This window comes from Capsicum annuum, chromosome 7, assembly GCF_002878395.1.
Source record: "Capsicum annuum cultivar UCD-10X-F1 chromosome 7, UCD10Xv1.1, whole genome shotgun sequence".
NCBI classification, from domain to species: Eukaryota; Viridiplantae; Streptophyta; class Magnoliopsida; order Solanales; family Solanaceae; genus Capsicum; species Capsicum annuum.
In genome coordinates, this window is record NC_061117.1 from 189,883,330 (window position 1) to 189,955,418 (window position 72,089).

A 72,089-nucleotide genomic window follows, 5' to 3' on the forward strand; every position below is an offset into this window, starting at 1 on the left:
TTATTGTACTTATTTCATCCTCTCATGATTATGATGATTTTCTTTGGGCTATGTGAGTCTTTCATACATTCTGCATATTTCTTATAAATATTTATGATGATGATGTTTATACAACTGCATACACCCCCATATACTCGGTTCCTTTCAATGGTACTGACCCACATCTTCGGATATGGGCTGTGTTTTCTCAAAATGTAGGTTCAGGTGCTCAGTTTCATGTTCCACAGTGATTCTTTGGGCATGCTGTTCTACATCCTCTATCATGGTGAGTCCTCATGTTCCGAGGATGTGATGTCTGATGTTGGTTTCACGGAATTGTTTATATTTGATAACTGAGTATGAGTCAGTTGGGGCATGTCTCAATGGCTCGCTGGTTTAATTAATTTTCTTAGAGGCTTGTCAGACAAGTATAGATGTTGGGAGTTGACTAATAAGTCATATTTTGTTATCTTTCTGAAATTCTTTTATTCTTGGATGATGATTACTCTGTTGATATTTGAAGGTTATTTATGGAAACCCTATTGATTTATGTTGAACTGAATGAAAATGGCTCAAAGGGTTAGCTGGGGCTACTCGTAGCCTCAAGAACTGTGTGACGCTCCGAAACCCATTTTTCGGGACGTTACACTCTACAATGTCTCTCTTCATCCTACTCCACCAATAGACTTCCCACAAATTACAGTACATCTTAGTGGCCCCTGGATGAATCGAGTAATGCGCACCAGGTGCTTCTGTAAGAATCCTTTGTCTCATGCCATCCACACCTAACACATATAATCTACCCTATCAATGCAACATACTATTTCCCATTTTGGAGAGAACCTCTACCTTCTGGTCTCTGACTAACTCTTTCAGCTTAACTAAACTAGGATCTTTGTCCTTCTTTTCTTTTACTTCAAAAACCAAAGATGATTCCAAACTATTCTGCACCCAAACACTACCCTCAGCTGAATCAACCAAGCGGTCACCTATCCTGCCAAGCTGATAAACTTCCTGAACTAACTTCTTCTTACCATCCTCAATGTGAGCGACACTACCCATGGACAACCTACTGAGAGCATCTACCTCTACATTAGCTTTACCCGAATGATATAGAATACTCATATCATAATTTTTCAATAATTCTAACTATCTCCTCTGACGCAGGTTCAAATCCTTCTGTGAAAACACATACTGCAAGCTTTTATGATCTGTGAACACATCAATATGCACCCTAGACAAATAATGCCTCCAAATCTGTAAGGCAAACACAACAGCTGCTAACTCAAGATCATGGGTGGAATAATTCTTTTCATGGGGCTTAAGCTGTCTAGAGGCATAGGCCATAAACTTACCCTTCTAAATCAAAACACACCCCAAACCAACTCTGGAAGAATCATAATACACAACAAACCCGTCTGAACCATCTGGTAAAGTCAAAATTGGGGCTGTAGTTTGTCGAGTTTTCAACTCCTAAAAACTCTTCTCACAAGAATTCAACCACTAGAACTTGACTTTTTTTCGAGTCAATCTGGACATAGGGGATGCAATAGATGAAAATCCTTCAACAAACCATCGGTAATAGCCAGTCAAACCTAAGAAACTCCTAATATTTGATAGAGAGATGGGTCTGGTCCAGTTTTTCACCACTTCGGTCTTTTGAGGATCCACTCTAATTCCATCACCGGAAATGATATGACCAAGGAAAGCTATTGATCTTAGACAAAATTTGCACTTACTGAATTTAGCGAACAACTGATGGGCTCTAAGAGTCTGCAATACTATTCTGAGGTGGTTCGCATAATTATTTTTGTTATAGGAGTAGACAAGAATGTCATCAATGAAGACTATGATGATTGTGTCCAAGTACTACTTGAACACTTAGTTCATCAAGTCCATGAAGTCTACTGGAGCATTAGTAAGACCGAAGGACATGACTAGAAATTCTAAGTGACCATACCGAGTTCTGAAAGCTATTTTTGGAATGTCACATTCTCTAACTATGAGTTGATGATAGTCTGATCTGAGGTCTATCTTAGAAAAGTAATTGACACCCTGAAGTTGGTCGAATAAGTCATCAATTCTAGGAAATGGGTACTTATTCTTGCCTATGATTTTGTTCAACTGACGGTAGTCTTTACACATTCTAAGAGAATAGTCTTTCTTTTGCATAAATATAATTGGTGCACCACATGGGGAAATACTGTGCCTAATGAGTCCCTTATCTAGGAGATCTTTCAATTGTTCTTTTAATTCTTTGAGTTCGACTGGAGTCATTCTGTATGGAGGAATAGAGATAGGTTGTGTATATGGAAGAAGGTCAATTCCGAAGTCAATTTCTATTTCGGAAGGGACTCCAGGCAGATCTTCGGGAAACACATCTGGAAATTCACTTGCTACTGAAACTGACTCAATCCTGAGAGTCTCCGAATTAGAATCTTTGTCTCGAACAAGATGGTAAACACACCCCTTAGATATCATCTTTATCGCTTCAAGGTATGAAATAAGTTGACCCTTAAGTGCTGTAGTACTACCCCTCCATTCAAGGACTAGTTTATTTAGAAACTGAAAATAGACAACTCTGCTCCTACAGTCAACTAAGGCTAGCATGAATGGAGCCAATCCATGTCAAGAATGACGTCAAAATTTATTATATCTAACTCTATGAGGTCTACTGATGTAACTTTCTGAGATACCATAATCGGACAATTCTTGTATACCCACCGGGCTATGATAGACTGATCCACTGGGGTATAGACTGAGAAAAATTCGGTTAAGATTTTGGGACTGACTCCATAGTTGACTGTTATGTAAAGAGTTACAAAAGACAAAAAATCTCCTGGATCTAACAAGACATAAATATGTAAATGAAAGACTTGTAACGTACCAGTGACTATATAAGGAGAACTTTCTTGATCCTGTCGAGACTGGAGTGCATAAAGTCTATTTTGACGTTGCCCACTAGTAGCACTGGAAACGGCACCCTGCTGAGACAGAAAGTCAGACTGAGCTAGGGGATGATTATGCTGACTCTGTGAACCCACCTGAGGACACTCTCTAATTCTATGACCTATATTACCATACCTAAAACACACGTCACTGCCAACCCTACAGACACCCTAATGGTTTCTGCCACACTTCTGACCAAAAGGATTAGTTCAGGGACTATTCACACTTTCCTGAGATTTAGATCCTAGCGCTCTATCTCTGTTACTATTCCTAAATTTAGACACTGGAGCACTGACTGAGAATGGATCTGGGACTGAATATTTTAGGCGAAGTTGAGGATGGATACCACCTTCTGACCTTGGCTGATTAAAATTAAAATATCTTGTTCTAGCTCTCTTATTTCCCTTTCTTTCTCCTTGTTTTCTGATCCTCAATCTGTTAAGCATGGGGCATCAACCTAGATAAGTCCATCTTCTTAATCAGCATTACAGTCCAACACTCCTTGACCACACTTTCAAACACACCAGACACGAACTTACTCATCTTAGACCTATTATCAGCTACTACATAAGGAGCATATCTAGCCAATTGAGTAAACTTGAGGGAATACTCTTTCACACTCATGTTGCCCTGTTTTAGCTTGATAAACTCTAACACCCTAGCCTCTCTCAATTCCAATGAAAGAACCAATCTAAGAAAGTAGTAGCAAACACTTCCCATTCTATAGGCCCTGTATCTGCGCCTCTCTCTACCTTCCACTGCTTAAACTATGTATGAGCTATATCTTATAACTAATAGGTAGCTCACTCAGCAATCTCAATAGTAGTTACCCCCATAATGTCCGTTACCTTCTGCACCATGTTAAGAAATTCCTATGGGTCCTCCTTAGACTGAGACCCTAAAAATGAAGGAAGGTTCATTCAGGTGAAGTCCTAAATTATAGATGCAGTAGTATTGGCCACTGGTTTGGCATGAACAACAGTTGGTTGATCATTCTGAACTGCCACAGAATGGGATAGAGTGGTGAAGGCTGCTCTAAATTCTGCATGAGAAACAGACTCATTAAGGGGATCTGCCTGAACGGGCAGAGGTGCTAGCTGGTTCATAGTTCTTTTTTCATTGGTCTTTTTGGTAGGAATGTTCTATAAATGGAAGGGAAATTTGAATTAGAAAGAGAGTTTAACATTGAGTTCATGCTCATTCGTACGATATGAATACTGAAAGAAGGAAAACTTTTACTTAAATGCCTCGTAGCCTCTTGCTCATAAGTATGGCGTGCTACACACCCATGCACAAGACTGTACTAGACTCGGTTTTCAGACTTCCTAGGATACTTTAGAATCTTAGGCTCTGATACCTAGTTTGTAATGCCCCGAGGGTACACCCTGGGCGCCACACGGTGCTTACAATTCTGAGGGACCACAAGCTAACCCATAAGCTGGTACCTACTGTGAACACTGAACAATAATACTAAATGTATGTGGAAGTTATGCTGAAAAATCCATAAGGTTCATAAAATAAAAACAAATATTAAATACAAAAAAACTGAACATCTGTCTAAAGTAGTCTAGTCCGAAAGCCCTTAACTGTCTGAATGTGGAGTTGATAGGACAAACCCCCAACTAACTCCAACTAAAAGAAATACTAAATCTTCTGAAGTACTAAAATAAATAATATCCTCGATGGATGAGGACACTACTAAATTTGTTTTTGCTAACTGAATCTGGCTAAGTGCGGTCAGGAACCTAAGTGTCCGAACCTATGATATGAGACATCATAGTGCAAAAGAGAATATGCGATCAGTATATGGAATGTACTAGTATGCTATATGAGGTAAGGCTAATATGCATGAGCTCATGAGTATTAATAGTAACTGACTGAATAATATGAAGTAACTGAATGAGAGTACATAGAGAATTAAAATTGTCGTAATCACTGAGTATACAATACTGTGCATATACGTATATACATGTCGTGTATCTGAGATTATACTATAACTGAGTACTGAGTTCTGTTGGCTGTATAACTGATAACTGACAGCCATGGTTCTGTATAATTGGACTGAGTTCTATACTGAAGACTGAAACTGAGACTGTGGGAGTGTTCATTTAACCAACATATCTCTATGTAAACTGATTTGGGATTCAACCTGTGACCCCAATTAGAAGGGTGTTAGCACCTTGCCATGGGATACTAATAATAGTTGTGTCAACCCTAGTCTGGCAAGAAGACTCATGAAATATATATATAATTGCGTCAACCCTAGTCTGGCAGAAGGATGACTTACCCTACACTGGCTATGTAGTTCTGTAACTCAGGGATTGTTACTAAGGGTTAAATCCTAGGACGATAGGAGTACCCCCATCCCTGGGTTCGCTTGATGCTGAATCGTACTCCCAACTGAAATGACACTGGAACTGATCATTATTGGACTGGCTTGACTGAACTCACGTTGATCGTGAAAACTGATTGAATACTACTTTCTTGACCTTAATGAGACTATTTTGTAACTACTGAGATCTAAGTAAATAGCTAGATTTCGAGTATTAAATACCCCAGGACTCGATAGCACAAAATTTTAAAACACAACTCAATCTTGAAAGCATAATAGCTAGTCACTTAGTCACAATTCATTCGTTAAGGCATTTTATCAAACACTAGCATGGAATGAACTTGTACATTGGTGGGAACGCATAAAAACATGTCATGATGTCACTATTCAATTCACATAGACATTCTATCAAACACTTGGGAAGCATGATTATTGCACATAATAATAATCACATATAAACATCATCGCTACCACATTCAACTTGCAAATATCAAGGGTTGTAACATGAGAATTCACCTAATTAAACATGCATGCTAATTGGTTTACATAAAACATAGGGTAAATAATGAATTGAAACACATACAACAATACATACATGAACACAATCTATTTCAAATATGTAAATCATGAATATGAAAACTTGTATTTTAAAAAAAAAGGTTCTTGAACTCCAAGGGTGAAAGGAACCCAAGGATGAACACCTAACATACCTGGATAATTGAATTCTTGAAGTTTCTTGGTAGTTCTCTTGAGATTTGTTCTTGATTCTTGAGGGCTAGGATTTTCTATTTGAGAGAGAATGTTCTTGATTTGGGGAAAAATTTTAATAAACAATGACTAAATTAGTTTTTAGGGATTAATTAAAGTGTTTTAGAATGATTAGGGCCGCTGAAAAATAATAAATTACCCCTGGAAAGAATTAAAAATTTCATTTTTGGAATCTCGATTTTTACCTTCGACGCGACGCGGTGAAATCACGTCGGGCCACTGGAAAATGACAATCCCCATTTTGTCCAACGACGCGACGTGGTGCCATCGTGGTGCGCCATTGGAAAGTGAAAATCTCGAACTGAAACTTCACCATGATAAGGTGCCATTGCAGTGCCTCACTAGAAACTAACAAGTGTCATTTGGATTGTTATCGCGATGCGGTGCTGCTCGTATTGAGCTACTATTTTCACTAATAGTGCCATAACTTCTCATCATGGTATCGGATTTCGGAGAAATTGGTTTCGTTGGAAAGATCATTCAATTTCCTACAGTTAGGTGGGTCTTGATTTGGAAAGTTATGAGTAGTGAAAAATTTATGCTCGTTTGAAGTTTACTAAAGCAACATTCTTATCAAAAACTCAATTGGTATGGGATATATTGATTCATAAAATAACTGAGAGTTATTTGAGACCTTAATATACATCAAACTAACTTATAAAACTATCAAGTAACCATAACGTACTACGCATGATCTTGAAACATGCCTCTAGCATTGGTTTGGATTTTTGGGGTATTACATGAATACATGTGAATAATTGTATTCTGCTGTTAAGATGCTTAATGTGGCACCATTGATGTATTGTGATTATATTCATCCTTTATTGGTATATGACACATGTGGAAATTCATGGATAAAATTAAAGTAATGAGTGGATATTGGCTCACGTGGATGTGAAAATATAGCGTGTGGTTAAGTATAAAAATACTCATTGTGAATGGTCGTGAGAATTTCATCTTCATATCATAATCATTCTTGAAACATTGATACCACCGTGGCAATACTTGAGTAACACTGGAAACACCTTTTTAAAACCCTACCCAAGGGATGTATCGAGTAGAAGATATTGTAACACCTTATAAAACTCTTTTCAAGAGATGTGCCAAAAAGGAGATATGAGATATGTGGATTGTATATGGGTTGACGAACCCCCTATGGGTCCTACTTTGGGAAGCTTTAGCTCTTCAGGTGTATACAGGGATTGTGCAATGATCCCAAAGGTTGTGCGACGACCTCGTGAATCATCATCATCATCATCATATACATTGCACTTACTTTATTGTGTTATGTTGTGTTGTATTGCCATATTGATTTTTCATTGATGTATTTGTTGTATCTTCCTTTACTTGTATTTAATGGTCTTGTATATATATGTTCTCTCTTGTTCTACTTATATGTAATAAATGTATACTTGTGTTCTATCTTGGTATGATGTTACAATATATGTGATATATAAGAACTGTTAGTGCAAGCAGTGTGGGATACCGTTGTGGGATATTTTTTGATTGTAATTGGCGTGCCCTTAGTGTATATTTTGTATGCTTTATTTACTACTTTACTTGGTCGGCCTATGATACCTATTAAGTACTAGTGGACCGTACTCATGCCTACTGCACCCTTTTGGTGAAGGTCCAAGCGTGAGTGTGCCTCAACTTTCTTGACTCGGGCGATTGTTGGAGCTTCTAAGGTAACGGTTGGACATTCATGCGTACGGAGTTTACTTTTATCTTTCTGTATTAGTTATGTCTTTATTAGTGTTCGGAGAAAGATATTTTTCTTTGTGGTTATTTTTCTAATGTATTTGATTCTGGAATTGTATTAGTAGTTCTTATACTGTTGACACCAGATTTTGGGAGTTATGGCTGCATGAGTTGATTTTATTCTTTCTGCTTTTATTATATCTACGTGGTTCACTTTGTTCTAAAAGCCTTACCTTGGGGGTATTTCTGTCTTTTTCCCATTGTGCATCAGTTTGGGTGATAGACTTACTTGTCAAGGTTTACCGAGACAAGTGTCATCATGACCCTTGTATTTTTGGGTCGTGACATAAAGAGTAGTTAAACAACCAAGAGATAATAACAAAATATTTGTGGCACTCAAGGATGTGGGTTAGTGGTCAATGACATAGATTAAACATCATGTTGTTGCTGGTGTAAGTTGGCAGGTATCCCATGGAATAAATTGAGGTGTGGGCAAACTGGCCCGAACACCATTGTTGTTAAAACATAGATATACATTTTTTGTGCAATCACTGATGGCCTGATATTTGCCTTTTACTTTAATGTTAGGGTTTTTGCCCTGATTTTCTTACAAAAATTGAGTTTTAGTTTTCGATTGAAGGAAAATAAAAGTAGTACCATAATTATTTGTATTTTTCTTAAAAGGATAATATAAAAAATTTTCATATTTGGTAAACCTCTTTTTTGAGGAAAGATTTTGGACATCTATAAATAGAAGAGCCCATTCTCATAGAATTATACTTTGGTTTATGAAATCTGAAACACTAATGACAAAATCATTTGAGAACAATGGAAGTGAATTGCAACGAAGAGAGATCGAGAGAATGTTGTTGTAAATTGAAATGTCAGTCTAAGTTCATTGGAGACTTAGATTAATAATAAATACTGCTATAGATTATCATTACTCCAATAAAATAGTGAGAATTTTTTAATTTCTAGACGAATATAAAATATTGGAAGTTTACAGGTTTATCAAAATGCTTTTATTACTACATAAAAAATCAAGAGTAAATTTTATGAAGTAGCCTCAAGGGAGTAGTTAAAGTGGCTGAGGTTGCTCCTACTATAACTCAAGGGTCATCAATAGAAATGTCTCAAGGAGCAATTAAACAAGAGATAATAACAGAATATTTGTGGCACCCAAGGGTATGGGCTAGTAATCAATGACATGAATTGAATAGTGGTAACCTTTTCAGATTGAGTATCAACACGAGTAAATCCTTGCAGTGTCAAAAGAATCTGACTCCATATGAATTGTGCATCACATTTCTCAACCCTGAAGATATGCACATATTTTTTAGATCGGAAAAAGAACAGGATGAAAACAAAGAATGAAAGAATTGAAATTGGCAACATATCTACTTGGGTTTTTTGTAGTGTTATTGAGTTCATCTAATATCTAGTTTCTTACCTCTGAGTTCTGGCAAATAAACCATTGATATTAATGAATTTCAAGCCATCGGAGGTTCTAGCATATATTTAGGAGGTTTATCCGAATCTCCCTTTCGGCTTATTCTATTTATGCATGGTTAAGTTTTTTTTATGTTTATATAATAGATGTTGAACCCCTTTCGAATTTGTGTATGCATTTTTGAACCCTGTTAATGAAAATCTTGACTCAGCCAGTATTTCAAGTTGCTTCTTTATCCCCTAATTAGAGTAGCAAACGTGTGTTAAAACAATATTTGGAGTCTCACACAAGAAAGCATAAAAAACAATAGAGAATAAGTATGTTGGGCTTAACACAAAAAAGAGCTTATACCTATCTTTGAGAGAAAGATGTACCAAATTTTAATAAAAAATGTTGACATAAATATTCTAGTACAATTTCTAGATTGAAAAACTTTAAATATGGGTATTTGAAAAAGTATCATATGGCAAATCTTCTTGGAAAAGTTCATATACTATATGTAGGTATAAAAAAGGGATAACCCGGTACACTATATATATCATATATAGGTATTTTGAAAAAGAAATCATGAAACTCTCGTTAAAGAAAGTCGTTGTTGTTCCTATCCGTCTTCCCACGCTTACCTAATTTGACTAAGGACAAATTCACTTTTTTTCTGATAAATATAGTCCTATTTTGACCATTAAAAATTATTTTTTAGTCCAACAACTATTGTTAGAAACATATGTTGATGCAATTTCCCCCTCGAATACAGTGTTGATCGATTTCTAGAATTAACATCACTTTTGATACTACTATACGAATAGTCAATCAACTAAGAAATTCATTATAGTCCTTAATCCAAACGTTGAACTAAATTTTGTCAAAAAAATGAAAAAATTTCAACTTAGTTATTACATAAGTTTTGTTTATAAAAGAAATTAATTAAGGAAAGACGTAGATAGTGAAATCTATCCATTCTTATAGGGTAACTTAAGTTACGAATTTCATTCGATAATCCAGAAAATACTCAACTATAATAAAAGTTCACATTAAATCTTTTTTTAATTTGTTTAATCGTATACATTTCAATATGATCCATCATCAGCCAATATATGCACAAGAAGAATTTAAAACATAGGAGTATCTTGTGAAACAATCAAGAAATATTTAATGGTAAAAAGATGATATTCAAATAAAAGAAAATTCAAAATAGAGTGTGGATAGTAGCAAAGGAAATGATAATAAATATAGGATATTTTGCACAAGTAGAAATGAGGAAAAAAAACACATGACATAGATACAGAAAGAAAAAGAACACCAAAGTGACATGTACATTGAATTATATCTGGATTTGTAAAATATGAAGCACTAATTTCAAAATCATTTGAGAACAATGAAAGTGGTCTGCAACGAAGAGAGATTGAGAGAATGTTGTTGTAAAATGAAAATGTCAGTCTAAGCTCATTGGAGATGTAGATTAATTGTAAATACTACTATACATTATCATTACTCCAATGAAATAGTGAAAAAAGTTTTTATTCCTGTACGAATATAGAATATCAGAAGTTTGCAAATTCACCAAAATTCTTTTGTTAGTATATTAAAAATTAAGAGTAAATTTTATAAAGTCGCCTCAAGGGAGTAGTTAAAGTAGCTAAAGTTGCTCCTACAAGGATCATCAACAAAAATGACTTAAGGAGCAGTTAAACAAGCAACAGATAATAATGAAATATTTGGGGTACTTAAAGGTTTGGGTTAGTGGTCAATAACATGAATTGAACATCATGTTATTGCTGGTGGAAGGTGGCAGGTATCCCATGGTATAAGTCGAGGTGCAGGGAATCTATCCTTGTTATTGTTAAAAAATGTATATACATTTTTTGTGCAACCACAGATGGCCAGAGAGTTTTCTTTGGCTTCGACATCTTAAAAAATGGATAGGAGCAAGCTACCAAGCTCCTCTGTGCTTTCAGCATTCTCTATATCTAACCCTTGCCATTGGTTGGATTGTGGTTCCCTTACTTTCTCTTTGAGTTTTCAAAGTCAGGTACCTTTTCCTTTTTTTTTCTGCCTTACCTCTCCACCCCCTTCCCTTCCTTCTCTCAATTAGTCAATCAGTCACTTATTTTTAAAAGTCTCAAGGTTTTTTTTTATTTATCTTAAAGTTTTAAAATACATAAGATTTAGTTTTTAAAAGCTTTCTTTTGATATTTTGGTTGATTTTTTGACTCCACAAATTGCAATGTAATAGCTATTATTAAGTAAGTAATGAGATATAAAAATACAATAATAGTTGTCACAAGAGTGGGTAAAGTTTTGACTTGAAAAAATAAAATTATTCACCTTATAGTGGTCAAGCAGTGATAACCTTTTTAGCTTGAGTGTCGACACGACTTAATCTCTTGAGGTGTCAAATGAATCTGACACTATGAAAATAAACATAGAATTTTTAGCACAAATAAAAATAAGGAGAAAAAACACATGGCATAAATATGAAAATAAAAAGAGCACCGAAGTAACATGAAGAACATAGAGTTATACCTGGGTTTGTGAATTCTAAAGCACTAATGAAAAAACCATTTGAGAATAATGGAAGTGATCTGCAACGAAAAGAGATCAAGCGAATGTTGTTGTAAATTGGAATGTCAGTCTAAGTTCATTGGAGACTTAGATTATTAGTAAATACTGCTGCAGGTTATAATTACTTCAGTAAAATAGTGAGAATTTTTTGTTCCTGTACAAACATAAAATATAAGAAGTTTACAAATTCACCAAAATTCTTTTGCTAGTAGATAAAAATTCAAGAGTAAATTTTATGAAGTCACCTCAAAGGAGCAGTTAAAGTGGATAACGTTGCCCCTACTATAACTCAAGGGTCATAAAAATAAATAACTCAAGGAGCAGTTAAACAAGCAAGAGATAATAACAGAATAATTATCGCACCCAAGGATGTGGGCTAGTAGTTAATGATATGGATTGAACAGTGGTAACCTTTTCAGCTAGAGTATTGGCACGACTAAATCTCTTGCAGTGTCAAAAGAATTTGACTCCATATGAATTATGCATCACATTTCACAACCTCGAAGATATGCACATATTTTATAGATCAGAAAAAGAATAGAATGAAAACAAAGAATAAAAGAATTGAAATTGGCAACATATCTACTTTTTTTTTGTAGTGTTATTGTTCATCTAATATGTAGTTTCCTGCCTCTGAGTTCTTGCAAAAAAAATATTGCTATTAATGAATTTCAAGCCACGAACGAAGCTAGCATATACTTAGGGGGTTTATCCAAATCCCTTGCGGCGAAAAATTATATTATTTATACATGATTAAAATTATTTTCTTATATTTATATAGTAGATATTGAACCCCCTTGGGCTTCGTGTGTGTAGTTTTAAACTCCCTTAATGAAAATCTTGGCTATGCCAATACTTCAAGATGCTTTTTCATACCCAAATAAGAATACCAAATGTGTGTTAAAAGAATGTTTGGAGTCTCACACAAGAAAGCAGTCAAAATAATAGAGAATAAGTATCAAAATTAGACTTAACATAAAAAACAGCTTATACCTATCTTTAACAAAGTATCACAAGGCAAATCTTATTAGAAAAGTTCATAAATCATATGTAGGTAGAAAAAAGGGGGAAACCCGGTGCACTATATATACCCTGTACAATTATTCTTGTTAAAAATAATCTTACAAATCTAGTTAAAAAAAGTCATTCATATTCATCTTTCCATTGCTTACCTAAATTGTCAAAGGATGAATCCACTATTTTTCTGATAAACATAGTCCTATTTTGACACTAAAAGTTATTTTTTAGTTTAACAGCTATTGTTAGAAACATATGTTGATGCAGTTTTCCACTAGAATACAATGTTGATCGATTTTTAGAATTAACACCACTCTTGATATTACTACACCTATAGTCAATCAACTAAGAAATCTGTTACAGACCTTAATCCAAACGTTGAATTAAATTTTGTCAAAAAATGAAAAAAATTCAACTATATTTATTGCACAAGTTTGATTTTAAAAGAAATTAATTAAGGAAAGATACAAATAGTGAAATCTATCCATTGTTATCCAGGATATCCTAAATTTAGAATTTTTTCTAATAATCCAATAGATACTCAAATATTTTTTTAAGGGGGGGAGGCGGGGGAGATATACTGCTAATACTAAAAGTTCACATTAAATTTATTTTGTAGTTTGTTTAATCCTATATATTTCAATATGATTCATCATCAACTAATATATGCACAAACATAATTTAAAATATAGGAGTATCTTGTGACACAATCAAGAAATATTTAGTGGTAAAAGATGACACTTAAATAAAAGAAAATTCAAAATAGAGTGTGGATAGCAGCAAAGGAGATGAGAAAAAAAATAAAAATTTTAGCACAAGTAAAAATGAGCAGAAAAAAAAAAATGGCATAGATACAAAAAGAAAAAAAAAAAATCAAAGCGATATGAAGAACATAGAATTATATCTGAATTGGTGAAATTTGGAGCACTGATAGCAAAATCATGAGAACAATGAAAGTGGCCTGCAACGAAGAGAGATCGAGAGAATATTGCTGTAAAATGGAAATGTCGTTCTAAGTTCATTGGAGATGTAGTCTAATAGTAAATACTGCTATACATTATCATTACTCCAACAAAATAGTAAAAAAAGTTTTTATTTCTATATGAATATAGAATATGAGAAGTTTACAGGTTCATTAAAATTCTTTTGTTAGTAGATAAAATATTAGGAGTAAATTTTATGAATTAGTCTTGAGGGAGTTAAAGTGGTTGGGGTTGCTTCTACTATAACTCAAGGGTCATCAACATAAATGACTTAAGGAGCAGTTAAACAAGTAAGAGATAATAATAGAATATTTATGGCACTCAAGGGTGTGGACTAGTGATCAATGACATGGATTTAACATCATGTTGTTGATGGTGGAAGATAACAGTATCCCATTGAATAAGTCGAGGTGCAGGCAAGTTGGTTCGGACACCGTTCTTGTTAAAAAATATATATACTTTTTTTGTGCAATCACATATGACCTGAGAGTTGCATTTGGCTTCGACATTTCTAAAAATGAACGGGAGCAAGCTACCAAGATCCTCTTTGCCTTCAACATTTTCTAAATCCGATCCTTGCCATTAATTAGATTGTGCTTTCCTTGCTTTTCCTTTGAGTTTTCAAAGCTAAGGTACCTTTTCCTTTTCCTTTTTTCTGCCTTACCTCTCCACTCCCTTCCCTTCCTTCTCTTAATTAGTAATCCAATCACTTATTTAGACTCAATGTTCTTTTTATTAATCTTAAAGTTCTAAACTACATAACAGTTAGTTTTTAAAAGCTTCATTTTAATCTTTTAGTTGATTTTTTTACTCCAAAAATTGCAATGTAATAGCTACTATTAAGTAAGTAATGAGATATAAAAAAAAAAATAATCGTTGTCACAAGAGTAGATAAAGTTTTGAATAATGATTAAGCAGTGGTAACCTTTTTAGCTTGAGTGTCGGCATGACTAAATCTCTTGCAGTGTCAAAAGTATCGGACACTATGAGAATAAACATAAAATTTTTAGCACAAATAAACATAAGGAGAAAAAACACATGGCATAGATATGAAAAAAAAAGAACACCAAAGCGACATGAACAACATAGAATTATATCTGGGTTTGTGAAATTTAAAGCACTAATGGCAAAATTATTTGAGAACAATAAAAATGGTCTGCAACGAAGAGAGATCGAGAGAATGTTGGTGTAAATTGAAATGTCAGTCTAAGTTCATTGGAGACTTAGATTAATAGTAAATGTTGTTATATATTATCAGTACTCGAATGAAATAGTGAGAAAAGTTTTTATTTCTGTACGAATATAAAATATTAAAAGTTTACAGGTTCATCAAAATTCTTTTGTTAATAGATAAAAAATCAAGAGTAAATTTTATGAAGTAGCCTCAAGGGAGTAGTTAAAGTGGATGAGGTTGCTCCTACTATAACAAAAGGGTCATCAATAGAAATGACTCAAGGAGCAGTTAAATAAAAAAGAGATAATAACAAAATATTTGTGGCACCTAAGGGTGTGGGCTAGTGGTCAATGACAGGAATTAAATAGTGGTAACCTTTTCAGCTTGAGTGTTGGCACGACTAAATCTCTTATAGGGTCAAAAAAATCTGAATCCATATGAATTGTGGGTCACATTTCACAACCCTAAAGACGGGATAAAAACTGAGAATGAAAGAATTGAAATTGGCAACACATATACTTGGTGTTTTCTGGTAGTGTCATTGAGTTCATCTAATATGTAGTTCCTTGCCTCCTCTGAGTATTGCAAAAAAAACTATAGCTATTAATGAATTTTAAGCCACTGGAAGAGCTAGCATATACTCAGAGGATTTATTCGAACCCCCTTCAATAAAAAATTATACTATTTATACATGATTAAATTTATTTTTTCATGTTTATATAGTAGATGTTGAACCCCCTTTGAATTCGTGTGTGCACTTTTGAACCCTCTTAATGAAAATCTGGGCTCCACCAGTATTTGAAGCTGCTACTTTATACCCTACTTAGAGTATCAAATGTGTGTTAAAAGAATGTTTGGAGTCTCACACAAGAAAGCAGTCAAAACAATAGAGAAAAGTATTAGAATCGGGCTTAACACAAAAAATAGCTATACCTATCTTTGGCGAAAGATGTCCCAAATTTGAATAAAAAAATATTGGCATAAACACTGTAGTACCATTTCTAGATGTAATTGAAACACTTTGAATATGAGTATTTGAAAAGGTATCATATGACAAATCTTATTAAAAAAGTTCATATACCATATGTAGGTAAAAAAAAAAGGAGTAGTCCGATACACTATATATATATATATATATATGGGTATTTTGAAAAAGAATAATCTTGTAACACTCGTTAAAAAAGTCGTTCTTATCCATCTATCCACCACTTAGCTAAATTGACAAAGGATGAATTCACTCTTCACTGTATTCTCTAGAATACAGTGTTGATCGATTTCTAGAATTAACATCATTTTTGATACTACTATACTAATAGTCAATCAACTAAGAAATCTGTTACAACCCTTAGTCCAAACGTTGTTTTATCAAAAAATGGATGAATTTCAACTATAGTCATTGCCTAAGTTTTGATTATAATATTAGTTAAGAAAAGATACATATAGTGAAATCTATCCATTGTTACCCAGGATATCTTAAGTTAAGAATTTTTTTCGATAACACAAAAGATATTTAAATATTTTCTTTGGGAAGGGGAGGAGGCAGCAAAAGACTAAAAACTGAGAATTTTCAGCACTAAAGCTAAATTTCAAAACGGAAGCTTGAAATTTAGTAGTACCTATTGCAATTGTCAGAGAAAAGACATCTGTCATTGCACCAGAGGATAAAGCAGTAGCATAATCAATGATGAATAGAATTTGTTGTATCTATTTCTCTTGCCACCTCTCTCTTCCCTTGGAGATGAAAAAGAAAAGGAGATTCTTCTAGATTTTTGTTGAACGTTGAACTATTTAAGCTAAATTACTATTTTACCCTATCTTTCAGTCTGATTTTCAAAATTGCCACTGATCGCCCTGAGCTCGCTTTCATATATAATAGAAAAGAAATTTTGAAAAATTGACAAGTACGTATAATTTTATACAGAATTCACAATTTTCTAACTCAAAAGCTACTAACAAATCTCAAGCCTAAAACTATTGGCAAATAATTTGCATCTATCTTCATCTAAAGTGTAAATATTCTTAGAAAAATACTTTGAACTTTTTGTCCTTCATTAAAAAATTTTATAAAATTATCTTTTTACTATTTTTCTCAAATTATAGAGATAAAAAAAATACTAATAATATATATTTACAAAAAATAAAAAAATATAGAAGGAAAATTAAAAGAAGAGACCTACAATTAAAAGGATGGAAAGTCTTAGAAAATTTTAGATAAAAAAGAAAGAATTTAAATTTGGTGCGCCGGCGGTATTTTTTTTACACCATTAGGTAACTTTTACCTGCTGTAGCACGTCATCCATTTCTCATGTAAAAATGAAAAATGGATGACCTGCTACAACAAGTAAAAGTGGTGTAAAAAGAAAATATATTGACGGTACACTAAACTTAAACTCCAAAAAAAAGGGAGTCACCTAAGAGGATTTAAAATCCTTCATTGTAGGAAAATAATCAAAAGAAGATTCCTAACTATGTTGGGGTATGATAAAATTATTATTTAAATAGTAATAATTTGAATAAATACTCTATTCCCTATTTTTAAAAATAAAAAATTTTCATTTTTTAGGCAAACTAAGCTAACGTCTAGCCATGCATTCCCAAATATTTTGACATATCATTTTTGGGTGAAGAACTGGGTAAAATTCACCATGCGTTTGGTCATAATATTTGAAAACATATTCTATCTTTATAAAATTTAAAAATTAAAATTTTGTTCAAATACTAGTATTTTGTTGTATTTGAGAATTTAGATTATTTGTCAAATATATTTGTCAAGTAATGCCAAATTGGATGGCCAAACACTAAATATCATATTTTTTTTAAAAACTACTTGCAAAATCTATGACCAAACGGGTCCTAAATATATGGTAGAAGCCTAGAATTTGTACGATTTATTAAGACCAAGAAGTATTTTTTGACAAAAACAAAAACTAAGGTGGGATTCTAGGATTTGTATTTATTTGAAACTAGAATTTCAACATATATATGGCACCTTCTACATTTACTATAGTTTTTATTTTGATTTTGATTTAAGTCATCACCATTCTTTCTATCTTTTCTTTTATTTCTTGTAGTTAATACCTTGTATAATTATATATGAATTCTACATAATTAATAATTGATAATGTATTATTTTCTTTTAATTATTTCTCGTGTTTCTCTTTCGTTATTTAAGCACTGCATGTATTTATTTGCATATCTCACAATGTATTTATTTTATTATTTAACACTGCATGTCATTTTTACCTTTGCTACCACATATCACAATACATTTATTTTATCATTTAAGTACTGCATTTTTATCTTTGCCTTTATTTGCACGCATCGCAATACATTTATTTTATCGTTTAAGCACTGCATTTTATTTTTTTCTTTACTTGCATGCTTCCCAATGCATTTATTTTATCATTTAAGCACTGTATTTTATTATTGCCTCTACTTGCATGCACCGCAATGCATTTATTTATTTTATCATTAAAGCACCATGTTATCTTTAGCTTTATCTGCACCGCATGCTATCTTCGCCTTTATCTGCACGCGTCGCAACACATTTATTTTATCATTTAAGCGCCACATGTCATCTTTGTCTTTATCGGCGCATATTGCTATGCATTTAAGCACTGCATGCATGTATTGCAATGCATTTATTTTATCATTTAGGCATTGCACGCCTAGCAAATATTGCAACGCATTTGTTTTATCATTTAAGCACTGCATGTCATTTTGGCCTTTCCTGACACATATCGCAATCATTTATTTTATCATTTAAGCATCGCATGTTATTTTTGTCTTTATTGACGCATATTGCTATGCATTTAATCACTGCACGTAGATATCGCAATTTATTTATTTTGTCCTTTAAATATTGTACGCCTCACAAACATCGCAATGCATTTATTTTATCGTTTAAGCATTGCATGCCTCACAAATATCACAATGCATCTATGTTACTGTTTAAGCACTGCATGCCATCTTTGGCTTTGCTGGCACATATCACAATGCATTTATTTTATCATTTAAGCTCTGCACGTATATATCACAATGCATTTATTTATCATTTAGGCACTTCAAGCCTCGCAAATATCGCAATGCATCACATGCCATCTTGGCTTTTCCTTGCACATAACGGAATACATTTGTTTTATAATTTATGCACCGCATATCATCTTTACATTTACTTGCACATTACAATGCATTTATTTCGTTATTTAAGTACTGCATGTTTTCTCTTTACCTGCACATATCGCAATGCACTTATTTTACTATTTAGACATTGGATGCTATCTTTGTTTGTACCATTTTTCTTAATTAGTTAAGTTCTGCATGCTATCCTTAATTTCTCAAAAAAAAATCAAAAAATTAAATTAAGCTTAATTTTTCGTTTGTGTTTTATTAAGCAGTACTTCTTAGATTGATGCATTTGCAAGCATATAATTTGTGGATAAATTGGGTACATCCACCCTAAAATTGAATATTTTAGGTTAATTTGTCCTTTAATACGGTGTGTATGTCTTCAATTGAATGTTTTGTTTGTCTTTGATAAAATCTTGCAATGTCTTTATTTATTTATCTTTATATGCACTGCATGTTAGTTTTTTGAATTCCTTGAAAAACAAAAAAAAATCAATCTTAGTTACTCGTTTGTCTATTGTTTTTCAGTTTTATAAAATTTTGCAGACATAAAATTTGAGTATACATTACATTCGTCCACCCTAAACTTGGACGTTTTGAGATAGCAACTCTAAATTGGAGTTCACTCAAATTTTTGTTAAAAATAATATTTTGTCGATCAAAATTGGTTACACGTCAACGTTTTCGTTTGAAGACTTCTACATTATCTTCAAATGAAAAGGACCAAACTGTTGACACCCAATTTTGACTCTCCATGCTTAAAATTAACACTTTTAGGCTCCCTGATCGTTAAATGACACAAGATGTAATTTTTTCACCTATTTTTTGAAATTGTTAAGAAATTATTGATAATCATTATTATTTTACAATTTTTACTCATTTATTGTTATATTTTAATTTTACATGATTTATTGATAATTATCTTTAATTTCATAAATTTAGGATTTTTGTCAATTTATTATTATTTTAATATTTTTTGCACAGTCCTCTGTATACGTATACAACATAGCACTGCAATTCTTTATAGTGTAGTATAATATAATCATTTATAGCATAATATATTTTGTCAAGACAATTATATTTCTTATTTATTATTTATATTTTTCTGTAATTATATATCGATATTCATATTTTTGTATATTTTTTAATAGACTTACAAATATGAGTTGATTTTATTATTTTAATACACAAAATAATAAATTAATCAAGTCAAAGTCTTATCATTATTTTAATTTTTTAACTTTATTTCATCTACTATCCCTAATTTAAGAGACTTATTAAAAAAAATAGATATAAATGTTATTTTTCTTTTTTTAAATACTCCATACACACAATACACACAATCCATGCAGATACACGCACGAATATCAGGCTTTTTCTCTCTCCCTCTCTCAAAACTAATGGCTTCCCTCTTTCTCTCTCTCCCAAATTCACTGCCGCCAATAGCCATGGCCGGCGCCCGATGACCACCACCCACCTGCAGCCACCACCGCCTCCCTCTCCCCTCTTTCCGGTTCACTTTCTTCACTGGCTCGCCGGAATTGATGATCGGCCAGGCCAAGCTCCGACGCATCAACCAGCGTCACCACCATCATTACGGCAGTCCCCTCTCATCTCCCTTTGGGTTTATTTTTTTGCTTATGGGAAAATGGTTTTCTCACTGTTGATGCTCAGATCTGGCCAGATCTTCTGCTCCGGCGTTGCTCCGGTGAAACTCCGTTGAAGCAACGCCGCTACTCATCACTCCTCCATCTTAATGTATTTGTTAAAATATAATTTCGAATATTATTTAGCCAGAGTTGTATATTTTCCAGCAAACTCCAGTGCTCCGGTGATGATGTTTTCAACTACGAACTACTATTTGACTGTGTTCCCGTGAAGAGCTTTATTTTTGAATCCGCATATGGGTATACTCATTTATTATTATTTGTTTACTCTATTTTGTTATCATTTATTTTATCTTTTGATTTATTTATTTCTTTTAATTTTTTAGTGAACGTTTTTGAGCTTGGTTATTTGCTTTAAATTTCGCCACTGTTTGCTTTTGTTGTTGATTGTTTTGTTATGAGCTCAAATTTTATTTTCATTGAAAATTAGTTTGTCCATTTGCTGTCTTATTTTTGTTAATAATATTATATTGTTATCAATTGGTTTCATGTACTTTCTAAAGGACTTATAGTGGATTTATTGTGTTATCGTTGGCTACAGGTTGTTGTTGATTTTATGCCATTTACTTTTGTACTATTTTGTTGGTTTTATTGAATGTTGGGTTTGAAAATATTATTAATATTTGGTTGGTGAAGAAATTTTCCATTAATTTTCGAGGTCTGCATAAATAAAAAATGGATATTATGTATATAAATATGCAAAAAAAAAAAAAAAAAAAATTGGGCAATGACAAAATTTTAATAACAACGCAAAAAGTTTTATGATTCGTATCTTGACAAGATGATTTAGGACAACTAATAAATCAGCAAATCATTTCGTAGCCATGTCATATTTAAAATTCAATCTAAGCCTACCTTCTAACGAAAAATTATATTTTTATACATATATGCACACATACGTTCTCAATTTATTTTGGTAGTCGTTTATTTGTCACTAACATTTTACTACAAGTATTTATACAGGTTATTGGGAATATTTATCGGGAATGACATGCAAAGAGATTTTAATTTTTATGTTTATATTTTATATTCTTATACTTGTACAAATAGTGATTATAGTAAAAATTTTATTTTTTGGGGCATTGGGCGGGAATATTTTTACTTACACAGTATCCATCACACGTTTAGGCAAATTTAGGCCATCAATATTTATATTAAATTGATTTAGATATTTAATCAAATAATTTACAGTTTTTAAACTAATAATATTACGTAGTCTTTTCTTTAAAACAAGTTTTCTTTATTCGATTTAGTCCATTCTTTACGTACATACACTAATATACTTTTGTTTATATATTTTACAACAACATAAGTATTATATTATTTAATGCATATATTTATAATTACAAACATTGATTTTTTTCTTTATCTTTTAATAAATCTAAGTCTGATTGGGAACCACATTTGTGGATTCTGAAGGATGCCTAATCCCTTCCCTTCGGAATTATTTCTCTTACCTAGAATCTAATTTGGTTCGTAGATTAAAACACAAGTCATGCATGTTAATAAATAAATAGGTTTCCTTATTTTCCTTAAAAATTAGGTGGCGACTCTGTACAAAATCTATTCTTTTTGAGTCCATAATGTCATGCTCGTTTTGACCTTAGGTAAAAGTCGGGTATGACAATCATTTTTTAGGTTGATCTCGACGATTGCATCAGAACTAGATATTGATGAATGTTGGAAAAAAATAGAGGTCAGGTATGTCGTGAAAGACAATTCTTCATCAATTATTATAAGAAACAATAATGGAGTGAGGGTGTATATAGAGTTGAAGAATTTTTTTTGCAGAATTTGTCACTTATCCTTTGTGGATATCAATTTCTAATAAGTCAAAAGAAGAGTTAGAGTTTGATCGCGAAACTGGAGTTGTCCTTTTTGTTGAAGGAATTGAAACTGGCGCTCTTACAAATACACAAAAGTTTTCGATAGTGTTATTCATTAGATAATTGATTCAATTATTTGATGAATCTTATATTTTGAAATAATTGTGTTAAAGTTTCTTGTTAATTCTGCATTACGTATATGGTTGCAGTGGTGTAATGCATTATGTTTAATGAATTTATTTGCTAAAGCTTTTATGAATGTGGGAACCTATTGAAATTTATGTGAGTCGTGTATTAAATTAAAAAAAAACTTACACATATATTTGTCTTTGTGTTTAGATTTTCTAATACATGACTAAGAAAACATACACGTATATTTGTCCTTTGTGCATGAGTAGTTACATTGTTTTAAAATTTTTATGTATAAGACATATGAAAACATTAATGAGTTATGTATGTGAAACCGTATTAACCTTATACTTAGTTGATCTTTTATAATAATTTTCTTATACATAGTTAAGTATGTGAAATGAACATTATAATTAGTTGTACTTATACTTTGTTATGTATACATAATGTACCTTATACTTAATTGTACTTGTATAATAAGTTTCTTATACATAAATCATTTATATAATTTTGTACTTGGTAAAATATAGTTATTCATTAGACTTGCTTATACATAAATATGTTATGTATAAGAAATTATTAACGTAAATAGTTTTGCTGAAAAACAAATCTGAACCTGTTTTTTATATATTTGTTTTGAAACTAATTTTTTTGATTAAATTTGCATCAACTCTTTTCTTCATTGTCGTAACGAAGATTGCAAATGAATTCTCAAGGCATCTTTTTTGAATCAATCGATTTTTTTGTGATTCGATAATTTGATTCCGAACATACTCGCTGAGACAGTGATAGGATTCTTAAAAATTTGATTGCTACAATAGTTGTTATTTATTTTTTCTGTCTCCCAAATTTTTAATGTTCTTATACATTGTTGATCGTTATTATAAATTACAAATCATGTATATGAAATAACTATTTTGACATTATTTATGAAAAATAAATCTAACGTCTTTGATTTGTTGCACAATTAACGCCACTTATTATAATTGGGTTTAATGGATTCTTAAAATTAGCAACAACAAATCAAATAAAAAAACATCAAACAGAACAAAAATTTCATTGATCATAATTTCTCTGTTTTCTCAAGCAATTAATTTTCGTATTCTTGAATCTCTATTTTTCATCTAAATTTATCAACAATATAAACATCACAATTCTCTAAACTTCAGAGAAATTTAACACCAAAACTTCAACTTATATTGACAAGTAAAAATACGTGCATGTTTATAAATTTAATTTTATTATACATAACCTCAATGTATAATTTAGAACATAACTTCAGTTAACCATAACCTTATACATAATATGCTTATGTATAATGTAAAATATAATTGCAGAAGAAACATAAACATATACATAAAAAGTTAACATGGAATGTGTAAGGTAAAAAACAACAGCAGTAAACAATAGTTTTATACATAAAACATATAATATTGGGACAAATCATATAAATTGCATAACACAGATAATTCCTTATACATAAGTCTTACATGTATAAGATCAGAATACTTCAAGTCACATACATTACATGCCATTGACAACCCTTATACGTAACCCTTGCATGTATGATAACAAAATAGGTCAACCATATACATTGCGTATTAATGTATATAGAGTAGAAATAAGAGCAGATACCGTAAAAAACAGACTTTACCCTATACATAACATAATTATGTATAACAATGTATAAGATAGCAATTAAATTGAGAAAAAATACATATTCAAAAACAAATCACAAAATCTTTGAAAGCTGAGGTCATGCTAATCCTTCAATTTCTTCTTACTTGAAGATTTAGCGACCTTACCGCTATACATACCATAGCTATGTATAACAATGTTCTTACTTGAAGAACATTGAAGAATCCCTACCACCACCAGCGTGGTTAGTCGAGGTCGTGCTAATCCTTCAAAAATGGATAACATCGAAGAATCCACACCACCACAGCGTGGTTCACCGACAAAAATGGATTGATGGGGGCAGTGACGATGTGGTTCTCCAACAAAGGGATTGGAAAATTATGTTATTTTTGACTTGTTGCAGTATTGAAGAAGAAGATTGTAAATTCAAATCTTGAATAGTGGAATTATGATTGCTTTATTTTAGGCACCTTGATTTTAGGCATATATTAAGGAGCATTAGTGATCTAAAAATATTATTTTGATATGTATGAGGATTTTAGAGAGAGAAAGTACAAAAGTTGAGATATTTGTAATTAGTTTGGGTTATATGAAATATTATGTAATAACAATAACTTAAGATGTATATTTATGTAAATTTTAATTTATTTATTTATTTATGCAGGAAGGGAAAAAGAACTATAACCCAATAGAATCCTAAAAAGATAGTGTATTTTTGAAGAATTTGACACGAATGTCGATAAAATTTTTGAAGAGTCCGAACAACTTAGTCTAAAGCCTTCATCAGCTCAGCAAGATGGCTTTATTTGCATAGCCCTCCATAAAACTTTCAAGGATTCAACAAAGAAGCTAGATCAGGAAAACCTCCCCAGATAAACTGATAAAGAGAAACTATCTACCGGGTTCATTTCTACTAAAGTCCAACATTTTTCTATCATTTCCACAAAGTAACAAGACAACAAACAACAACATACCCAGTATACTCCTACAAAGTAGGATCTGGAGTGGGTAAGTGTACGTGTTAGAAATTAAGATTTCTCTAAAAACTCCTAGTTAGTAGATATTTTTTTGTAGTAGACAAGTCTTTTATTAAAAATAAGTGGTGGTTAGTTGACCACATATGTACTTAGTATTATGTGAGATATTTTACTTATTTTTTGGCTTGTAATCCGCATACACACTCTATATATATGAAGTCTATGTAGTGAACTATCTAGAGAAAAACAAGAAGAGTACTCAATAAGTTTCAGCTTTCCATCTTCCCTGCAGTCTTTTGTGGCAATTTACAGCTGCATTTTATTCACTATTTCAGCTTATTATTTGTTTCAATTCTTCCTGCCTTTCTTATGGCATGGAATCGAAGCCCATTTCTTAAGGGATCTGGATCTGATTTTGTTAATTGACTCATCTTATAGTTGGTTCTTTTCTTGGATTTGTTTGCTGAAAAACATGGCACCAGAAAATCAATCAACGACGGGTCCTCCGATCTTTTCTGGCGAGAATTATCATATTTGAGCTATCAAAATAAAGGCTTATTTGAAGGCTCTCAACTTATGGGAAGTTGTTGAAAGGGGAAAACTTGTTGTCCAGCCACCGAGAGACAACGCAACTCTCAATGAAATTAAAAATATGATAAGTTGGTGACTAGATCTCCAAGAGCTCTCACTTGTATACATTCAAATCTTATGGAAGTGATATTTACAAGGATTATGACTTATGAAACATCTAAAGAGGCTTGAGATATGTTAAAGAAGAAGTTTGAAGGCAGAAGCAGAGTGATGTCTGTCAAGGTCTAAACCTTGAAGAAGGAATTTAAGCTCTTGAAGATGAAGGACTCGAATAGTATGAAAGAATACTCCTCCAAGATGATGGATAGTATGAACCAAATAAAGATACTTGATGAAAACTTTCCAGATCAGAAAGTTGTAGAGAAGATCATGGTCAGCCTTTCGGACAAGTTTGAATAAAAAATCTCAGCTATTGCAGAGTCTTGTGACTTGACTACTCTTTCAATAGCTGAGTCGGTTTCTATATTGCAAATCCAAGAGCAACGGATAACTATGAGAAGTAAAGGGACAGTCGAATATGCCTTTCAAGTAAGGCATAAATTCAAGAAACAAAAGAAAGAAAGAAAAGTCTCTTTAGACCATGCTGGAGAGGTAAAATCTGGTGGATACCAAGGTGAATTGTCGAAGAAAGAAAATTTTTCACCTTGTGGTATTTGTAAGAAGACAACCACTTGGAGAAGAATTTTTGACAGCAGTCCAAAAGGTCTCTTATTCAATGTAGATATTGTAAAAAATATGGACACATTGAGAAGTATTGCAGGCAAAAGCAAACTCAAAGTGGTCAGTCTTCCCAAAGAGTAAATTTCGCGGAAGATCACCAAGTTAAAAAATCAGAAGAATAGGTATTCATGGCTTCGCACACATCACATGTTGATAAATATAATTGATATGTCAATAGTGCGTGCACAAGGTAGATGACGAATAATGAAAATATATTTGTTAGTTTGGACAAGTCTGATAGGATCAAAGTGAAGCTTGGAGATGGTGCACTGGTGCAAGCTCAAGGAAGAGAGTCAGTGAAATTTTCTATGGATGAAGGTATGAAAATAAAAAATGATGTTCTTTATGTGCCAAGCTTAACTCAAAACTTTTTGAGTGTTGCTCAATTGCTTCATAATAATTATTCACTTAATTTTAAGGATAAAAAATGTGTTATTTATGATCCTAAAGGATGTGAAGTAGCTAAAATTAGCATGATTGGCAATTCCTTTCCAATTTCATGCTATTCTGATAAAAGTTTCTCTTTCAATGTTGAAATGAGTGATACTTGGCTTTGGCACAGAAGGTTCGATCATTACAACCTTAGTTCATTGGTGTATATACAATCTAAGGGTATGGTGCTTGATGTAACCAAAATTGACATATGTCTAGATGTCTGTGAGTCATGTCAATTTAGTAAATTGCATAGGTTATCCTTTCCTAAAGAAAGTCTTTGGAGGGCGAAAAAAAAGCTAGATTTGGTTCATAAAGATATATGTGGACCAATAAGGATAGCTTCTTTGAGTGGAAATAAATATTTTATTTTATTTATGTATGATCTAACTCGAATAACATAGGCCTATTTTCTAAGTAGCAAAGTTCAGGTATTTTCTATTTTCAAGGAATTCAAGGTTATGGTAGAAAGGGAGAATGGCTACCGGTTGAAGTATATTAGGTCTGGTAATGGAACTAAATATAATTTACATCAGTTCAACAAGTATTGTAAAGACTTGGGTATTCAATAATAATTCACTGTTAACTACACTCCAGAACAGAATGGGGTTTCTGAGAAGAAGAACAGAACAACGATGGAGATGGTGAGATGTATGCTAGCAGAAAAGAAGATACCCAAATATTTTTAGGTTGAGGCAGTCAATACTACCATCTATTTGCTGAACATATTACCAACTAGAGCACTCCAAGACATGATGCCATTTAAAGCATGGAGGGGTATAAAGCCATCTGTGAGACACTTGAATGTATTTGGTTCTATGTATTATGCCCATGTTCCAGATGAAAGAGAAAAATTAGACAACAAGGCAGAACTCTGTATATTGTTGGGCTATAACACTATTGCAAAGGAGTACAAAGTGTATAATGTTAGTACAAAGAAGGTGTTTATCAGTAGAGATCTTGTGGTGGACGAGTCTAGATACTATGATTGAGATAGAGATATTATTTTAAAGAATTAAGATGGGAGTACTTTAGTTGCAGCACTAAATCCACAAACGAATGATATTTCTTCCATCCCTATTATTGGAAAAGAGTACAATTCAGATGTTGAATTAACTTCAGATTCTCCTTTTTTGAAAACCATGTCACTGCCTGATGTTTATGAGTAATGCAATTTTGCTCTTATAGAACCATCTTCTTTTGAAGAAGCAGAAAGTCATGAAGCTTGGATTTCCGCAATGGAGGAGGAGCTTTCGATGATTAATAAAAATGATACTTGGGAGCTGGTTGATGGCCCAAATAAAAGAACACCATTGGTATCAAATGGGTCTATAGAATGAAGTTCAATCCAAATGGCTCCATCTTAAAACATAAAGCCAGACTTGTAACTAAAGGTTATTCCCAGCAGCCTGGAGTGGACTTTAGAGATACTTTTGCTCCTACTACGAGGCATGAGACAGTAAGATTTCTAATTTCTCTTGCAGCATAATACAAGTGGAAAATCTACCATTTAGACGTCAAATATGCATTTTTAAATGGATTTCTTGAAGAACATATTTATGTTGAACAGCTTGAAGGTTTTATAGTTGTACGTGAAGAAGACAAGGTGTATAAGCTTAAAAGGGATCTCTATGACCTTAAACAAGCTCCAAGAGCTTGGTATAGTAGGTTGGATACTTATTTGTTGTCTCAAGGCTTCAACAGAAGCCTAAATGAGCCTACTTTATACTCTAAAAGGCAAGCTGAAGGAAGGTTGATTGTTATATCCTTTTTATGTTGATGATTTGATGATCACAGGTGAAGATTCTCTTGCGGTTCAAGAAGTTAAAAATACGATGCTAAAAGTTTTGGAAATGTCTGATCTAGGAGAGAAGAAGTTCTTCTTGGAAATAGAGATTTCTCAATCTTCTGAAGGAATTTTCTTGTCCCCAAAAAGGTATGCCTTAAGTATTTTAAAAAGGTTTAAGCTTGATAAGTGCAAATCTGTTGCAACTTCACTTGTTGTGAATGAAAAGTTAATGAAGGATGATAGAGAAGATAGGGCAGATTCAAAACTGTATAAAAGCCTTATTGGAAGCTTGTTGTATCTGGCTGCTATCAGGTCATACGTAATGTTTGTTGCTAGTTTATCGTCCCGATTTATGTAATGTACCATCACCAAGTATTTTGGAGCTACTAAAGAGGTGTTGAGGTATATTAGAGGGATAACTGATTATGACATTTGGTACAAAAGTATGGAGAATGGTGCTCTTATTGGCTATTTAGATAGTGATTGGGGTGGATGTTTGGATGATTACAAAAGCACATCTGGTTACTCTTTTTCATTTGGTTCAGGCATTTTTTCTTGGAGCACAAAGAAGCAGGATATCATAGCTCAATCTTCAGGTGAAGCCGAGTATGTGGCGTTGCATCTACTACAAATCAAGGAATTTGGTTGAGAAAAATCTTGTTTGATTTGGATCTTTTGCCAAAAGAACCAACAGTGATCTATGTGGACAACACATCAGCCATTGCTATGGCTAAAAATACAGTGCAACAAGGTAGGACGAAGCATATCAAAATTAGATTTCATGCTTTACGAGATGCATGAAGAATGGTGAAGTTAAGCTGGTGCATTGAAGAAGTGAAGAACAACAAGCCGATATTCTAACCAAGGCTCTTCCCACCAACAAGTTTGAGTTTCAAAGGATGTTGCAGGGAGTTTCAATGAAAAATCTTGAGGAGTGTTAGAAATTAAGATTTCTCTAGAAACTCCTAGTTAGTAGGTTTTCTTTGTAGTAGACAAGTCTTTTATTAAAAATAAGTGGTGGTTAGTTGACCACATATGTATTTAGTATTGTGTGAGATATTTTGCTTATTTTGTGACTTGTAATCCGCATACACACTATATATATATATATATATATATATATATATATGAAGTCTATGTAGTGAACTATCTAGAGAAAAACAAGAAGAGTACTCAATAAGTTTCAGCTTTCCTTCTTCCCTGCAGTCTTTTGTAGCAATTTACAGCTGCATTTTATTCATTGTTTCAGCTTATTTTTTGTTTCGATTCTTCTTGCCTTTCTTGTGACAGTACGCAATTTATACCGCTACCTCAGAGGTGAGATAGAGAGACTATTTTTGATATGTCCTCGGCATCATTTCCACAAAGTAGTACGTGAAAATCAAGCGAGACCTGAGCTCAAGGATCTGGGTTCAATTAAGCATCAGCTTCTATGGTTCTAACCAGAACCAGAGTGTAGATAATATCAAAGGCGTACAATTAAAAAGAACATGAATCATCAACGTAAAAAGGTATTTCATTTGTCCATTCTGCGCAATAAACTATCCGGTGCAATTTCTGATACTTTAAATTCCATTCGAACTCCTCTGCATTTTCTCAAAAGGATCAGAAGCCAATTATTACTACTAAAAACTACTCCCTCCATTTAAAAAAGAATGACCTGCTTTCCTTTTTAGTCTCTTTAGAAAGGAATGATCCCTTTTCTTTTTAACAATAATTTAATTTCAACTTTCCTCGTGGCATGTTTAGGACCACAAGATTAAAAGATATTTTGGTACATTTGATACAACTTTAATTTAATGTCATAAGATTCAAAAGTTTTCTTTATTTTCTTAAACTTTGTGTCAAGTGAAAGTAACTCATTATTTTTTTTTTTAAAGGAGGGAGTATCTATTAGCTAAAACCTATTTTTAGTACACAAGCATGAGATCTTCTATGAATGCGCAAAGCGGAGAAATATTCACTAGTTTCTGATACGTTAAACATTCCAGTCAAACAGAAGCCAATTATTACTACAATAAAATTGTCTATTAATTAAAATGTAACAGCTCATTTTTGTTTCTTACAATAAAACTCATGCACAAGCACCAGAACTTAATATCAGCTAGGGAAACAAAAAGAAACAAGAACAAGAACAAAAGTTGATATGGTTTCGTGTTTAATTTGAAAGATTAATTTAGCCAAAAGAAAGACACAAACTTCAATTCTAAGCTTCCGAGTTGAATGATTAAGCCCTCTTCTTCCTGCTTATAGCAATTGTTTTTCCAATGCTCTCACTCTTGCCAGAATAAGATAGTAGGCCACGTAAAATTGCTAAAACACCAAATCCTAGGCATGGATGATACGCCATCCGCAACTTGACTGATGCTCTCTCTGAATCCTTCAGTTCATTTAGCATCGCCACCTGAAATTTGCAACATTAATTAGAAAAGCAAACCATAATCAGATGCAATTTCACTTGACTGCTGCCTCAGTTTGGGAACTGCTGCATCTCTTATATGACCTTAAATCAAATGTTTTTAATTAGAGAAGATGTACGAATACATGAAAGCATAACCAAACAGGTTCACTTATCTGAAACTAAAATAATTCCAACTGGAAACTCATTTACATATTGCAAAACAAAAAGAGTATTTATCACGGGCTTCTGGGCTAAACGATGAGATCCGTACCCTAAACAATTTCAAATAAATATTCCAATTGTCATATTGCGCACAATTATGAAGTCTAATTTCTTGAATTTGGATTCAATGTAGGTGCCACCTAAGGAACTATGCATTGGCACCTCTTTTTCACTGAAAGTGTCAGTTCTAGAAGAACAGAGGTTTAATTAACACCCTCAAGTGATGATACAATTCACAGCAAGAGGGCATGAGGTAAAATGACGATGATTTTTGGAAGATAAGATTACGAAACAACCGATTAGGACGGAAATGTTAACAAGGAACAATATGAAGGTCGAACAAGCTTGACGATAAATAATTAGTTCAGATTTGTTTAATACAGGACAGTACAGCTAGCTAAGGCATATATTTTCTATATTTTCTTTCTCATAGATAATAACTTGATGGGAGAAAAGATGGTCATGATACCAAGCTGGAGAAAAAACAACAGATAAAGAACTTAACATTGCACATCGTATAGAGACTGCACTGATAAAATAGAGTTCCAACTTTCTAAGGCCAACTTCCAAGGGTACATCCTTCACATGAACCTTCCTATCTAGGTTCATATCCTCAATAAGCTAAAGTTGTGTCATGTCATTTCTAATCACCTCCCCAGTTTTTGTTCAGTCTACTTCTATCTCTCCTAACTCCCACCACAGTCAACCTCCACCTCTCCTAATTCCCGCTACAGCCAACGTCAGCATACATCCTTCACATTAATTTCTCAAATTATTTCCAATAGCCACAAAGGATCCAAAAGTTACAATCTTTCATCTTAGGGGTAGTGGCAATTGTAACACCCCATATTTTCAGGTTAAAATTCGGACCGTCGTTTCAACATGTATAATCATGAATCCTATTATTTCTATATAAAAATAAGTGTCATGATCATTAACCTAGCGTGAAAATGCCTTTAAGGGAAGAATGTTTGTAGTAAACACTTAAGAGTGAAGGAGAGTTAAGAACTTCTGTTATTGACTAAATTTTTGGAATTCGATTCTACAAGGGTAAAATTTGAAGGTGTATAACTTCTGAAATATGTAGAATTTTGGAACTCAAGACCCACCAAATTGTAGATAATTGAATTAGTTTTTCAACTCCGCTAATTTCGCCTTAATCTGATACTCGAGCGAAAAGTTATGAACATTTTCGTGCAAACTAGTGAGGGTCCGCAATAGCGGCGCGGCGCAGAGATTACCCTCTGTGATGCGCCGATGCTTTAAATTCATCAATTTTGGGTTTGTTGACTTGAGAGGAAGGGTATTGAAGTCCTTTCACTTATAAATGACCCATAAACGCTATATTAACCTATTTATATTCGTTTCACGACAAAACATCGTTATATCATCTCTCCAAAATCCCTAATAATCTCTCCATAAGGAAAGGAGAAACTACCTAGGGTGATATGGGACAAACAAGGGAACACCAAAATCAGTCCAAAAAATAGTCCACAAAATGGAAGAAATCTGTGAACCCTTTTGAAGACCAAGTCCCGACTTCCCAAGAACACAATAACAAGAAGATAACAAGGTGTTTATTATACCAAAGCAGCGGATAACAAACTAGATTAACAACATAAAATGATGAACAAGAAGACACAAGATTCGGATTTAACAATAACAACAAGAACACAAGATTACAACACAAACACTAAACAAGATTATAAGAAGGTAAAAGGATAGATAGATAGACCACATGAAGGTATAATCTTAAGAACCCAAAAATGGACACTCTTGCCCCCTTAACACTAAACACAACAATAAACCTATCTCTTACATGATACAGAATCAGATTCCACCTCTCTAGCATCAACACTTCCAAGCAAGCAACAACAAAAGAGAATCTACCTTATTGTTGTATCCTAGTTTCGGTGGTCACTCTTCTCACTAGAGAGAGAGCTTGTTACAAGTCTTACAAGACTCACAAATATCATCCAAAAACTAAACTAAAAATCCTACAATGTTCCCTTTATAGCTATAACAAAATATAAGTTAAAATGACCAAAAGGCCCTTCAAAGAGTGGGCACCCATCTAGTGTAATTTATGGGCTGATTTGGGTGCATTTTGGGACTCTTTTACACTTCAATTGCATGTGCCAAGGCTCGGGTCCAGTACGCACTCTCCTAAATTCATATTCGTGATTATTCCCGTATCATAGGGTTTAATGAATTCAAGCTTTAGGGTTCCAATTTCTCTATGTTCTCTTCGATTTTCTTCCGTTAAAAGGTATGTGAGACTATCCTAACTCCATGAGAGTATGTTTTATAGTTTTCACAAGCTTTAAAGATGTATAATTATGTATATGAAATAAGTTTTGGGAAATTGTTTAAAGAGCATGAAACATGAATCCAATTTGATGAAAGTATGTATTTATCATGGGGTTTTTCCATAAGTTTGATTTATAATCATGTGCATATATGATCTGAGTTTCGAAATATGATTTATGAGCATGATTTGTGAAATTTCCTTCCCCGTGATGAAATTTATGGTCTTAACATATTAAGAATGTGAAATGAATTTGAGAGCATGAATTGTATGTCCCTTCTTTTATCATGAGGTTTATGTATAACTAATGTTGGGGTTGTTTTATGAATGATGATAATTCCTGAGTTGTAAATGCATCTTTATAAATTATGCTCTGTTATTTACATGTTTTCAAAGAGACGATTCTTAACCTAAAGGCTCTTGTGTCCTAATGAAGAAACTGCATGCGATTAATGAAAGAATTAACCAGCATGTGTTAAAGTCTTGAGAAGAGAGTGTGTTTGCATAAGTTTCATATGCTTCTGAAAATAAGAATTCTCATGTGATTTGATAAATCTTTTGGTAGTCATTTGCGTGATTTTGAATGAGAAGGGCTATGGATATGATATGATTTGATATGATATGGCTTGCAAGTCTAGGTATGGCGATACCTATCACGACATGCCCTTAACGTGAAAGAAATGAATAATTTGAGCATGAAGCATAGTTTTAAAGGATTAAAATTGGGCCTAAAGAGAGTTAGATGGTTACCCTAAGAAAGCATGAGTTGAAAGACTCAACGCTGGAAATTGTGATTTGTTGACGTGAGATATGATACCCTGTTTTGCAATCTTGTGTACTTTTGATTCATGTCGTCCCAATTTGGGACTATGGTTAGGATCCCTGCTTTGTGATCTTGTGCACTATCATGACATATTGATGACTTGATTGGGGATTATAGAACCTAGCTTTGTAATCTTGCGTGTCCCCCTTGCTAATACTCCAATCCTTGCGACAAACTTAGATTGGAGGTACAATACCCCGTACTTTTACCTAGCTTAAATTCATCCTAAAAATATTAAAGACTTGTTTTAAAGATGAATCCACTTTTATACATGTGGTATTTTCAAGATTTTCACTTTTTTAATATGGGAAATTCAATAAGCTTTCCATCGATACCAAATTCGCCCAAATCCGACACCCGGGCGAAGAGTTAAAGCCTTTTTAGTGAAACAGTGTATCACCTGAGCCATCAGCACGTCACAGAGCAGGTCAAAATGGCAATTATCAAAATCCAGTGAGCCTCTGTGATTATGGCGCATCGCGCTAGGGCTCAAATTCAGAATAGTCCTTTTTCCAGCGTCTCAGCGTGATACCACCGCGTCGCGGTGAACTTTCAGGTCCCATCCAGTATTGCAACGCAATTTTACCACATCGTGCCATCAGCCCAGTTCCCAATTGGCAATTTCCAGTGACACGGTGTGATAGCGCCACGTCGCGCCAGCCTGCCAAATCAAAAAATTTTCTCAGAAATAAAATACGCATCCAAGGGTTAAAAGGGTCAATTTCTCAACCCTATATAAACCCAATAACACGTGATTCAGCCATATATTATCCTAAATATAGAGTTTATCTCAAGTTTCTCTCAAGAACAAGCTAGGGTTTTCAATTGGAGATTCATATTCAAGACTTGAATTCAAGAATCTCCCCCTCAATCTTTGTAGAATCAAGAACTAAGGTATGCATAGTGTTCTTTCATGGACTCCTTTCATCCATGAAGCCCAAGAATCCCTTTTCTAAATTCAAGTTATGGATTTTCTTATGAATTTCATGATTTGGCTGCTCTTGTTCATGTTGATAATGAGTAATTGAATTGTATTCCATGAATGAGTGCTAAATTCCATATGGGTTGATTTGTATAGGTATAGATTCATGAAATCTTATGACTAAACTCCTGAATGATTAAATTAGAATTGAATTATGATAGTTAATTGTTGTATGATGTTTACACATTCTATGCCTAGATAAAGGAAAAATATCTAATTAGCATGATATCATGAAATCCCCATGTATGTACAAGCTTATGCCTATCTCATGTTTAATAAAATGCTTCAGTAAATGTATTATGATTATTATTATGTATTCAAGACAGTCATGCTTTGTCAGTTTCCTTCTATTGAGTCACGGGTGTACTTGTACCCAAAATATTAGCTGTGTGCCTAGATCCATGTCATGTTTTCATGATACTCTCAGTCAAGCTATGAATTCTTGGATTTAGTCAGTCTCATGACTCAGGAAATCTTAGTAAATTTAGTATCCATCAGATCAGTCCTACTCGGTAACCTCAGTAATCTCAGTAACCGTAGTATTCCTAGTAATCTTAGTAACTTCAGTACTCTTAGTCAGTCCTCAGAACTCAGTATATTTCGTCTGTCAACGGAACTCAGTAAACTCAGTTTAGCTCTTCTAAACAATACTATTAGTATCAGTTCAGTTCAGTGTCTATTCAGTTGGGAGTAGGGGTTAGCACCGAGTGAACCCAAGGATGGAAACTCACCTGTTATATGAGGTGTGATTCTTAGAAGCAATCCTTGCGTTCCAGAACTACATAACTAGCGTAGGTTGAGACATCATAGCCTGCTATAGGAGGGTAGATGAGGTGGCTTAACCTATTAGATGAGGGTTCCCACTGTTCTCACTAGAGTTACCTGTTATATGAGGTTTACTCATAGATTGTCCTTACCAGTGGCACGGTATTGACACCCTTCCAATTGAGGTTACAGATTGGACCCCAACTCAATCATAATGATGTATTAGGGGCATTTCGGTTAGATAACTACTTCCTACAGTCTCAGTTACAGATCCAGTCTCAGTAATAGAACTCAGTTCAGTTCTACAGAAATCCAGGACTATCAGATACAGTCAACTCAGTATAGTGCAGAACTCATCTAGTTCTATCAGTATCAGGACTGTCAAATACAGTCAACTCAGTACAGTGCGGAACTCATCTAGTTCCATCAGTATTAGGACTGTCAAATACAATCACTCATGTTATCAGTATTCAGACTCAAGACTGTCAGATACAGTTAATCAGACCAATTCTTCATAATCAGAACTATCATAAATAGTCTTTTCTCTATCAGTAAAATAATATCAGTCTCTCAGAATTTAGTAGACCCAGTCATTCAATATCCCAGTATTAGTACTCAGATATCAGTAAATCTATGTTATTGGAATTCATGAGTCAGTATTATCACGATCTGAGTTACGGTTATGTGTTCTCATGTTCATGTTATTCAGTTAGTTAGTATTGTTCATGCATATGAACCTTTTGCATTCAGCCTGCCTCACTTGCATACCATTATATTCAAAGTACTGACGCATTTGTGCTATGTGTCTTATACCATAGGTTTAGAAGTACGAGCTCCAGAGAACCAGTAGCATCGCAGTTCAGCGATCAGTGTTATCAGTGAGTCCTCATCCTTCAAGGACATGATGATTTCATTACTAATTCAGTTTTCAGTTTATTTCAGTAGTCGGGTTTAGTTGGGGACATGTCCCGTCAACTCCTTATTTAGACATTTTAGAGGCTTTCAGACTATAGTATGTTAGACAGTTATTTCAGATTTGCTTTGGTATTGTTATACCATTTTCAGACATTATTTATTAGATGTTCATTTAGTTTTAAATCCTATGGCCATTCAATTCATGTTTCTGTATTTTATAATATATTGTGCAGTATACAGGTACAGATATCAGTCATGGGTTAGATTGTGGTCCTTCGGGGTCATGAGCACCATGTAGCATTCCGGGTACCAGATTCGGGGCATTACAGGATGCTTGGCCTCCGATTCAAGGAAAGATTCCATATAGCCAGTGGGATTATAAAAGATGTAGGGTGTACCATCTAACTCAGAAGTAATACAAAGAGCTAAGTCAGTGTTTTACAAGAATGGTTGAAGCTCATCAAATGATGTTTATGTATTTTCAATTGTTTTATGCTGACTTGTTTTTATGAAATGCTCCTACTTATGTTATAAAAAATATATTTTATATTTTTGAATTGTTCTATATACCAGTATTTTCGAGTATTGACCCCTCATAGTACAGGTTCTGGGGCTCAGTCCCGTGGTCCATCACATCAGTAGAACATATGGGATATTAACAGAGTTGGTGAGTCATCCATCTTTCAGAAGGCATGTTGTTCATATGTTTATCTAATACAGTTTATGGTTCACCGAGGGCCTTGTCCAAGCCTACACAGTTTGTATTTAGTAGAGGTTTCGTAGAGAAAGTTGAGTACTGTATTGTCATATTTTGTTGACACGGTTGTATTATAAATTTCCCTTGAATTTCATTATATCTTCCACACTATGATTTAGGTATGGATTATGTTTATGGTAGCTGTGCTAAGGGATCTCTCAAGCCTTTGTGGTTCGAGATGTCCATCGCGGCTAGGTCCTCGGCTCGGATCATGACAACAATACTACTTATATTAGCCTTTCCGATGAATTTGATCTTATGAAGGGGAAAACGGATCAAAGAAAAGAAAAGGCCAAACTTTTTCCTCTCCCAACCTCCCCCAAAAAAATTCCTATCACCCGAAATGCATCTGTTTCATCCATAATTTTAGTAAAATCCATCTAATTGGATTGTTTAGTATGACGGAAAACGTTTTCCAAAAATATTTTTTAATTTTTTCATGATTGATTGACTTAAATGTTTTGAAAAATATTTTTTCAAGTGGACTTATTTTCCTCAAAATTTAAAGGAAAATAACTTCCCTACATAGTGTAAACTCTGTTTCAATCTCATCACCCGATCCCGATCTGAGACATGGGATCCTACCTTGACCTAGGACATGACTACCAATCCCTATTTGAGACTGTGGGATCCGACCTCGATCTAGGACACTACTACCGATCGAGACACGACCTCCACCTAGGACTAACTCTCGACCTTGACTCCGATCCTGATCTGACTCCCGATTCTGGTATTTCTCTTTTCGGATCCGGTATCATAGTATTTTTCAAGATTATACTTAAATATTACTACTCTTGAGACAATATTTTCTTAGTATTAATTAAACACTAGAAAATAAGCAAGAAAACTACTTATAATAGAAAAAGACAATTTATTACCAGTGAAGTGAGAGTGGAAGCCCCATGGAGCAAGCAAGTAGTATTAATCCAAGATTTTCCATTTGCAATGGCATAAACACTAAGGACACAAAGTGGCCATGCAAAGAAAAGATCCAACCATATTAAGCCAACAAAGAAATGGAGTTTCTCAGAAACTAAATAATCACCAAATTCTTGAATGTACCAGTTCTTTAGGTTCACCAACAAAGGATGAAACATGTGTTCAGGAAGAGCAAAATGGCCATCAATGAGTGCTAAAGCAATGGACATGAACAAGATATACATGAAAAGAAGCAAGTCAAATAGATTAAGAAAATCACCCATTATTTTGGAAATTCTATTATTTTAGTTTTAAACGTTGCTCACTAGTTCACTTACATGAACAAAAGTGTTAGGATTTGTGCTCAATTTTCTATGTTACTTGGATTTTATCATAATTGTGTTTTATTTCGGAAAGAATTTCTTAGAGAAGAAGGTTTTTCAGTGAAAAAAAAATCTCTTTTCTATTAGGTTTATTCTTTCTTTATAAATAGGAGATCTGTCTTCTCAAGTCATAACACAATAGCATCCACAATTAATCATTAAAGATTCTTATTTAGGAAAGATTTTCTCCCAATAATTTTATATTTTCTTTACTATTAGTTTTCATGTATAGGTCAATTGGCCAAATAATTTCAGTAATATCTCTTTTTATTATACTTTTTTTGTCATTTGAATTATCGTCTTCTATGGTTTGCAAACTTTAAGCTTCTGCATGACACTCTCTCGATTTCAAACCCAACAAGTAGTATCAGAGACTATGATTCAATGGTCCGGTGGTTTAGACTGAAGGCATGTTGAGATCAAGTTGCAATCAATTTGATGATAATGAAGATCTTTGTCTAGCTACATGTAGAGAAGGAGTTTAAACATATTTTCAACATTCCTGCTGCTTCATCTTTAAAAATAAAAATAAGATATTTTTAAAATTATTTTTAACTCATAATCTCTTTCTTATTAGATTTCTATTGGGTTTATTTTTTGTTAAAAGAAGGGTTTTGTAACTCTATAAATAGGAGATCTCTCTTCTCAAGTCATAACACAATAGCATCCATAATGTATTGTTGTTTAGGGAGAGATTTTATCCAATAGTTTTATATTTTCTTTACTATTGTTTTCATGTGTACGCCAATTAGTCAAATAATATCAGTAATATATCTTTTTAGTATACTTTTATTTGTCATCTAAATCATCATGTTTTATGATTTGTAAACTTTAAGTTTCCGCATGACTCCTCTCAATTTCGAACCCAACAAGATCATAATGAAGAGATAGAGAATCATTTCTTTCTCTCTGTTCCTTTTCATTTTTTTCTTCTTATTTTAATGTTTGAAGTTCATGGAGTGTTGCTCCAAGTCTTCTTGTGCTATTTATGCAGATAATAATAATATAGGAATCAGCTATGGAGAGCAGTTATTAGGATTTAGCTATGCAAGATTCATTTAACTAGTTAGTTTTTTATTATCAGGTAGGAAATAAAACTTCTTTCATTCATTTTTACTTATTCATGTTTGATTTGCACACCTCTTAAGAAGCATAAAAAAAAGAATCAATAATAATATATCTGGTGTATTTCCACTTGTGTATTTTCACAAAGTGGAATCTACGCAAATCTTAACTCAGAAGTGAGGTAGAGAAGCTATTTTCGATAGCTCATCGGCTAAAACATCTAGAAAAAAAAACATAATATAAGTACAAGAGACAAGAGAAAATTGAAGGAAAGGTGTCTTTTAAGTCTTGATAAAGGATTGATGACATTGACCAACTTAAAGGGTCAAACATAATTAGGAAACTTGATTAAGCTAATTGTGGACTTGATTAATATTTTTAAGAGTTTATAATCTTTTCAAAAATACAAATCAATCCAACCCACACCCCTATTCAATCCAAATCATCGACCGCCTCTCTCCTCTCTCTCGACAGCTTCTCTCAACTAACAGTTCTGTAAATTTCTTCATTCAATCTCCGCCGACTTCAACCTCCGACGATAAATAGTTGGGCTTCGAGTTTCTTTTCGACTTCAACCGTCAATCGATGTGACAGCTTTGCTCTCCGACCACAACAGTTTTGAATTCTTCATCATTCCTTTTATTCTTTCACAAGTAAAAAATTATGGTCTTTTTAGTTTTGAAAAAAATGAGGAACTTGAGTCAACTTCTCTTATAGTATTGGTTAACAATTTCAATATTTGTTAATTTAATTTGAAATGCGGTCTGAATAAAACCCTAATTTTTGGTATTTCTTATCTTCTCTTTTCGAAGTGAATTATGATTTTTTGTTGTTTGTTGCATTTTTTTGAAGTTCAATTTTTGTTGTTTGTGTTTATACAAGCAATACAATGATTTTCATATTTTTCGTGTTGCACTCGTTGCTGGGTTGATTTGTTCTTGTTCTTGATAAAAATGGTGATATTGTTGTTGCTCTGTTGAACAAAATCATGCTACTATTTTTTTCTCCAATAGATTATCCATGTGATGCAATATATTAACCAGTTGATGCAACAGATTTAGCATATAATGCAATAGATCAACCATCTGATGCAACAGAGGAACCATCGGATTAAAATTTTGATACAACAGATTAACCATCTGATGCAACAGATTAATCATCTAATGCAACAGAGGAACTATCGGATAAAAAATTTGATGTAACAGATTTAGCATATGATGCAATAGTTTAACCATTTGATGCAATAGTTTAACCAGCTAATACAACAGATTAACCATATGTTGCAATAGATTAACCATCTGATGCAACAAACATACTATCAGATGTAATAGAGAAACCATCAGATCAAAAATCTGACACAACAGATTAACCATTTGATGCAACAGAGTAACCACCTAATTAAAGATCTGATGCATAGATGAACCTCTCATTGGATAAAATCCTATCAACTCTTCCAACAGGACATGTCCAAGACTTAATTTTTCCAACTGATCATTCATCTGTCGCGGTAGATGACCCTTCAATTGGAATAAATCTAAATAATATTGACCGTTGATAACTATTTCAATAGATCACTCATATATTACAACAGATGAGTGACTTGTTGCACAGATCATTTATCTTTCTCAACAGATGAACGATATATTTTGTATTGTTACAATAGATTACTTTTCCATTGCTACAAGTTAGTTAATTGTTCCAATAGATCACTCATATATTGCAATAGAGGTATGATATGTTGCATAGACTATTCATCTTTCTCAATAGATGAGTGATATATTTTGTATTATTGTAACAGATTACTCAGTTGTTGCTACAGGTTATTTAACTGTTCTAATAGATCACTCATATATTGCAACAGATGTGTGATCTGTTGCACAGACCATTCATCTTTCTCAATAGATGAGTGATATATTTTGTATTATTGCAACAGATTACTCATCCGTTGCAATAGGTAATTTAACTGTTGCAATAGATTATTTAACTGTTCTAATAGATCACTCATATATTGTAATAAATATGTGATCTGTTGTACAAATCATTCATTTGTCTTAAAAGATGAGTGATATATTTTGTATTGTTGCAACAGATTACTCATCCATTTCAACAAGTTAGTTATTTAGTGCAATGATGTGTGATTTATTGCAACTGTTATTTTACTATTTTGCATGTTAAATTTACTGCTATCCTTTTTAATGATGCATTAATCAACTGTAATATATTTTTTATATTTTTATTAATTTTAGATAATATGACTCCCAAAAGAACAAAAACTGAATCAAGTCCAAGTAAAGGAACAAGTGAAGCAACTAGGCTACATCCACCACTCTATGAGCTTGCTTTACAAGTGTTATCTTAATCAGGGGCAGAATATGATGATCATGGGGAAGAAGAATATTTCAAAAGAGATATCCAAATTCTAATAGCCCTTCCACCAAAGAGTTGGTCAAAACCTTCAGCATTGATAGTTATCCTGTGAGAATGCAGTGCGATGGTGCCATAGATTTAACAGGTGATTTCGTGGTTAAGTCATCCATGGGAAAATCTTTCGACACCTTCAGAAAAATACTTCGAGAACAAAAATTGGATGCTTATTTCAGGGACAGCTGCTTTAAGAAATATCTTGATTTGTCGGAGGACAATAATGCTCGTTTTCAAATAAAAATAGTATATGAACTTCTCAAGCGTAGATTTATGTATGAAAACACAGATAAGATAGATGAGGTATGGATAAAGTACCGTGGCATGCCTATTTGTTTTGGTTGGAAAGAGTTTGCCATAGTTACTGGACTAAATTGTTATCCCCTTTCTCCTTCTCATGTTATACCTATTCTAACCTAAAAAAACACCCTGAACACCCAAAAAAGCAAAGGCAAGTCATGTGATCGTGATGACCTGGTGTCCATTGTTGTTCCAAGCTTCAAAAAAAAAATTTATATAAGCGTTGAAAGGTAAAAAAATTTCAAAGAAGCACAAGCAATCATTGTGCTTGGTTTGGTTTGTACATAATATTCTTTGGGCGAGAGACGTTAACAAAAATATAAGTGTTGATTTAATAAAGCTTTCCGAGGTTCTTGAGGTGTTTAACAACTATCCTTGGGGTTATGAAAGCTTCAAAATGAATGTCAAATATTTTTTGACTCCGTTAGTGCCAAAGACAGTCAAATTATATGGCTTTCCATGGGCTTTCATGGTAAATGTTTCTTTCTTTTATTATGATATCATTTATTTTTTTACTCAATAATGGTTTTGATTTATTGGAGTTATTTTATAGACTTGGCGTTTGAAGTCATTCCTTATTTAAGACAACAAGTGAACTACTAGGAAGAAGTTTCCTGTCCAAGAATCTTGAGATGGTTATTGGTCAAAACTGATAAAAATATAAAAATTCTTGATCTCTTCACCCCCTGAAGGATGAAGTAACTATAATTATAATGAAGTTTTTTATTTTAATTAATAATTTTTTTTGAATGATCTAATCATCATTCTAATATATGTAATGATTTATGTTAGATTGTGCATCTGTCGCTAGTTCCGACCAATCGAGAGTTGAAGATGTTATTTTTTCTTACTTTACGGTCTGTACAAACTTTATTGGACCCTAAGATCATTGACAAAATAAAAATAGAATTGTTTGGAGCAATAACCATTACAAGAAAAATAATTTTGGAGGGTGGGCTTGTTGTTATTGATGGTCTTAGTGATGATGGAGCTGTTGGTGGTGGCAGTGCTGCCGTTGTTGGTGCTAATGATGCTTATCTTACAGTATTTAAAATAAACCACTATGAGTATGATCATACTGGTTATACAGATGTTCTGTATGCAAATATTAAGACTACAAGGAGAAACATGATGTAGTGATTAATGTTATTAATGCATTAACTGCTTTTGTAAAGGAATTGACATTTAAGAGGGGTGTCATTCCATCAAAGAGAATTTTAAATCCATCCACTCCATTAGATATTAAGGCTAAGCGAAGAAGAAAAGTAATTTCAAAGGCATTATCAAGCATCTATAAAAGTAAAATTGCAACTCCTCTGTCCATGTATTGCACTGAGCAATGTACAATGGCCAAAGGAGAGCAGCACGAGCTGAAGAAGGTGAATATATATGTCTGTTCCAACTAACAAACAGACATATATCTATTTTTACAGATGACACATCTACTAAAAATTATCAAACAGATATATATATCTGTTACAACAGTTGACTAACTTATTACATCAGATAAAGCATCTGTTGTAACATATGTCTTATCTGTTTTAGCAAATCAAACAGATCTTCGTATCTCTTTTATTTGTACCAACAGATGACCTATCTGCTGCAACAGATGAGTCATATGTTGCAACAGATAGTTCATTGGAAATTATCATACAAGTCTTCCTCGTGTAGAAATTTATGTCAACTGTTGATTCATCTATTGCAATAGAAATATAATCTATTTGGGACAATTTAAAATAGGAGGAAGACCTGTTTGATTTGCTAAAACAGATGAGTTATCCTTTTTTATTTTGTTGTATCTCCGTGATTAGCATTGACCAATATTGGTTTTTCAGGTGGATGTAGAAGCTACTGCTGAACAACATTGACAATATGTTATTCTTTTTATGGAAATATAGAAAACAGAAAGTACAGTAAGCGTATGTAAGAGACAATAAAGATCCATAACGACCAAAGCCGAATTCCATAGCACCGGATGAAGAAAAACTTGTCCATATTTAGTAGATCTTTATAGCTTGAGTCTATCAAAGTAATAACCTTACCCCTCCTTAGGAATTCTTGGCATCAATACTTAAATTGTTGATGTATTTGTTGAGATCTATACCCATAATAGTTTTTTTACATTTCATTTATTTGTTGATTTATTTCAGCTAATTTCTAAAGGCTTCGATTTATTTTATTTTGTCTATGAATTTTATTTATTCCTTATATTTGAACTTATTAATTGAAATGGAATACTAGATTAAAATATTGCAACAGATAATGTATCTGTTGGAACAGATGGCACATCTGTTAGAAAATATCAAACAGATTTAGACATATATTGCAACAAGTAGGTAATCTATTAGAAATTATCAAACAGGTCTTTCCACTGTTGCAACAGATAGACTTAGATAGAAACATCGACATAATGCAACAGATGACCAAACCATTGCAATAGATAAACTATATGTCAGAATAGGTAGAATATCTATTACAACTGATGGAAAATCTTTTGCATTATAAAAATTCAACTTTCATTAGACATAAAATAAAATAGGCATCAAGTAGACAGTGGTCATTTTAAACACGTAAAATAAAATAGGCATCAAATGTGTTAGTTTGTCACTTTTTGCCCTGTTGGCTGCTCGCGTGTAATTCACGTAGCCAAGGCTCATTGAACCCCTATTTTTGCTGATTTGGCCCCCAACGGTTATTTTTCTCCCATTATTTTATATATTCATCTTCTTCCTAAAATTTAACCCTAAATCCCAAATCTTCTTTTTCTTCTTCATCTTTTTTTCTCTATCCAAATTCTTTAAATTATTTTTATTTTTTTCTGCGTATTTTTTTTATTTTTTCCAACTAAGCTTGTCAATGTCGAGCTCATCTTCCACTATTTCTTGTGACAAAGATTTTTGATGTTGTAAATGTGGTCATGAAGCTCTATTGAAGACTTCTTGGACTCAACAAAATCTAGGTCATAGGTTTTTTACTTGTAAGATTTCAAAGATAATATTTTTTTATTTAATTAGTTGATTAATTATTGACTTGTAATTATTTTATAATTGTGATCTTGTTTTTGTAGAAGTTGGGTGGATGTGATTACTTTGATTGGTATGAAGAACGACGCTCTTTACAAGTAAATTGTGTAATCTGTGGTTTGTTGAAGAAAGTCAAGGCATTTGAAGAGAAATAAAATCGAGCAAGAAGATACTACATTATTTGCATTATTGCTACTGGTTTGGTGGTGTTGGACACATGGATATTCAAGCCTAATTGCTGAAATTTTCATGGTGGTGTATTTGTATTTGCTACTGGTTTGGTGTTGTTGAGCACATGAATATTCAAGCATAATTATTGGAAAATATCAAACAGATTTAGACATATGTTACAACATGTAGGTTATCTGTTGGAAATTATCAAATAGGTCTTCCCACTGTTTCAACAGCTAAGACTATATCAGCATAATGCAAGAGAGGACCAACCTATTGCAATAGATAAACTATCTATCAGAATAGATAGAATATATTTTACAACAAATGGACAATCTATTGCATTATGAAAAATTCAAATATCATCAGACAAAAAAAATTGCCCCTACATGTATGTATGTATGTAATGTAATGTAATGTAAAGTATGTTAAAGTGAAGTGACTTAAAATAAAAAAATTGTTATTTCACAGTATCTTGTTTATACACAGGCTCCAAGCGTCCTGTTAGTACCCTATAATCCTAGACCTCTTGCATGTTTGCCATAGCATTATCACACAGAAAAATCGTTGGCTTGGCCATTTTTGTGCCGGTTAGCAAACATTCGATGTGAGCAAGAGCGTACGACCCGCTTGCGGCAATGGTTTCATTTTTTGGAAGGTCCATGTCCTTGTTTTGACCTTTAAAATCCCATGGCTGCTTCATCAATACTTTCATTAGAAAATGATCCATCAGTTTACTCTACCTTAAAAAGATGGGGAACAACTCTAACAGTGGTGGCATATAGGTAAAAAAATCGACCTCGTCCAAGGCAGGTAAGTTGCAGTCATAAACCTTGATCTTTCCCTCCTCGAGAAGTATCTCAAAAACCCAATAATGTATTTCGACCATGTTCATGACTCCAAGAATACTCTTTTCCTCGGTACAGCTTTTGCCATGTGAATTTGGCCTCTCCCCTCTAATATATTTTATTATTTCTTCATCCCATTGGAACTCAAAAAGTAACGAATGAAAGCCCTTGTTACCGAGAGTTAACGCTAGGTTACTGAGATAATAGTGTCTATCCTTGAGATTCCTATAGAAGTCGAGGTCCATTATCCTATTGGCAGAATCATAAGCTTCCGGGTAGGCTAATTGCCTGCCCCTCATGAGACAGAGAATTTCTTCAACATACTGTGATATAAGAAGTCAATTTTTAAATAGGTTAGTAATTGTAAAGAAGGAAAACATAGTGAAAGATACAATGGATAGTCCATCTATTGCAGAGGTTTCTTTGAATATGTTCACAGATTACCTATCTAACGCAACTTATACAAGAGATAGGTAATATGTTACAACAGAACCACCACAAGTTACACCAGAATACACATATATTGCAACAGATAATAAGTATATTAGAAGGCTAGGTTAGGAAAAGTAAACTTACCCTATCCACGTACTGCGTACGCATATCTGTCATACTTCTTAAGTTTTCGGCAGAAAAGGTATGGATGGGGTAATCTTTTGTGCCTTGCTTGGCCCATCGCAGATCTCTCTTCTTTTTGGCGCCAAGTTCCGCATATATGTTCACCTTCTTGAATGGCCCCTGAACTTCAACAGCTTTTGGATAGGAAGAAGTTATAATTTTTTGGATTTTCGATTGGAGAGTACTTGGCTAATTTCCTTTTTCTTCCTCCTAACCTCCATTATAGGAGTGTATGGCTCCCTTACCTTCTTGGATGGTATGACACCCCTCTTGGATTTAATTACTTAACAGCTTTAGTGATAGCCTCTACTTTTTCAAAGAGCTTATCCTGGTTGTCCTAGTACTCTTCGCATTTGCAACGAGAGCATGAGGGTGAAAAGGGGTGAGAGGGACCAGTGTAAGGGTGAGAGAACCTGTGTAATGAGGAGAGGGACCTATAAGAGGTATGTTTTCAAACATATTTATTTTTTATCTAGCATCAACATGTTCAACATCATAACTGGGAGTAGCATCAACATGCCTGCAACTAGCATCAACTCCACCAGCAACACCCCCAGAAGAAGCACTTGGATCTGTTGTAGTAGTTTGGTCATGAAAAGCCTTAATACTAGGCTGACCTTGCCTAACTTCTCTTCTTATGGTTGTTTTTCCAGCCAATTGCTTCTTTATTAACTCCCTCGTTGGGTCTTCTATAGTATCAATATGACCTAGAGTAATAAAATAAGTCATCCCCAACTCCTGCTCAGTAGGAATTATCCATGGATGTTCAACCTATAAAAAAGACAGATACATTTAAATCATATAATATAATAATTTTCATAATTGGGTTACATGTTAATATAGATAACTTATGCAACAAATGATCTGTATGTCACAACAGATTAACAATATATTACATCAGATTACCCATATATTGCATAATTTACAATAGATGGTTAATCTGTTAAGAGCCGGGTTTAGAGAACCAAAGCAACAGATGGGTAATCTGATGCAAAATATTAATCATTTGTCACAATAGATTACATATCTATTGCACCAGTTGCCATAAGACGGGTAATCTACCGCAACAAATATCCTATCTGGTCCATCAGATATAACATTTGTTGCACCAGATATAACATCTGTTCAATATCTTTCATTGAGTCAAATTATTCTACTTGAAATAAGACGTACTGCATCATCTGGAGGGTTAAAGAGATCAGCCTTAATTCTTGAGTTCTTCTTTGCAGCCAACCACCTAAAAATCCTTGGATGAGAAACCTCAGTCGAGTAATTCATTACCTACTTTTGGAGGGGAGGAATGGCTTAAAATTCCCAAGCCTAAAAAATGTAAACAGGAAGCAAGCAAAAAAAAGTCATAATAACTATATTCAACATAAATTAATGAATGAGTAAAAATAGTGATTAATTTTACCATGAAAGCCCAAGGAAAGCCGTATAATGTGATCGTCCCTAGGCATAGCTTTGTCAATAAATATTTGATAATCAAGTAGAAGCTTTCATATCCCTAGGGATAATTGTTGAATTTATGAAAATCCTCAGCACGCGCCAAAAAATCATCTTTTGTGACCTTGATGACGTCTCTTGCCAATATAACAGAATGGGCAAACCAAACTAAGTACAATTGATCCCTGTACTATTTTGGTATGGTTTTATCCTTGAGATCTTTCATCAAACCCGATGCTTTGTAGCCACGTCCAGAAATATCCAACAACCTATCTATTTTTTCCTTGCGTTTATTGGTTTTGCTGGGTGGTCACTGGGATAATACCTCCCCTCTATTTGCTTGGGGTGGTTTGGTTGTTCTAATTGCCTTGGACCTTTTGTGGGGTGTTCCCTTGGTGATAGGTTCTTCTAGACGTTCGCATCTCAAGGCTATCACTATGGAAAACTCTTGCAAGCCAAAACAAACCGGCATGCCACAGTAGTTGATCTAGATTTCATCCATATTTTTGCCCCCCTCCTCCAAATCTTTATCATCCCCCACATACTTGATCTTGTGCTTGAGAAGACCATATACCATTCTTATTTGGCAATGAGAAGGGTGGTCCTTAAGCAACTTAAGAAAGCGTCCAAAGTAGGTCCTCTTAAAAAGATTGTCTATGTCTTCGTTCTTCATAATATTCCTAAAATAATTAAATTTTTTTCCCAACTGACATTTAAGTATTCACCAGTTAGGTCTACTGATTCATCTATCAGCATCTCAACTTGAAAGCTGTCAATAGTAATAGTTTTGACAAGATCATGCTGGGATGTCGATATTAATTCAAGCCCCATTAGTGATCCTTTATCATCATGTTGATGATCATCCTCTTTCTCACTCTCTAATTTCTCCTTTATCTCACTTTTATTTTCTTTATCACCATCTACAGACCCTTGTCTACCTCCCTAAACATTGTTTTCATATCTCTCCTTAGCTTCACTTTTTCCTGACTGAGATTGTTCAAGAAGCTCCTCTGAATCCCTCTGTACTATAGTCTTTATTGTTGGGTGGTCAAAAATTGATCCACTTTCACTTTATATTCTTTTGGGAGACACATTTTACCTACAAACAACAGAAAAACAAAAATTACATTATAATTGATGTATGCATAAATTTTAAAAAATATATTACGAACACCGCCAATATCGATACACCAACAACCACCACCACAAAACCACCGACCAATGCCACAAACATTATGAATATCGACACCACCAATAGCCATCACAAACACCACCAACCAATGCCACCAACAACCACCACAAACACCACGAATACCAACACCACCAACAGCCACCACAAACACCACCAACCAATGCCACCAACAGCCACCACAAACACCACCAGTACCACCACGATGACCACCAAAACCACCACGACCACCAATACCACAAACACCATCCAACAATACCACAACATTCAACGGAACATGGGAAAAAAACTAGGATTTTCTCAACTTTTTTTATATAATTTTACCATCAAAACTCAAAATTGTAAACCCATTCTCAAAGATAATAAAACTAAAAGTCCTCTTTTTCTTCATTAGCTTAAAAGCCCTTATTGTTTAGAAAAAATAACAAATATAGAACTCTTCTCGAACTCTGTTACTTACGAAGATAGAGAAAACGACTAATACAAGCAAGAATGAAGTAAAAAATAACACCTATATGATCAGACATAAAAAAATAATAATTTGTTGTGAAGGGTTGAGCAATTTGTTGAGTAGTTATTATCTGTATTGCTGAGAGAGAGAAAAGAGCGAGAACTCAAGATTAGAAAAGATGAAATATTTTTCTCGCAAATGGATGATTTGTATGGGTTGATTTATATTTTGGAAAAAAATGAACAGTTTTGAAAATGTTAATTTGGTTCGAATTGATCTTAATTATTTTTTAAAATTATAAAAGATATGCGTAATTTTTTACCCTCTCATCTGTAATTGTCAAAAGACTCAATTGAAGTTGTAGTTGACCCTATGAACTCACCCCTAGTCCTAGATTAATCAATTTAGGTATTAGTTGAACATATGAACTTAATTGAAATTGTATAAAAACAAATGTTCAACCTGTTGTAACAGATGACTTATCTATGGGAATTAATCAAATAGATTAAGTAATTTATTGTAACAGATTACCATCTATTGTAAATTATCAAACTGATTAAGTCATCTATTGTAATAGATTACCCATCTATTGTAAATTATCAAACAGATTAAGTCATCTGTTGTAACAGAATACCCATCTGTTGTAAATTATCAAATAGGCACTACCATATGTCACAGTTAACCCTAGGAGAACTCATCCCTAGTCCTAGATTAATCAATTAAGGTATTAGTTCAACATATAAGGTAATAAAAATTAATTCAACTTAGATCGATCGAACGACGACTCCGGTCGGGAGAAATACAATACTGTCTCATCATGCAATTGCCAAAAGACTTCATTAAAGTTGTAATTTACCCTATGAGAACTCACCCCTAGTTCTAGATTAATCAATTAAGGTATTAGTTGAATATATAAGGTAATAAGAATCGATTAAGCTCAGAGTGATCGATCAACGACTCTGGTCGGGAGAAATGTACTACCGTCTCATAAAGACTTGATTGAAGTTGTAGGTGACCCTATGAGAACTCACCCCTAGTCCTAGATTAATCAATTAAGGTATTATTTGAACATATAAGGTAATAAAAATTGATTCAACTCAGAGCGATCGATCAACCACTCTGGTCGGGAGGAATGTACTACCGTCTCATCATACAATTGCTAAAATACTCAATTGAAGTTGTAGTTGACCCTATAAAAACTCACCCCTTGTCCTATATTAATCAATTAAGATATTAGTTGAACATATAAGGTAATAAGAATTGATTCAGCTCAGAGCGATTGATCGACGACTCTGGTTGGGAGGAACGTAATACCGTCTCATCATGCAATTATCAAAAGACTCAATTGAAGTTATAGTTGACCCTATGAGAACTCACCCCTAGTCCTAGATTAATTAATTTAGGTATTAGTTGAACATATGAACTCAATTGAAATTGTATTAAAACAAGTGTTTAACCTATTGCAACAGATAACTTATCTGTTGGAATTTGTCAAATAGATTAATTCATTTGTTGCAACAAATTACCCATCTATTGTAAATTATCAAATAAATTAAGTCATCTATTGTAAATTATCAAACAGATTAAACCCATTTGTTGTAAATTATCAAATAGGTGTTGCCATCTGTTGTAGTTGACCCTATGAGAACTCATCCCTAATCCAAGATTAATCACTTATGGTATTAGTTGAACTTATTAGGTAATAAGAATTTGTTCAGCTCAGAGTGATCGATAAATGATTTTGGTTGGGAGGAATGCAATATCGTCTCATCATAAAATTGCCAAAAGACTCAATTGAAATTGTAGTTGACCCTATAAGAACTCACCCTTAGTCCTACATTAATCAATTTAGGTATTAGTTGAACATATGAACTTAATTGAAATTGTATAAAAATAAATGTTCAATCTATTGCAACAAATGACTTATCTGTTGGAATTTATCAAACAGATTAAGTCATCTATTGCAACAGATTATCCATCTGTTGTAAATCATCAACAGGTGCTAGCATCTGTTATGACAAATGACCGAGCTTTGGAAATTTTCAAAACAAAATTGTCATCTATTGCAAAGTATGACTTAGATGTTTTAAGATCTTTTTTTTAAAGCAATTTAGATATTTTCTGTCTAAGATAAAAAAAAAATATAAAATACTAAGGTGGTGAAAAATATTACTTGGATAACTCAAAAATCTCCTCATTGAGTATTCTTATCTGGTCTTTTCAATGTCACCATCTCCTCGTGCCCCTCAAAAGTTATTAATGAATATTTAAAACCCATATCTAAAATTCTCTCTCCTTCAGCCATAAATTAACTCAACTCATCTCTCTTCTCTATTCTCAGTTCTCTTTCTCTCCTTTTTATCCTCTATTTTCTCTCTTCTTTCAAATGAGAATCCTTTCGGATCTAAACCGATCAATATCTTTTCTCGACTGAACTACATATTTTGATCCCTTTGCTTTTTTGATAGTGCAGGTATGATTCACTATTGCTCTTTCCTTCTCCTCTTCTTCTTTGTATGTTATTTAAATTATATATTTATATCTATTGTTATTAATGATTTACCCATTAGCAGTTCCCTATTTATTGAGAAAATTAAAGGAAAGGTGACTTTTAAGTCTTGAATGAATAAATCGTTGTTTTTATTAAAATATAAGGAAAAAAAGTGATTTGTTGGGAGAACTTAAAAAGCCTTGTTGTCAGTATAATTTTTTTATGTTTTTTTTGTTACTTTGGTAGTGCTATGGCTGGGGGAGTGGTCGTGTTGGAACATGTGGTGTTTGTATTGTTGATGGTGTTAGAAAATATGGTGTTGTTTCTTTGTTGATGATGCTATTGGTGGTGGTACAATAGTTTCCTCAACTATGGCAACTAATGAATCAGTTGTTGGAACAGACGGAGCAACTATTTGAAGAAATAAAATGAGTAGCAAGGCTGATTTAATTTATTTTAATAGATGACCCATCTGTTGCAATATTTCATCCATTTGTTACAACAGATGCCTCATTGGTTGAACAGATGGGGAATTATTGCATCAGATTGGTCATCTATTGATTCATTCAATTTTGTGTTACCCTTTTGTAATGTTATTTTTGTTCTTCTCTTGTTTGTCATCAAATGTATTTCTCTTGTTTGCAGATAAAAGAAAGTAAAACTGGATCAACGTTTGCCCGACTAGCATTAAAGGCTGGAGTAAAGATGGGTTCAAAGAAATAAGCTACTTGCAGATGGAACCATATCATCTGTGGAAGGTGTGTATTACTGATCAACCTATTATGAAAACACACATCTAGTACAATGATTTTTAGAATGTTGGTTCTTTACCTATTAGACCTTAATCCTTCAAACAAGATATGGAATTTTACAGTTAACCTTGTTAGGTTAAAACTGGTAAGGCTGAGGGACAAAGTAGGTGGTGTCAATACCCTGTTACGGTTTAATGAAGATTTTGCTAATGTTTATGTGTCAAGTTTGGAGAAGGGTTAAGGTTTTTGGTGGTAGTGTAAACATTCAAATAGTGATTGCACTGACTTTAAGGGTTTAATGGACTTTTAAAAGGCCTTAGAAGCCTCGAACTACTGCAAATAAGAATAAAAATGAATATAGTTATTGCTCTAGTCCAAATTTATATGGATAGGTTGCTCGAGGAGACTATTATACAGCAGAAGGTTATTGTAAGATAACCTGTGCGGGAACCAGGGTGGAGAAGACCATATATCAACTCAGACCTTATTAAAGAAAAAACACAAGGTAGGAAGGAAAGTGTAGTGAAACTGGTTACTGAAATTGACATAAAAATGAAAAAACTAAATGAGTTGTGAATGTGAAAGTGTATCCAAAAATGAAAATCCATCAGTCGTTCTTGAAAAAAAAATACACAAGTCGACTGGAGCTGTGCACTTTGTTCGGGGACTTCAACTAGCTAGTGTAGCCTGAATGAAGGCCCACAAAATACAGGGCCAGACCTCTAAAGTTTTAGCTTCGCAAGCACAAAAGGTGGTAAGATTGTCGGTCAGGATTGAAACCTGAACCAGCTACTCCTGAATTAAAAATAAGGGATCAAGCTAATGTGGCAATTTCTTGAGTTAAACTTACATCCCATGCCTCTTATTTATGGCTCTGGTCGGGTCAAAGGCAGTGGAAACAACAAGGCATAGTATTTCTTCACAACTTTAGACCTTTTTGTTTCTACTGCCATTGACTTGATCATAGCCACAAACAGAAGGAATGGGATACAAGTTAGACTTCAAAAATTGATGCCTTGGCTTCCCTTATTTTTAATTCTAGAGTTGTTGGTTCAGGTTTCATTCTTGATTGGAAATCTTACCAATCTCCTGTGCTCACAAAGATTCTTCCTTAGAGTTCTAGTCTTGCACTTTGTGAGACTTCATTGAGGCCATGCTCGCTAGTTGCAGTCTCTAGCAAAGTGACTAGTTCTAGTCCACCTGACCATTTTTCTTTTTCAAGAACGACTAACGGATTTTTATTTTAGCTTTTTCATTTCTCATGTAAATTTTATTAGCCAGATTCTCTAGAAGTTCCTTACTTGATTCCTTGTGTTTCCTCTTAAACAGGGTCTGACATGATATATGGTCTTCTCCATCTCCCCCTTCCCACACAGGCATTCTTCCAAGCACCTTCTATTGTATAATAGTCTCCTCAAGCAACCCATTCATACAAATATAGACCAGGGGAATTTCTATTGGTTCCATCATTGTTTGCTGTAGTGCGAGACTTTGGAGGCCTTTCAAGAAGTCTATTGAGCCATTAAAATCAGTCCAATCACTATTGGATATTTACGCTGCCGCTAAAAACTTGAAAGTTTCTCCAAACTTGACACAAAAACATAAGCGTAAACCATCATTAAATTGTAACAGGGTATCGACACCACCGTCTTGGAACCCTTCGGCCTTATCAGTTTGCACCTATCAAACTAAACTATACAATGCAGGATCTTGTTTGAAGGGTAAATGTCTAATCAGTAAAAAACTGCATTCACAAAATCATTGTACTTTATGCGTGTCTGTCATGATAGCCTGATCAATAATACATAACTCCCACGTATGAAAGTGGATCCATTCATCTATACATACCTTATTCTTCCTACCCCATCAAGACATGTCAGACAGTGTTTATTCATCTGCACACATATGATGACTATTAAAAAAGAGGTGAAGAGTCATGACTTTTTATCTAACACATTCGAAATAGCTGATGAATAAATTCTCCATCTAGTGCCACTGATGAATCAGCTGTTAGAAGAAATCAAAATATCTCCTTTAATAGATGGTTCATCTATCAAACCAGATAATTCATATATTGCAACAGATGTTACAACAGATGGTAAATTTGTTGTGACAAACCAGACAAAGTTTATTCATCTGCATGCATGTGATGACTATTACAAAAGAGATGAAGAACCGTGACTTTTTATCTAACACATTTAAAATAGCTGATAAATTGAATTTTTCATCTGTTGCAACTGATGAATCAGCTGTTAGAAGAAATCAAAACAACTCCTCCAGCAGATGGTCCATCTTTTGCAACAGATAATACATATATTACAACAGATGTCTCATTTGATGCACATATAAATCATCTGTTGCAATAGATGGTAAATTTGTTTTGACAAACTATCTATTGCACATACAGACCATCTGTTGCAATAGATGGTAAATCTATTATAACAGATGGTAAATCTGTTGTGATAGATGGATGATCTGTTGTGACAGATGGATAATCTGTTACAATATCTCAATAATAACGATTGTTATTAAGTCACAAACCATTTTGAAAAGGTAAAAAGTATTAATGTAAAAGAAAAAGTTGCGACTTTTAATAGAAAATAAAATGCCAGCAGTTTGAATGTAATTAATATAGTTGAGCTAAACAGTCGTGTCTTTGACTTGACACATCCAGATTCAATCCTCTATAAATAGGTCCCTCCTTAATCTTCATTCTACTCTACTTTATTTATTTCTTGCATTTTTTCTTTTCGTATGACATCTTCAACCACTTCTCTTCAAAAAGCATATTCCTTTCTCATTGAGGTAAGTTTTTTCCTGTGTAAATTTATCAGTTGGTAGTATACATTGTATTACATTTGGACTTTTTTTTACTTTTGTGTCTACGTTTTTTGTCAATTCATGTGTATTCTAGATATGACTGATCCTGTTTGGGACAATATTATTCTGTGCGACACAGCTCGAGAACTTTAGAGATAGGTTGATGACCTGCAAAGGGAGTTGGTCATTGTGAAAGAAAAGATATTTAGAGAGATGCAGAGGCTGATGAGGGTCCGGATGTGAGTTAATTGGCCCGCTGGCATTAATGATGATGATGATAATAATAATTAGAATGTATTTTTTCTTTTAGAGTATGTATTTTAATTTTTCTATATCGTATCTATACCTAATGTATTTTATATTTCGTTTGATAAAAAAATTATTTTTAGCCAACTTTGGCTTTTTAATTCTTATTCAATTTCTATTCTATAATTTCCTTCTAAATATACGTGTTAATATGTCGACAACTGGAGGTAAGCAGCAATTTTGAATCCAGTAGCAATAGAAAATTTGGCTTTTGAGTTCTTTCAACAGATGGACTATGTGTTGGAATAGATTGGTCACCGGTTGGGTTTCTACCAACAGATTATCCATCTGTTGTGATAGATTTGTCATCTGTTAGAGGAAAATATTCCAGTTTGATGAACTATATTGTGTTCTTCCAGCTAATGTCCATCTGTTGCAACAGATGGGTAATCTATTAAAAATAATTAAAGTCTGTTGTATTTAGTTCATGTTTTACCTCTTTTTATTGATGCAAAAGTTATTAAAAAAGATATTTTAGATATAATAAATGATAACATTACGTTCACAATAATGATTTAAATATATAAAAGTCCATAATAAACAACAACAAAAGTTTTTGCAATAAAAACGATCATTGTGGATTACGATCTGGGCATGTAATTCTTTTGTGGTCAGCGCTTACATACGAAGCACTTATTTCTTCTTGGAGGAAATGATTTTCCAACTCCACGCCTCCTCTTATATGGCTTTCTTCTCAGCTTGATAGTTCTTGGGTCAATATATGGAGGAAGTATTAATCTCTCCAAAAGCTCTGCAGAAATACCCCAAGATTCTTCAGGAGGCACCGGAGTAATATGCCCACTATATGTCATTTTATATTTTTCCACTGAATAATATGGAGAGGAGTGCTAATAAATTTTAGGTCCATATTCTGTACTGTATTGAGCTCAAAGCGCTGCCATAGCATATGGACAAGGTATTTTGTCCAAGTCAAAAACTCTGCACGTACAAGATCTTGTTTGAAGATCGAACATGGAAACATCACCATGACTGGTAATACTGAATCTGTAATCTGCTATTTGATGAGATAATAACCTATTCCCCAAATTGATGTTCATTGATATTAGTTTTTCAATTTCTAGAACAAATGTTCTTCTTGGGCCCTCAAACTGCATACGTCTTTCGTTAAAAAACTGGCCATTCTTCTTGTTTATTATTTCAAATAGAGTCTTGATGGGAAATTCTCTTTCATCGCCAAATAATGAATTCACCGATTCAGCTATGTTTGATGTTATAATATTGTACCTACACAAAAGAATCACTTAGTACGACATCATACTAAACTTGTAACTCAAACAAGACATTAAATTCATAAGAATGTACCTACCTGCCAGACAGAATGCCCGACTCCATATTTCAAAACTGACACATATGAGATGTTCTATTGCCTTGGTATACACATCTGCTATTTGATTGAAATGGTCTAAAAACACCTCTCTACTATATGTTGCAGTTGTTCTATAAAAAAGGGTCACGACCCTTTCATTGTGATAGTTGGTCTGAATGTTCTCTCCAAGATGCCTGATGCAACAGCCAAAGTAAGCTGAAATGAAGAAAATTGAACCCATCTTTGGAATAATTGGATGCCTATCAGAAACAAAATACAACTCTTTGGTATCTTTAACATAGCTTCACAGTTGTTCAAAAAAATCCATAAGTGGCATCACATTCTTTGTCCACTACACAAAAAGCGATAGAAAAGATGTGATTCTCTGCATCTTGCACCACCACAACTAGTAAAACTCCATTATAGCTGCTCCTCAATAAGGTACCTTCAACGGCTATGTCTTTTCTAGAATGTCGAAAACCTTGAATCCAAGCACTATAGGATACAAAAAAGTACTTGAACCTTCCATTTTCATCAACATGCAATGTCTCTAACTTCTAGGATTTATGGACTCAATCATGTAACAGTAGGCATCAGGGACTTCATACCTGTAACACCCCGTATTTTTGTAGCATAATCTAAGTCCCAATACATGAGTATTCGAATATAAAATTTTCAAAACACTCATTATTTTTTAGTTTAGAGCTACCATTGCGTAGGAAATTCAATTAGCTTTCCAATGATATAAAATTTGCCAAAATCCGATAACCGGGTACAAAGTTATGAAGATTTAAAGCTTCAGTTTTTAAACACCGTTATTTTAACCCTCAGTGCATCATGTAGGCAGACCAAATGACAATTGTCAATTTTTGGTGTGACTCCACGATTATGGCGCATCGCCGAGCAGGCCAAATTCTCATTTGTCAATTTTCAGTGGGTTTCCGCGATGTTGGCGTATCGTGGAGGAGGCCAAAATGGCATCCAAAGCTTTACAGTGATAGCACCGCATTGCGATATTTGTCCAGGTCACAGTTGTCCATTTCCAGTGCCTTGGCGCGATAGTGGTGCATCGCACCAAGGCCAAAAATTGAGGTTTTCAATTTTCAGCTTCCGTTTTTAAATTCATCCAAGGGTAATTGGGTCTTCTTCCAGGGCCCTAATTAATCTAAAACATGAAATTTAACCTCAATTGACCTAAATAGTCATTCATTATTCAACTATTCTTCAAAATTGAAGATCCTCTTTTCAAAAACAAGAACCCTAGCTCTCAAATTCAAGACAATTTCTCAAGAACTCTCCATCAATCCTTCCAAATTCATTATTCCAGGTATGTTAGATATTCATCCATGGAATCCTTTCATCTATGAAGTCCAAGTATCTGTTTTAATTTCAAAGCTATCATCTTTTCAAGATCCATGATATTAAATTATGATTTCATCCATTAATCACCATGAACTTTGATTTGATACCATGCTTTAATGAGGTTATTGTTGTTATTTGATTTCTCATGCTTTGGTGTTATCATTTATTGAATTAAATCATGACTTTGTGTTTTCCGTGGTAATTTCATGTCAATTATGCCAGTCTTTTAGTATTTTTATGATTATTTTAAACCATGAACTATAAGTGTTTGATAAATTGCCTACAAGAGCAATTGATTTAATAAGAGTCTTCATTAGAGTCAGTCAGTTTTAGAGGCTTTTCAGACATTAGAGTCAGTTATTCAATATTCAGACATTTTAGTCAATTAGTTATCCAGGTTATTAGTATTTTCTCAGACTCAGACAGTTTTTTTCTATAGATTTATATTCCAGTATTAATTCAGTATTAAAACCTTATGGCAATATCGGTTGTTTTCTTCCACATATATAACTATATTATCCAGTGCTACAGTAGGTGCCTGCTCATGGGTTAGCTTGTGGTCCCTCGAGACTATAAGAACCATGTAACGACTAGGGGGTATTCTTGGGTAGTTACAAACTTGGTATCAGATCCTAAGGTTTTAAAGTGTCCTAGGAAGTCTGAAAGCCGCGTCCAGTAGAGTCTTGTGCATGGGTGTGTAGCGCTCCACACTTATGGACAAGAGGCTACAAGGCGTTTAGGAAAAGTTTCCCTTCTTTTAGTATTCATGTCGTGCAATTGAGCATGAGCTCAAGTTAAACTCTCAGTCTAATCCGTTTCCTCTTTCCTTTTGTAGAACATGCCTTCCAAGAAGAACAAAAGTAGAACAGAAACTCAGCCAGCCCCTCGGCCTATCTAGGAAGATCCTTTGGACGAGCATGTCTCTTAGGTAGAATTCAGGGCTACTTTCACTACTCTATCAAACTCCGTAGCAGCATAGAATGAATGGTCATCTTCTTTTATGGCCACCCCAGTGGCCAATACTGCTGCAACCAGAATTTGGGACTTCACCCAGATAAATTCTCCTTCCTTCATGGGATCTAAGTCTGAAGAGGATCCACAGGAATTCTTAAATATAGTTCAGAAGGTAACGGATGCTATGGGGGTGACATCTAGTCATAGTGCCGAGTTGGCTGCATATCAATTATAGGATATAGCCCATACTTTGTTTAAGCAGTGGAAAGTTGATAGAGGTGTTGATGCAGGGACTATAAAATGAGAAGAGTTTGTCACGCCTTTCTTGGATAGATTCTTTCCATTGGATTTAAAGGAGACAAAGGTGTTAGAATTTATAAATTTGAGACAAGGAAGCATGAGTGTAAGGGAGTATTCTATCAAGTTCACTCAGTTAGCTAGATATGCTCCTCATGTGGTAGCTGACAGTAGGTCCAAGATGAGTAAGTTTGTATTTGGCGTGTCTGATATGTGGTCTAGAAGTGTAGGACCGCAATGCTAATTAGTGAGATGGACTTGTCTATAATGATGGTCTATGCTCAATAGATAGAGAAGCATAATATTAAGAAGAGAGAGAGAGAAGAAATAAGAGAGCTAGGATGGGTATTTTTAATTTCAATCAGCCAAAGTCAGAGGGTGGTAACCATCCTCGGTTTCATTAGAAGTCTTCAGCCTTAGCGCCCTCTTTAGCCAGTGCCCCAGTACCTAAATTTAGAAATGACAATGGGGATAAGGCACTAGGCCCTAAGTTCCAGGTCAGTGTTAGCGATGCTCATACCAATTCTTTATGTCAGAAATATGGCAGACATCATTAGGATGAGTGTAGAATAGGTAGTGATGTGTGCTTCAAGTGTGGTAAGTTAGGCCATCAGATTTGGGAGTTCCAGGTATTTGCTCGTAAAGGTAGGGATGCACGCCAACAGGGCCAGTCCCATCAGTCGTCAGTTCCATCCGACCGCCCAACTCAGCAGGGTGCCACTTCCAGTACTACCAGTGGTCAACACTCGAACAGGTTATATGCTCTTCAGTCCCGCCACGATCAGGAAAATTCTCCTGACATAGTTACTGGTATGTTGTAGGTATTTCACTTACATATTTATGCTTTACTAGACCCTGGAGCTTCTCTTTCTTTTATAACTCCATATATAGCCGTCAATTTTGGAGTCATCCCCGAAACTCTAGAAAAATTCTTTTCAGTGTCTACCCTAGAAGGTGTTTCCATTGTATCCAAACAACTATACAGAAACTGTCCGATCACAATATCTCAAAAAGTTACCTCAGTTGATCTCGTGGAGTTAGAGATGACAGATTTTGACATCATTCTCGGCATGGATTGGCTCCACTCATGCTATGCCTCTATTGATTGTAGAAATAGAATAGTTTGTTTTTATTTTCCAAATGAACTAGTCCTTGAATAGAGAGGTAGTACTACAGCTCTTAGGGGTCAGTTGATTTCATACCTTAGAGCCAGAAAGATGATATCCAAGGGGTGTGTCTACCATCTTGTGCGAATCAAAGACTCTAGCTCAAAAACTTCTACTCTTGAGTCAGTTCCAGCAGTAAATGAATTCTTGGATATATTTCCAGAAGATCTTCTCGAAGTTCCTCCCAAAAGAGAAAGAGACTTCGGAATAGACCTTCTTCTAGATACTCAGCCCATATTTATTCTGCCATATAGAATGGCTCCAGCTGAACTCAAAGAGTTAAAAAAATAGCTAAAGGATCTCCTAGATAAAGGATTCATCAAACCTAGTGTCTACCCATGGGGTACACTTGTTCTATTCATATGTAAGAAGGATGGTTCTCTCAAAATGTGTATTGACTACTGTCAGTTGAATAAAGTCACAGTCAAGAATAAATACCCACTTCCTAGAATCGATGACTTATTTGACCAACTTCAGGGTGCCATTTACTTTTCCAAGATAAACCTCAGATCAAGCTATCATCAGCTTAGAGTCAGAGATCATGACATTCCAAAAATAGCTTTCCGAATCCAGTATGGTCACTTTGAATTTCTAGTCATGGTATAAGTGAACTAGATAAAATGAAATCTTCATGGACTTGATGAACCGAGTGTTCAATTAGTACTTGGACATGTTCATTATAGTCTTCATTGATGATATTCTTGTTTACTCCCATGACAAAAATGATCATGCAGACCATCTCAGAATAGTGTTACAAACCCTTAGAGCCCATCAGTTATTTGCTAAATTTAGTAAGTATGAATTCTAGCTAAGATCAGTAGCTTTTATTGGTCATATTATTCATGGATATGGAATTAGGGTTGATCCTTAAAAGACTGAGGTGGTGAGAAACTGGCCCAAACCCATCTCTCCATCAGACATTAGGATTTTCTTGGCTTTGGCTGGCTATTACAGTCGGTTTGTTGAATAATTTTCTTCTATTGCATCCCCCATGTCCATATTGACTCAAAAGAAAGTTAAGTTTCAGTGATCAGATTCTTGCGAGAAGAGTTTTCAGGAGTTGAAGACTCGACTCACCTCAGCCCCAGTTCTTACTCTTCCAGATAGTTTTGATGGGTTTGTTGTGTACTGTGATGCATCCAGAGTAGGTTTGGGTTATGTCCTTATGCAAAGAGGTAAGATCATAGCCTACGCCTCCAGACAACTTAAGCCTCGTGAGAAGAATTATCCAACTCATGATCTTAATCTAGCAGCAGTAGTATTCTCCTTAAAGATTTGGAGGCATTACTTGTATGGGGTGCATGTAGATGTGTTCACAGATCACAAAAGCCTTTAGCATGTGTTCTCTTAGAAAGATTTGAATCTGCGTCAGAGAGGTGGCTAGAGTTATTGAAAAATTATGACATAAGTGTTCTGTACCATTTGGGAAAGGACAATGTAGTGGCTGATGCTCTCAGTATTTTGTCTATGGGTAGTGTAGCTCATGTTGAGGATGGTAAGAAAAAGTTAGCTTAGAAAGTTCATCAGCTTACCTGACTAGGTGTCCGTTTAGTTAATTCAGCAGAAAGTAGTCTATGGGTACAGAATATCTCAGAATCATCTCTAATTTCCAAGGTGAAGGAAAAGTAGGATAGAGATCCCAGTCTAGTTAAGTTAAAGAAATCAGTCAAAGATCAAAAAATGGAGGTCTTCTCCCAAGGGGGAGATGGTTTGTTGTGCTGTCAGGATGATTGTGTGTGCCTAGTGTAGATGAGTTGAGGCAACTAATTCTTACAGAAAATCATGGAGCGCATTACTCTATTCATCCAGGGTCCACCAAGATATACCGCGATTTACAAAAGATCTATTGGTGGAGTGGGATGAAGAGAGATATTACATAGTTTGTAGATAAGTGTTCTACATGTCAGCAAGTAAAGGTTAAGCACCAAAAGCCTAGGGGCTCCATGCCAGAGTTCAGTATTCTAATGTGGAAATGGGAGGAACTAAACATGGACTTTCTGACAGGTTTGCCTCGTACCCGTCATTAGCATAATTCTATTTGGGTTATCATAGACAGAATGACCAAATTAGCTCATTTCTTACCAGTCCATACCTCTTATTCAGCCAAGGACTATGCCAATCTCTATCTTAGAGAGTTGGTTAGATTGCACGGTATTCCCTTATCTATCATCTCCGATAAAGGTACTCAGTTTACCTCTCACTTCTGGAAAGCATTCCAAAAGGGCCTTGGTACCCAAGTCTATCCCAGTACAGCCTTCCACCCTCAGACAGATGGTCAAGCAGAAAGGACCATTCAAACTCTTGAGGATATGCTGATGGCATGTGTTGTTGATTTCAAGGGTAGTTGGGATAACCATTTTCCTTGGATTGAATTTGCATACAATAACAACTATCATTCCGGTATCTGTATGGCTCCATTTGAGGCTCTCTATGGTAGGACATGTAGATCTCTAATTGGTTGGTTTGAAGTAGGTGAGGCTGCAGTAGTAGAGCCTGACTTGGTGTTTGATGCCTTAGAAAAAGTTCAGTTGATTCGAGAAAGGCTTAGGGATGCCCAGAGCCGACAGAAATTATATGCAGATATAAGGAGAAAGAATCTTGAGTTTGAGGTCAGGGATTTTGTGTACTTGAAAATCTCTCCCATAAAGAGAGTGAAAAGGTTCGACAAAAAGGGGAAACTCAGTCCCCAATATATCGGTCCCTTCAGAATTCTTAGTCATTTCGGAAAGGTAGCTTACGAGCTGGAGTTGCCTTTAAATCTAGCCTCAGTACACCTAGTGTTCCATGTTTCATTTTTGAAAAAGTATATTGGTGATCCAGCTGTAGTTGTTCCCTTAGAAAGTGTAGATATACAAAACAGTCTTTCCTATGAGAAAGTTCCAGTTGAAATTCTTGATCATCAAGTATGTAGACTAAGAAACAAAGAAGTTCCAATAATCAAGGTTCTTTGGTGGAATCAGTTAGTTGAGGGAGCCACTAGGGAAGAAGAAGCAACTATGCGGACCAAGTACCCTTATCTTTTCTCCGCGAATCCAGATTTTGTATGAGCTACTGATCTTCCTAAGAATTCTCTCTATCATGCTTACTTTCAGTCTCACATCATGTTCATGTCATTCGTGCATTCATGAATCAGTACAGTCATGTATTCCATGCATCAGATATGCATGTTCAGTGTAAACCTAAGTCCAGCAGTTTTCCTCAGCTTAACCAGTTTCATTCGAGGAAGAATGATCCAAAAGGGGAGATATTATAACACCCCGTATTTTTGTAGCATAATCTAAGTCCCAATACATGAATATTCATATATAAAATTTTTGAAACACTCATTACTTTTCAGTTTAGAGCTTTCCATTGAGTAGGAAATTCAATTAGCTTTCTAATGATATAAAATTCACCGAGATCCGATAATCGGGTAAGAAGTTATGACGATTTTAAGTTTCAGTCATTAAACACCGTCATTTTAACCCTCCGCGCGTCGCGTAGGTAACCCAAATGAAAATTTTCAATTTCCAGTGTGAGTCCGTGATCATGGTACATCGTCGAGCAGGCTAAATTCCCTTTTGTCAATTACAGTGGGTTTCCGCGATGTTGGCGCATCGCGGAGGAGGCCAAAATGGCATCCAAAGCTTTACCGCGATGGCACCGCATTGCGACATTTGTCCAGGTCGCAGTTGTCCATTTTCCAGTGGCTTGGCATGATAGTGGCGCGTCGTGCCAAGGACAAAAATAGAGTTGTTCAGTTTTCAGCTTCCGTTTTTAAATTCGTCCAAGGGTAATTGAGTCTTTTTCCACAGCCCTAATTAAACTAAAACACAAAATTTAGCCTCAATTGACCTAAATAGTCATTCATTATTCAACTCTTCTTCAAAATTGAAGATCCCCTTTTCAAAAACAAGAACCCTAGCTCTCAAATTCAAGGCAATTTCTCAAGAACTCTCCATCAATCCTCCCAAATTCATTATCCCAGTTATGTTAGATGTCCATCCATGGATTCCTTTCATCCATGGAGTTTAAGTATCTATTTTAATTTCAAAGCTATCATCTTTTCAAGATCCATGATATTAAATTATGATTTCATCCATTAATCTCGATGAACTTTGATTTGATACCATCCTTTAATGAAGTTATTGTTGTTATTCGATTTCTCATGCTTTGGTGTTATCATTTATTGAATTAAATCATGACTTTGTGTTTTCCATGATAATTTCATGTCAATTATGCCAGTCTTTTAGTATTTTATGATTATTTTAAACCATGAACTACAAGTATTTGATAAAATGTCTACAAGAGAAATTGATTTAATAAGAGTCTTTATGCCATGTCCTTCAATGTTTTAGTGTCATGCTACTACTATTGTTTTGAGTCCTGGGGGTATTGAATACCCAAAACCGTAGTTTTTTACTTAATGTTGTCTCAGTATCTTCAGAATAACTTCAAATTATATCATGAGTATTATCAAAACTTGTAGTTAAACGCAGAATAGTCTAGTATCTCAGTGTCATTCAGTTGGGAGTAGGATTTAGCACCGAGCGAGTGTAGGAATAGCGGCTTCCCCGTCATATAGGCAGAGTCGTTAATAGCATTCCCTATAATTCAGAACTACGTAGCCAGTGTAGGATATGAGTAATCACCCATCAAATTAGGCTTGACTATCTCGCAGGGGTCACCCATCAGTTTAGACTTGACACCCTTAGTCCTTTGGATATTATATCAGTCTAGTGGATCCACAGAGCCAATGTTAGTACCCGTGGCACGGTATTAACACCTTTCCAACTGGGTTACAGGTTGGACCCCGATTAGCTCAGATTGTGGAATATCAGGTAGATGATACCTCCCACGATCTCAGATACAGTCTTAGTCACAGTTCCAGTTCAATTATTCAGTCTTAATGTTGTTTCACCAAAGCATACAAATTTTAGTTATTTTAGTATATAAGTGATTACAGATTTCATCCAGTTCATGTCATATGCTTGGTCATGCATCCTCAGTGTCTACAGATTTTCTTATATTTTTAGTATTTTACAGACTTTCATGCATGTTCAGTATCTACAGGCTTCATGTTCTCTATTCAGTATTCAATGCTTTATATGTATATTCAGGTAGATCATTACTCCTATTCATGAAACCTTGCATGTTAGCCTACCTCATTTAGCATACCAGTACATTCAAAGTATTGATCGCATACCTTTATTTTGTGTTATGATGTCTTATATCATAGGTGCTGACCCTTAGTTCTCAGATCGCACTTAGATTTCAAGATTACCCGCCAGTACAGTAGCAGTGGTGAGTCCTTATCATCTGAGGACAGACTATTTCCTTTATGTCTTTATTTTAGTAGTTAGCAGAGTTAGTTGGGTGCCTGTCCCATCAACTCTCAGTCAGTCAATTTTAGAGGCTTTTCAGACATTAGAGTCAGTTATTCAGTATTCAGACATTTTCGTCAGTTAGTTATCCAGTTTTTTAGTATTTTCTCAGACTCAGACAGTTGTTTTCTATAGATTTATATTCCAGTAGTAATTCAGTATTAAAACCTTATGGCAATATCGATTATTTTCTTCCACATATATAACTATATTATCCAGTGCTCACAACAGGTACCAGCTCATGGGTTAGCTTGCGGTCCCTCGGGACTGTAAGCACCGTGTAACGACTAGGGGGTAGTCTCGGGTCGTTACAATACCCATACTCATGTGTCCCCCTAACTAAGTCCTTGGCAATCCCCATGGCCATATATATCTTCCAATAACTGACCAGGACACCCAATTTCGTAAGAAGTTGATTGGCCATAACCCTTGTAGAAGGGCCTTTGCCATCAAACAAACTATTCTTGAAATATTCACCGAGGACCTTTGCCATGGCGTAAGGATTTTGGCTCGAGATGTGCTCCGAACTACATGTGTGATACTTTTCATGTTTATAAATGATGAATCTATCAGAACTTACGTACTTCACTTCTCTCAACCACCACTTGCAGTTCCGACTAGCACATTTGTAGCAAAAGAAACTGCTCGAATTAATCACCTTCTTTATTCTGAAATCTTTTTTCAAGCAAGAAATAAACAAAGTGGTAGATAGTTCTTTCTTGTCCTTGAATGACATTCCATTGAAAAAGCCGACCCCATCATCTTGAAGATTGCCAGACTGTGTTAATCGAGAAGAACTTCCCACCGTATTAGTTGCATCAACAGGCGTAGGTGTTTGATCATCATCTGAAATATTCATGTCTAGATCATCCAACGTATCATCAAAGATGTCTTGTTGTTGTTCCTCTTCTACGTTCTGGTTCTCATTCTCTCTCGTCTTTCAACCACGTAGACCCTTAACACCGACCTAAATGAATCACTAAGATAAGCACATAACCGAGCCTGATTGGTTATCTTGAAAGGTAGTTCCCTCTGATTTTCAAAGGAGCTGTGCATGTAGCTGATGACGAGTTCTTCCAAATGACAATTCAATCCACAATAGCTGATGATTAAGTTCACAAAATTATCATACGAAATATCACTTTGGACTATCACAACTATCGTCTCTAGTATTTCACCCTCTTTCCAACTCCATACATATCGATTGCTCTTCTCGATCCATTGACCATGATAATCCACCCCTATTGTTATTGACCCCTCCATTAGTGGTACCTAAATAAAGTCATTTGTTAAAAAAAATTAATAGTGATGTCATAGTGTCGTACATGAATCCCAACAAATGTGTAATCTGTTGCAATAGGTAAGTGATCAGTCGCAACAAATTACTTACCTGCTGAGATTCATGTTATGCTCCTGAAGCTAATTTCAATAGATGAGTCATTTGTTGTAACAGGTGTATCATATGTTGCAATAGACTATATATCTGTTGCAACAGTTGAAGTGCCTGTTGGGATAGATGTTACAGTACTAAGGCACCTTTGAAGTTGATTCTATGACATGTTGCAACAGATAATTAATCTGTTGCAAAAGATGACTTACCTGTTGCAACAGATGACGCGTCTGTTGGAATCGAGCCAGGTTCTATCACAACAGGTTACTAATATATTGCAATAAATATTTATTGTCTGTTGAAATCGAGTTCAGGTTCTGTTGCAACATGTTACTAATTTGTTGCAATAGATATTTACCCTGTTGCAACAGGCGACACATCTGTTGGAATCAAGTTCAGGTTCTGTTTCAATAAGTTACTAATCTGTTGCAACAGATATTTATCATGTTGCACCAGATAACTAATCTGTTGCAACAGATGAGTCATATGTTGAAACAGATGACCCATCTGTTCGATTCATATTACAGCACTATAGAACCATAAATATGAATCCAACTTATGAGTCTTCCGTTGAAATAGATATCTCATTTGTCACAACAGGTGATTGATCTACTTAAACAGATGGCTCTTATGTTGCATTCATGTTCGCGTGCTATCTATTGTTGAAAAAACAACACAATAGCAATTACCCAGATGACAAATTCATCTAAAAATCATAATTTGACTTACCAAAGTCTCCTATAAAGTAATGCCAAAGCGGAAAGTGATGTACGAAATAAAATTTGACCTAAGAAATTGGTCAAATAGCAGCATTAGCGGTAATAACAACAACAACAATGGTCAACAAGAGAGAAGATGGAGATGATAATGAAGTAGAAGATGATGATAATGAAGTAGAGGATGAAGAATAAAGCAGCTGCAACAATGAATAACAAAAATACTAAGAGAGAGAAAACAACAATGGATAAGAAGAGAGAGAAATGCGCCTTTTTTTCCAACCGTTTCCCATTATATTAGGTAAACATTTGGATCAAAGTGTAAATTTAAAAACTTGTGGGTTATTCTCAAACTTACCCAACTTTCTGAATTCATAATAAAGTAATTGTCACTTACACTCAATTATTAAAACTTGTGTCACCTACACCTCATTTTCAAACTCTTTTGTCACCTACAGCTCAAAGCCCCAAGAGACAATATGTAGTAATAAAATAACAGATAGTAGGATAATTTTACTAAATTTCAATGCTTTGCAAAATGTATTCGGTAATGACTATAGTTAACAACAACATAAAATAGAAACAAGATAATATTCCTTGGTTTTATAAATTGGACAAGCAAATATATTGTTGGGTCGTCTAATTCTTGCGCCTCTTCATGGTTTATCTCCAAGCCCAACAGCTTGGCTAGCCTCTGGACTATCCGTGTTCAAAACATCCGAGCCAGCAAAATACCTTAATATTTTCCTGAATATCATTCGGGAATATCAAAAAGTAATTCCTTTCTTTCTTTGAAACCAGTTTATCTAATCGAAATACCTTGCAATGCATTGTAATAGTCCTCTATACAACTCAAATGGAGTCCCTATATCTAGTATATAGTACTTTGCTAGACTTTCTGGCTAGAGAATTACTAAAGTTATCTGCTTTTCCATCTTAATCAATTAATCTTCGACGATGCACCAGTAGACCGTTGCAAATACGGTTGAGAACAAGAAGGAAATCAAATCAGATCATCAAGCTAACAATGCCAGCACTTGCGAAACTACATTGAATTGTAATTGTTTGCGTGAAAACTCATGTGCAAGCCACTACGACATTATGTCAGCAGGGGAAATAAAAACAAACCAAGAACAAATTTGATACGGTTTCTAGGTATCACTGCCAAAAGAAATACAAAGTTACAACTCATCTATTCTAGCTTCTGAGTTGAATGATTAAGCCCTTTTCTTCCTGCCTATATCAGATCTTTTTCCAATGCTAATTGTCTTGCCAGAATGAGGTAGTAGACCACGTAAGATTGCTAAAACAGCAAATCCTAGAAATGGATAGTACGCCAACAGCAACTTGACTGATGCTCTCTTGGAACCGTTCAATTCACTTATTATGGCCACCTGAAATTTGCAACATTAATTAGAAAAAGAAAACCAGTTCTTGTTCGATCTACTGCTATCTGCTCCTAACTACAGTTGTGTCGCGTCATGTCATGACTAATGATCACTTCCCCCAGTTCTTGTTCGATCTACGTCTATCTGCTCCTAACTCCCGCTACAGCCAACCTCAGCATACATCATTCACATTAATTTCTCAAAATAATTTCCAATTACCATAAACGGACCAAAAGTTGCAATCTTCCACCTTAGGGGTAATGACTTATATTCAGTAAACTCAAGCTTTCCGATGAATCCGATCTTCTGAAGGGGAAAAAGACCAAAGAAAAGCTTAAGGAAAACTTTTTCTCCTGCCCACCTCCCAAAAAGGAATTCCCATCACCCAGAATGCATCTGTTTCATCTGATAATGTTGTTAAGTTCCATCCAATGGGTGTGTTTAATTTGGTATGAAGGAAAGCCTTTTTAGAAATTGTGTTCCAATTTTTCTCATGTTTGGTTGACTTGAATGTTTTCCGACTGGACTTAATTTTTCTCAAAATTTAAAGGAAAATGACTTACCCACGTAAAGTAAGAAAAACATTTTTCAAAACTCTACTTCAACCCCGATCTCAACCCCGATCCAGGATTAGACTCTCGACCCTAATCCCAACCCCGACATGAAACTTGACTCCCGATTATAGTATTTTCGGAGATCTGGTGTCATAGTATTTTCCTAGTTATACCTAAATGCTAAAGATTTTGGAACGATACCAGAAAATAAGTAAGAAAATCACTTATTTAGGAAAACATCTTCCTTCATTCCAAACACACCTTAAATCCATTTCTATTGATTTATGAAACATTAACAACCAAAACAAGACAATAGAAGGTAGCACAACAATATATAAACTTCAAATTCAGATTTGGAAAAAAAAAAAAAAACGAAAACTCAGCAATA

At 34.3% G+C, this 72,089-nt stretch overlaps 2 protein-coding genes across 2 annotated transcripts in view; both read right to left on the reverse strand.

The window, feature by feature from the left end:
• Positions 1 to 31,039: 31,039 nt before the first annotated feature.
• LOC107877259 (sigma intracellular receptor 2-like) lies at positions 31,040 to 39,187 on the reverse strand. The gene is made up of 2 exons (XM_016723943.1): positions 38,864 to 39,187; positions 31,040 to 31,216 (listed from the first exon to the last, which is right to left on the reverse strand). The coding sequence occupies exons 1-2, from the start codon at positions 39,185 to 39,187 to the stop codon at positions 31,040 to 31,042; spliced, it is 501 nt and encodes a 166-aa protein (XP_016579429.1).
• A 31,571-nt stretch (positions 39,188 to 70,758) lies between these two features.
• The window catches only part of LOC107877258 (sigma intracellular receptor 2), a 2,304-nt gene continuing 973 nt past the window's right edge, over positions 70,759 to 72,089 (reverse strand). The window contains exon 2 of the mRNA XM_016723942.2: positions 70,759 to 71,153. Coding sequence (XP_016579428.1) covers positions 70,977 to 71,153 — 177 coding nt within the window. The 3' untranslated portion in view covers positions 70,759 to 70,976. The remainder of the gene's footprint in view (positions 71,154 to 72,089) is intronic.

Coding starts and splice junctions, on each gene's coding strand:
- LOC107877259 (XM_016723943.1), bottom strand. CDS start 39,187: ATGGGTGATTTTCTTAATCTATTTGACTTGCTTCTTTTCATGTATATC. Junction 31,217..38,863: donor CTTCCACTCTCACTTCACTG/GTAATAAATTGT, acceptor TGCAAATTTCAG/GTGGCGATGCTAAATGAACT.